This window comes from Ananas comosus, linkage group 25, assembly GCF_001540865.1.
Source record: "Ananas comosus cultivar F153 linkage group 25, ASM154086v1, whole genome shotgun sequence".
NCBI classification, from domain to species: Eukaryota; Viridiplantae; Streptophyta; class Magnoliopsida; order Poales; family Bromeliaceae; genus Ananas; species Ananas comosus.
Window position 1 is genome coordinate 3,665,275 of NC_033645.1, and position 71,563 is coordinate 3,736,837.

The 71,563-nt window shown below is 38.8% G+C and overlaps 6 protein-coding genes across 18 annotated transcripts in view; 3 read left to right on the forward strand and 3 right to left on the reverse strand.

Moving 5' to 3' along the window:
- LOC109729067 (GATA transcription factor 8-like) overlaps window positions 1-2,881 on the reverse strand; it is a 5,690-nt gene extending 2,809 nt beyond the window's left edge. The window contains exons 1-2 of one of the 2 annotated variants that reach the window (XM_020259715.1): window positions 1,943-2,881; window positions 1-238 (exon numbers count right to left, since the gene is read on the reverse strand). The exon at window positions 1-238 is cut by the window's left edge and continues 100 nt beyond it. In XM_020259715.1, the coding sequence (XP_020115304.1) occupies window positions 1-182 (182 nt within the window). In that variant the 5' untranslated portion in view covers window positions 183-238; window positions 1,943-2,881. Of the gene's footprint in view, window positions 242-1,942 lie in introns of both variants that reach the window. The other variant, XM_020259714.1, reaches the window with a different exon arrangement.
- LOC109703687 (histone-lysine N-methyltransferase SUVR5) lies at window positions 14,558-24,740 on the reverse strand. Of its 8 annotated transcripts, XM_020224406.1 has the most exons (14): window positions 24,358-24,726; window positions 24,140-24,261; window positions 22,160-23,108; window positions 21,966-21,987; window positions 21,789-21,865; window positions 21,494-21,604; window positions 20,527-20,637; window positions 17,148-20,018; window positions 16,497-16,658; window positions 15,829-15,945; window positions 15,659-15,762; window positions 15,430-15,567; window positions 15,246-15,333; window positions 14,558-15,144 (listed from the first exon to the last, which is right to left on the reverse strand). In XM_020224406.1, exons 3-14 carry the CDS (start codon window positions 23,042-23,044, stop codon window positions 15,037-15,039), a joined length of 4,794 nt encoding a protein of 1,597 aa, XP_020079995.1. In that variant the 5' UTR covers window positions 23,045-23,108; window positions 24,140-24,261; window positions 24,358-24,726; the 3' UTR covers window positions 14,558-15,036. The 8 variants fall into 8 exon arrangements, 6 of the variants coding, with proteins under 6 accessions (XP_020079995.1, XP_020079993.1, XP_020079991.1 ...); XM_020224404.1 differs by having other exon boundaries at window positions 21,685-21,987; window positions 24,140-24,252; XM_020224402.1 differs by having other exon boundaries at window positions 21,685-21,987.
- On the reverse strand, window positions 26,297-41,075 carry LOC109728933 (serine/threonine-protein phosphatase 6 regulatory subunit 3-like). Of its 5 annotated transcripts, none has more exons than XM_020259487.1 (19): window positions 40,814-41,075; window positions 38,444-38,543; window positions 38,159-38,245; window positions 37,959-38,034; window positions 37,787-37,861; window positions 37,585-37,638; window positions 34,673-34,732; window positions 34,172-34,288; window positions 33,004-33,098; window positions 32,708-32,913; window positions 31,068-31,165; window positions 30,205-30,308; window positions 29,957-30,119; window positions 29,738-29,860; window positions 28,454-28,536; window positions 28,068-28,209; window positions 27,932-27,961; window positions 27,232-27,299; window positions 26,297-27,136 (listed from the first exon to the last, which is right to left on the reverse strand). In XM_020259487.1, exons 2-19 carry the CDS (start codon window positions 38,470-38,472, stop codon window positions 26,479-26,481), a joined length of 2,268 nt encoding a protein of 755 aa, XP_020115076.1. In that variant the 5' UTR covers window positions 38,473-38,543; window positions 40,814-41,075; the 3' UTR covers window positions 26,297-26,478. The 5 variants fall into 5 exon arrangements, with proteins under 5 accessions (XP_020115076.1, XP_020115074.1, XP_020115073.1 ...); XM_020259485.1 differs by having other exon boundaries at window positions 38,440-38,543; XM_020259484.1 differs by lacking the exon at window positions 40,814-41,075 and adding an exon at window positions 39,430-39,474 and having other exon boundaries at window positions 38,440-38,543.
- LOC109729035 (mRNA-decapping enzyme subunit 2) lies at window positions 42,531-51,113 on the forward strand. Its single transcript, XM_020259650.1, has 8 exons — window positions 42,531-42,689; window positions 42,814-42,965; window positions 43,932-44,059; window positions 46,190-46,288; window positions 47,672-47,824; window positions 49,600-49,703; window positions 49,804-49,871; window positions 50,778-51,113. Exons 1-8 carry the CDS (start codon window positions 42,610-42,612, stop codon window positions 50,957-50,959), a joined length of 966 nt encoding a protein of 321 aa, XP_020115239.1. The 5' UTR covers window positions 42,531-42,609; the 3' UTR covers window positions 50,960-51,113.
- On the forward strand, window positions 52,018-54,776 carry LOC109729034 (ABC transporter G family member 6-like). The gene is given in 4 exon segments (XM_020259649.1): window positions 52,018-52,549; window positions 52,686-53,410; window positions 53,618-53,728; window positions 53,730-54,776. Coding segments are annotated over 4 exon segments (2,154 nt in total). The 5' UTR covers window positions 52,018-52,051; the 3' UTR covers window positions 54,550-54,776.
- LOC109703664 (caffeoylshikimate esterase-like) lies at window positions 58,038-59,633 on the forward strand. The gene has a single exon (XM_020224373.1). It carries the CDS (start codon window positions 58,417-58,419, stop codon window positions 59,389-59,391), a length of 975 nt encoding a protein of 324 aa, XP_020079962.1. The 5' UTR covers window positions 58,038-58,416; the 3' UTR covers window positions 59,392-59,633.

Consider the following 71,563-nt stretch of genomic DNA (forward strand, 5'->3'; position numbering starts at 1 on the left):
AGGGGAGGAGGAAGAAATGGTTCGAGCACAGCCGGCGAAACAATACAGGAGCTATTGCGGGCCGGCGGGTCCATCTCGAGAAATACATCATCCTCGCTGGGGAACTCCAGCAGGTCATCAATGTGATCAAACAAATCACCACATGTTGCATCCAATGAAATCTCGGCCATCACGTCTTCCATAGTAGTTTCTTCCCGCAATGTAGATAAGACTTCCTTGTGCTCGTTACCTCGCTAACCTGCAGTCAAATTAGCCAATTGAAGTTCAAAGAGGGCCACTAATGCTGGAATTAGCTTATCAAGACGAAAACCTATTTTGCAGAAAATGTTCTTCCTACCCCTTCCTCTGCTACTGTAAGTACTCTTTGTGCCTAGCTACAAAGAGACTACCTTGATTGTTATATATAATGGGTAAACTAATGACGTTTTAGCTCGCGGCGATGAGTTGGTGATGCGGTTTCATCCAATTTGAGCCATGCGCATCACTACTTGTATCTGTAAAATTTCTTAACCAACATTACTAGCGGGACATCAGCTAGGAAAACACTATGAATTTCTCACGAATGGCCTCCTACGGATAACTAATGGATCGGCAAATTAATTAGATCACACTCTGGAGGTACTCCATCGGCAATTGTTATGGGCACCTGAGAAGCCACATATACTGCAGTGCAGCGCAGGACTCGATTTTAACAAAATGAAGACGGTCACCGTACCGACCGTCCCTAGAACAAGTGGTAAAGAACTTGATGGTTGGTTGGTATCCGAGATCCAAATTCGAATCCTAGTTGATTCATATTTCTAGCTAAGTTTATCTCAAGAAAAAAAAAAAAAAAAAAAAAAGACGGCCACCATTTTGAAATGACTATTTTATTTTATTTTGTGTTTTTACTGACACTTTTCAATTTGTTTACTTTATAAAATTAAATTAAACTGAATAAATTTAACAAAATGTTCATATCAATTTAATAGGATAACTTAAATTTTTTAAAAAGCAATAAATGCTAAAGGATATCATATATCAATCAATTAAGTAAACTTGAAGGGTCTATTTCAAATCTGCCAACACTAATAAAGGGGCTCTCATAAGCGAGGAATTCTACACTGTCACACTTGCACCACGTCATCAATAACAAACCAATCACATTCCTTCTTTTCAAACAAAAGTATAATAAAAATATTTTTTTACAATCATGATAGGACATATATCTCTAAAAGAAAATATTTGTTTTGTTTGTTACGCCACGTCACCAATATACCCGTTGCATTCTAGAATTTTTCCTCATAAGCATAACACAATGATTATAGTTGAAATTCTCGGATTTGAATTTTTTTTTTTTTTTTAAAAAAAAAATCAACTCATTAGCCGCACAGCACGCCCTCCAGGAAACTTAATTTCCTAGTACCCAAAGCATTTCTCCTCCATGGAAGTATTTACGGCATTTTGGGCGAGGCTGTACGCCTGCACTAGAGAATTCCTAATTTTGCGGTCCTCTGCAGCGGAATTCAGCCTTCCAGTTAGGCTTTTTTAATTTTTAATTTTTTATTTTTTTGGGCAGAGGAAAAGATTCACCGTCCACGCATTCTAGCTTCTCTTTATCTGCTTCGAAGAGAAGCCCGCTTATCTCTTCGGACAATGTGTACGTATATAAAGAACCTCTCTCAGGAAAAAAGAAAACCAAAATGAAAATTTAAAACCACCACATTAATTGATTTTGAGAAGCAAATTTTGAAGCCACCCGAGATAGAGCTTCCTCCTACTAGAAGCAAAACAGCGCGGGAATTACCAAAAGAGGAAGAAATGGAAGGTTGGAAAATTAAGGCAGCGAAGAAAGAAAGCCCGACTGATGAGAACAGTTCCATTCCGAATATATATATATATATATTAAAAAAAGGGAAGCAAAAAATGATAAAAGCAGCTTGAGAAGAGGAGTAATTAATACCTGTGCGTTTTTGCACTCGGAGATTGCGAGTGTCTCAGTTCGGAGCTATGGCGGAGGCAACGGAGAGACCAACCTCGAGATTTTCCCAATTCAAGACGCAACAAAAAGAAATGAATGGAATTGGCCGAGCAAGCCGACAGATCCTGTGACCAAATTGTAAAGAAGAGACCGCTGGCTGCAGCGACGATTCGACGAACTCCCTTCGCAACAATTGAGCGGCTGCCAATTTAATTTAGAGGAAGAAAAAGGAGAGAGGGCGGCGAAGGAAAGCCCTCTTCAAAAAGCTCCTCAATTCGACTCCGCGTGTTTTATGCCTGTGACGAATTATGAACTATACTAGAGCCCCAGCAGCAGCTGCTCTATTCTATTCTATTCTATAATTCTATTCTATTTCTATTCTATTCTACTATAGTAGGTCTCTCTCTCTCTATTAGTCCCGGCTCCTCCCTCCTTAACCCAGGGTCGCCCAAATAGAGTGCTTTGTGGCGCTAGCTAGCTTTAAACCGTTGGAGAGGTGGGGGTCGGAGGGAGGGAGAAGGTAAGTAAATAAGGTAGACGGGGGAGAGAGGGCGAAGGGGAGGAAATGGGAAAGGCCCAATAAGGTAAGGTAAGGTAAGAGGGCCGGGGTGAGACTCGGAGGAGAAATCTATACAGAAAAGTATTGTGGGGGGTGGGAGAGCGGTGGGACTCGGCAGGGACAGAACGTGAGAGGGGCGAACAAGTCTAAATTAATTGGGAACGAGCAACGGGAGAGAGACTCGGGAGAGAGAGAGAGAGAGAGCGCGCGCGCGCAGGGGTATAATAATAAATAATGTAATGTAATGTTATAATAATAATATAATATAATGTGACGTGCGTGTAATATTGGCGTAGTGATGGATGGATTTTCGGACGGGATTGATATGGGATGGGGGCTGGGGGGTAAAGTGGGGGGGATGGTAATGCGGTGGTGGTGTTCCACTCGCACCCCCGGCTATTTACGAGTGCAGATGCGAAGGCAACGCCACGGTAGGTGAGCCTTCCTCTCTCATTGCTAGCTGTCCTCCCCAATCCTCACTGTCGTGACGTTGAAGTCTTCTCTTTCTTCCTTCCCCCCCCGCCCTCTCTTTTTCCCACTCTCTCTCTCTCNAGAGCTTTCACTCTCTCTCTCTCTCTCTCTCTCTCTCTCTCTCTCTCTTCGTTAATAAGTAAATAATAAATTAAAGTTAATTAAAGGGTGGACTGGGCCGGGGCTACAACTAACTAATTATTTTTGCGCAAGGAGGGAGGGGAGGGCCCCGCACTGCACCGCACCCCACTCTGCACCTCTCTTGCTGAAGCTCAAGGCCCGTTGGTCCATCCTTTTCTTTTCGCGCTTCGCCTCATCATTTCTCTAGCTAGGTCGCTGCGGTCACAAGAAAAGGCTCAACCTCCCCTCCTAAATAAATTAATATAATATAATTATATATGTAAATATTATTCTTTGTTTTAAGAGACAAGAAAAGGTAAAACAACGGTGGATACACATAGCTTCTCCCGGCTAGGCTTAGTTAATTAGGAGTGGACCGAGTCTAATTTACACGCATATATCTGCACCGAGAACAGATCAAATTTCGAAATCAAGATTATTATTCATTCTCCTAAAATCCTAACACATGCTTCAACCCTTGTTTTATCAAGTCTACGAATTTTATTGAAAATATAGAAAGAGGTTAAAAAAAAAAAAACAACTAAAATTTACGGAGAACTAGCCTGAACTTATAAAAGTCATTGCGGAGACATCTATTTAATCTTTACAAACTGTAATTTGAATATACGGTTAGTCATTTTTTCAAATTTTAAAATAAAATTCTCACAAAGAATATCTACATTAAAATAATTACAAAGCTAGTTTGTAATATGAAGGTTTTTTTTCGGAAAACTAGGCAATCATTTGTAAGTAACCCAAACAAAGTACAAGTTTGAACGCCAGTATCAATTCCATGTACGCTACGGCCAAAAACAGTGCAGTACTGCTCCGTCGCTCTGTGGGTATTATCATATAATAATAGCTGATCATCGGTTGAGATGTATGTGAAGGATCACTGGCTATACCATCGATGGTATAAATATATGTACTTATGACGTGCAAACCTATAGAAATAGGAATACAGGTCCTATTATTATTATAAAATTTCATATTAGGGAGCAATTTTTTTTTTTTTTTTTATTTTTTAAAAAAATAAATTTAGCTGAATATATGAATTAACTAAAATTTAAATTTAAAATCTCGAATACCAAATACTAAATTCTCTGTCACTTTCACTAGAAACGGTCGGTGTGAGCAAATTACTTTGGATTTTGGATAGGAGCTAGCACTTCGAGGATCCTCTTGGTATTTTTCTATTAACTTAATATATTTAATTCTCTCGGCAAGAGTGTCTTACAACTTTAACCTAGCGTACAGGGATGCTTCAGCGTACATAAACTTGCACCTAAGTCTTCGTGCCAAACAAACTAATTAAACTTTATTGTGCACGCATTACGAACCTAAAGTTGAAACGATGTACCGATCGAAATACAAGTATAGAGTCTTCGCATTGTCGGTGGAGAGCGGCTGGTGGAGCATTACCAACGCGAAGCAAATTAGGCGGACTATTTTAACCGCACTGGAATGCTGTCTGTTACTAATGCACCATGAATTGTTTAGGAGTTGACTGGCGTATTATAATTGTTGCGACTTCTAATTTCCTCTTTAATTTTTCATGCCAAGGGAAGCGCACCTGCATGCTGAGCCCCCCGGTGATTAAAAATATCTCTTCTTTCTTAGAAAAATAGTTTCTTTTTTTTTTTTTTATAAAGAGAAAGATAGCATGCTACTAATTTTCTTTATTTCGTTTAGAAATAAATTTAGCTGAAAACGAATACCAATTGCAAAGTTCTTTGCCACTTACGCTAGGAACAGTCGATGAGTAAAAAATAGTTAAAAAAAATTTTACCACGCTTACTCCTAACTAACTAGTAAATAGTAAGTTGGGGATTATTTTTCATATACGCGCCTAAATCATTTATTATATGCACAGAAACATTCTATCTAGTTTCATTAAGATATAAAATAAACAAAAGTTGGCTACCATTTCTTCCGAGCTAGGTTAAGGCTTCCAATTGTTCGATCCTGTTTTTTAATAATATTAGTTTATTAATGGGTAAAAAATAGAATATATACTAGTTTTTATTGATGTATATAAGTGAGAAGTTTGTTTATCTAGTAACTTAAATTTTTAGGTCAAATCCAAATCTTTTAACATAATATCAAAATTTGATTCACACAATCTCTTGGGTTCAGTCTCTTTCGATATAAATCATCCGGCTTAGTATAATTGTACAATCATACTTGATTTGTGCCACACTCTTATAGGATTTAACATGTGTAAATTAAGCCAGCCTAGGTGCTTTTGGATCCGGCCCTCTTAGTTGTCATTTGTTTCTTTACTTTAACAATATCGAAGACAAATTAACCGTTTATGCGTAGATTGAATGCTAACATCTTTCCTTATTCTCAATGTTTGAATCTGTTAAATTAATTGATTTGATCTGAATCCAAAACGATACAATATATTCTTAGGCAGTCATATATGGATTGCAAATTTAGTATAATGCAACATGCTAGCAACACTGTTTATGAAATTGGAGGTAGATTAACTATGAGTTTAATCCTGCGAGGATCATTTTCTTTTTTGTGAAATAACTTTTTTTTTTTGAAAAAAAGATAGTACGCTACCTACTTTATTCATTAAAAATATGAATTATACAAAATGGGTGAGGTAAGAAAAACTTCGGTTGTGAAATAACTTAATTGAAATGCAGTCCTTGTGCTGGCATATATATATATATATATATATATATATATATATATATATACAGAGTTTGATCTCCAACTTTTTTTTTTAAAATATCTTTTATGGTAACAAAGTTTCTCTAACACATTAATGCCTTAATTTGGGATTACTTGCTAAGATATATTGAATAGGAAGTAACGACAATTCACAGGACAGGTCAAACCAACTTTGGCCATGCTGCGAAGATTTATAACATCGGGTCATCATGCTGGATGGATCTCTCTCTCTCTCTCTCTCTCTCTCTCTCTCTCTCTCTCTCTCTCTCTCTCTCTCTATATATATATATAGCAATTGATACGATACCCTTGCTCTTACCGGCTAATTGATCTGCTGTTGATCGATCCCCTAGCTAGCAGCACTGCAGCGGGCTAGTAAAACTATTTGATAAAAAGGAAAACATTTTTAATAAGCTTTTTTTCCCCAGTCGTAACTAACTTAAGAGTTAAGACCCGTCTTAGTGCGTGTCTATATAATATAATATAATATAATACAATATTATTGAGCCATTATTACAAAATGCAATTAATAAAAGATAATGTCGCCATCCCTATAAAACTTAGTTAATTCATGCATGTTTAATTATGGCATGCTAACCGGTAATTGACACAGAAGTATATATATATATATATAGCATACAATTCAATGCGGATCGATCTGGTGCAGTTCAACATGCAGCTAGCGATTTCTGGCTTAATTAAGTAAATTAATTTAGCGGGTGCGCATGTTTTGCACTTATAGCCGTTGGTACGGGCCGCACCGACACTCGCAATATTGGCGCGCGCAGCAGCTCCCATTAAGCTAGCTGATGGCACGTGCAGTGTAGCCACTTCATGTTATTGAGGATGTGCTGCGCCTGTGCTTGATCGTCGCCAGGCTGCGTTGCTGTTGCTGCTGCTGTTGCTGTTGCGACCCGCAACCCGTCATCCTCATCAATCCAATCCCCTGTTTATTTTATATTTTATTTATTTACTTGTTTTGTTCATTGTGGTGAGCTGCCCCATTCTCGCGTACGCGCGTCTAGCACCTAGCACGCAATGTCACCTTCTTTTTTCTTTTCTTTTCTTTTCTTTCACCCCCGGCCCTCTCCATCTTTCTTAATTTCTTTCCACCGGAACTAAAATAATTAATGGCGTTTTCTAATTAACTAACTAGCTAGCTTCATCGTGGAGCTTGCTTATATATGCAATTCAATTACTAGTTCAATTAATTTGCTCTATTGCAGTTCGCGGTGGGCTCGATCTGTTCGTTTTGATTGCAAGAAGGGGGCTCCCAAATTAAAGCTAGCTAGCTGATCGGCCTTGATCGATCTGATCGAAACTAAGAGCGCGCGCGCGCGCGCGCACGATGCATGATTGGCGCAAGGGCCGGGAACCACGCGCTATCCACGTGCAGGCACCCAGGCGTCGGCATTCCGCGGAGGAGAGAGTAACATGGGCCACCTACGTACCCAATAATTTTTATACGGACAGTCGCATGTGCAGTCGCAACTGTTTCGTACAGTCCCCGGCATTTGTGCATGCTATTTAATTATTAATTATTTATTTTTCAGTGCAAGAAGGAAAAACTGATTTTCAACTAGTTTATTATATTATACATGTAAATACTATTTCCTGATCATGCATGACAGTGTTGCATTAATATTATTGTTCCAAACATGCGCTTGTGCTTGGTTTATGATTTTCTCCCCCATAACATTAATTAAATTACGGGATGTATTTCCAGCATATTATATACTTTATATATTTGGAATGATGAATGTTTTAATTTACTGTTTATCAAGCTTTAATGAATTACTAGTAATTTTCATAAACTATGAAAATAGAAATACATCGATCGATCATAATCTAGAAAAATCTAATATATATATCTATCACCTAGAATCTACAATAAATTTACTAATATTTTTTACAACTATTCAACTTGAATTGCATGATAGTTTCTTAAAATATTTTAATATAAAATATAACATATTAATATATGGAAGTATATATTATTACAAACTATAAACTAAACTGACTTTAAATGTAATTCTTGTTCGATCCCCAGATCTCCAGCGATATACAAAGCTAGCTAGTTAGCTACAGTATATATGTGCAATGCAATAGTACGTGCTGATTGCTAGCCGGCCATGTTTAATTACGTTAAACGACTTGTGGATGTAAATTAATTATCTAGGCTGCAAATGTTATTTAAATTAATTAAAGACCATGTGGCTGCAAGCTCACTTTTGCCTGTTCGCTCCCGCTGGAATTTGTATCAGACAGTTTCTCACGTTCTCCTCTTCTTATTATTATTTTCCGTTAACAATTCCCACTTCGTTAACTCGATTACCCTTACATATGCGGACGAGGGATTAGGAGAATAACGGGGACACAGTTCGATGGCATTTCGGTCTTTGCATTAATCCCATCACATACTAGTATACTACGGGTACACGCCGTTGCGATGATGTCACGTCGCATGCAGCCTTTCCGAACGCTAAATAAGTAACACTGAAAATTTGAATAGGAAAGAAAAAAAAATAAAGAGAAGATACTATCTAGCTAGCTAGCTAGCTAGCTAGCTATATCTACATGTACATTCTGAATGAATGTTTAATATTTTTAAAAAGTTTTCAAAATTTTATAATTTTTTTAAGAAAAATTTAGTATTAAAAATATTAATGCAATCAGCGAGCAAAGTTTAGTATTTTAAAATTAAGTTTATATATAAAATGTATACTTATAAAAAAAGTTAATGTAGAAATAGTGTTTTTGCTTATGTACGTAAATAATTAATGTTGTAGATATATAGCCAGATTGATCGTCATCCTCATCATCTTCGTGATCTTATCATATAGAGTCTTAATTTCGTCGATTAATGCCTCTCCGGCATGTCAGGGCGGATCAAGCGCACGCTGTGCACGCAGTCTTCGGCGGCAAACGACGGTGGAGATGAGGAAGAGAGGGCGGGCGGGCCACATGTACGGCCCGATATTTGCGGCGGGTATAGCGGGCTCCGAGAAAAGGTACGACGTGCATGCACGTAACTACGCACAAAGCCAAGCCTGCTGATATTTCTCCGAAAAGAACCAAAAAAAAAAAAAGAAAAAAAAAAGAAAAAAAAAGAGGAGTTAAAAAATGAAAAAATGGGAAGGATCGACTAAGGAGAGGAGCTTTGAGTGAAATGTTGGGAGGGGTCCCTCAGTCCCTGGCTCGTTCCCCGTGGGTGGGCCGCGGCGGGTCCCACGGATCATGTGCCCCACGCCGAGCCAGCTTGTTTACAGGCAAGCAACGCGGTTCGGCCACGTGATCGCCCACCTCTGGCTCTGCTTGCCAATGGATGCTCCCCCACGTGTCTTATCATCACTTCGGATTCCAGTAGGAAAATGGTTTTAATCCCTGACCGTACGATTGTCTCTTTTCTTTTTTGATCCGTCTAGTAAAATCCCATTTTTATTTTTAAGAGCCTGATTAAGCAATCAGGCATTAGGTTCAAATATATATATATATATATATATATATATATATATATATATCAGACCCAGCAGAATTTTGGGCAGAATGTTAATCTTTCTGTAGAATTAATTTAAAAGCTTAAAACTAGCAAATAAATAATTAATCTCTTCTCCAATTGATCATTTAATTCAAAATTTTACCTCATTCTTCTACAACCTAACTTTTATTTGTAATTAATTGTCCAAATTCTCATAAATTTGGCTAACTTACATATCAATTGCCATTAATTCCCAACTTTACGCTACATGCTGCTATCTGGATTTCAGATGGATTGGAGACCGATGTCCAAGCATTAAACATTGTGTACAATTTAAAGACAAAATTTAAAATACATTTATGTTTTCCTTCAATGATGCGATAAGTCACCGAACATGACAAATTTAAGTAATTAACTAAAATTCTAATAAATTTTAGCTTCCTAATTTAACTTGGGGTGGCAACGTGGGTCAAGCTAATTTCAGAATTTGCAATTAAAATACACGCCAAATTAACCGTCCGTTCATGAGGTATAGAAATCAGGGCCGTCCATCAAGCGTTTGAGCTGAGGGTTAATTAGGTGCACCCTCAGAGGAGAAGTAGGTGTCGTCTCGCGTTCTGCGTCCTAAAAGATGGCGATTGCACATTTTTAGTGATGGAGACGCACCACTGATCTCCTCGACTCCTCCTCTCGTTACTGACGTGCTGCCAGATTTGAATCCGACGGCATGTAGTTTTTTTTTTTCTTTTTTTCTTTTTTTCTCCAACTACGAACCGAACAAGCTGGCTGCAAGCGGATCCCCATAATGCAGACTATATAGCAGGTTATCTGTCCGCAGCATATTAATTTGTACAGTATAGGCCGATACATTAATTAATATAAAAATCTCAAATCTTCCACATAGAATGCCATTATTTATGGATATAAAAAGGAAAGTATTCCTTAAAAGCTAGAGAAATGTTAGTTGCATATCAAAAAGCTCAACGTAAGTCTTACATTCAATTATTTTTTTGTTACTTTTAAAAGAGTAAAGTATGATAAGATGAGTGTAAAAAAATAAATTCTTGAATGAAGAGATTATACAATCTACGCACCCACGTTCGAATGTACGAATAACATATGCTCAAAAAAACTATTTATAATGTCATAATATACTAATATATTAGACACAGATAGAACTCATACTGGGAGTGCGAACGGAGTATATTTTGGTCTGTTTCGGTAAGCGAGGAGCAGAGAAAAAATTGTAAAGCAGGGGAAGCAATTATTTAATAATGGTTTTGGTAAGCGAGGAGTAGAGAAAAAATTGTAATGCAGGGGAAGTAATTACTAATTAATAAGAAAGTAGAGGTATCAGCGGGTAGCGTAACCCGTTAGAAAGATGGTGGCAAGTAATGGTAATAATTTTTAATTAACGGATCTGCGTATAATTTGGTGGGGACGCGGATGGTGGCTCAGGTGAGGTTCGGAGCGTCGGTGACCGACAGAGTGACCGGATGCAGCCGGTGGACGACTCTTGCGAACCGGTACTACCAGATGGTGGGTGCGCATCGTCGGTGCGTAAAATTTTGACCAAGGCGCAACGGGATCGGATAGCGGCGGGGGCTTCCGTTCCGTTTCCCGGCCGGGGTTCTCAGTTAATTAAAGTGCATCTTACTTTGCATATGTAAATAAATGTATAGATTAATATATCACCTAATTCGTATATTAATGAGGGGTAACGAGAGGTTCTCCTTAAATTTCTTTTAATTGATGATGATGGTGGAGAGGGACAAAGGGCGGAGGCCAAGACATGCCCTGATGCCCTTCTGACCATGTGACATGTTTCTGTGGGAGCAGGGGGTAGTACGTACGTACGTTGTTCCATGTCTGCCCGCCCCCCTTTTCTCTCTCCTTCTCTCTCTGCACTCTGCACTCTGCACTCTGCTACTCTTCCCAGCAAGCAGGTTTTGGCATAAAAATCAAGCAGCCCACAATGCATTGATCTTTATGGAATTTTATAGATAAACAAGTCTAAAAATTTCAAATTACCCTAAAGAGAAACGCCAAGTCGGTCTACATCCCAAAAAAGATTGTAACCCTCCAATCTCTCATCCAAAGATTCTTTAGAATTTGATGACACTTGGATGGTAGAGTTATAAAATTTCAATCTTCTTTGAAATATTGCTAATCTACCATTACTCGCTTCTAGCACCGCACAGGCAATCGTTTCACATTTGAGGGTTTTGTCCGGAAATAACAGTTCTGGCACACGAAAGTGCATTGAACCTCCGCGATGGATATCTTTACCACGACGAGCTTTGTTATACGAAGTCGAGCATATATACAACACTTTAAACTATTTATATCGACCAATCAATTCTTTCTATATCCTATACATGCATGTGGAGGGGCTTTCTAGAAGAGCCGTAGTAGTATTCTGTAGCATATATTGTAACAACACCAGCTACCTACTTTTTGTTCCCATGCAGCTGGAAAGTGGTCACCATGGAGTCCGATATTTGTTACCTATCAAATTGAATTGATCTAACAGAATATTCTCTAGATAGTATCTAGTGCGGTTGACTAAGAGTTTAAAGGCTGGTATTTGAGATTCTAAAATTGAAGCTTCGTTGTTTTATATTTTTAATCGAGTTTATTTCTAAAACATAAATAAAACAGATAGATAGCATGTCATCTTCTTTTTTTTTCCTCTTTTCCTCTCTCAAAAAAGAGAGTTTATTTCTGAAAAATGAATGAAGTAGATTGCATGGCATCTTTCTTTCTATCTCTCTCTCTCTCTCCCTCTTTCTAAAAAAGAAAAAAGGAAAAAAGAGAGAAAAAAAAAAGAAGACTACACTCCAGAAATAACATAACACTACTGACAAGTTTTGCCAACCTCAACTAGTGTTGTACTGTAGTGTATGAATTGTGAAGTGTAACAATATTTAATTATTATTATGACACATTTAAGGGCGAAGAGTGATGATGGCATGGAGCATTGCAAGTGAATGGCTTCGAGTACAAGTGATCAAGAGGTGGAGAGGGACAATGGCAGCCAAACTTTGTTTGGCAAAGTATTGGACTCGTAAGTTAGCAGATGTAGAGAGTCGTGAAGCTGGGCCAAATATTTTGACCTGAAGCGCCTAGCAGCAATCTTTTGAGGAAGTTGTGGGCAGGATCATTGGTCAACAAGTATTTAGAGCTTTGGAAGACAACTAATACCGGCTACGTATACAACTAGAACTCCCCATTTCCCGTCCTCCGCATGAAAGAATGCTTTTAGCATATGACCACCTGCAAAACGCACGAGCTTTAGTTTATACTGCTGGCTCGGTGGAATCGTACCTAACGGGCCAGAAGGAAATTGGGCTGTCTTCTTCGATCAGGATCTTGGTGCGACAGCTTTCCGTCTCAATCCCAGCCACAATCCAAACTCGGCGTTTCGTGCTCTCTCTTACATTTCTTCTAACACAACAAAATACACGACTTTTTTTTTTTCTTTTTCTTTTTTTTTTTAAGAGATAGGTAACAAGCATATTCGAACTTGGGACCTCAGATACCAACTACCAAATCCTTTGCCACTTATTCTAGAAACGGTTGGTAAAGAAGGTGGTACTTCTAAAAGTATTATACCTCAATTTTATATATATATATATATATATATATATATATGCTAGGGCTACCATACTCTTATGAGTATAGAGCCATTCCTACTCATAAGTTGTTTTCGATGATGGGGCTTCCGAATCGACGATCCACTCCGTTAAATATGATCTAAATTATTTGAAACTTCTAAAAAATAAATTTTATAATTTTTCGAAATCATAATAAAGTCCATCAAGCGGGCATAAAATGAACAGTCAAAATCGAACGACGTCTTAAAAATGGATGATCGGATCCTTCAATTTAAGATCGGAGTTATTAATTTTCATCTAGATAGTGAATAAAATTTTCTATCAAAAATTCAATCTATTTCGATTCTTTTACACCGTTAAACTAGCAAGTATCCCATACCGGTCATTAAAAACTGTCAATTTTGTGAGCTTTTGATCGTAAGATAAATGGATATCGAAAAAATATAAAATTTAATTTTTAGAAGTTTTAAATGTTCAAAATAATGTTTAATAATAGTATAGATCGTGGATTCGGAAGCCCCATTATTGGAAACAACTTATGAGTATGAGAGTGATTGTACTCATAAGAGTGTAGTAGCCGGACTATATATATATATATATATATATATATAGAGTGAGGCTACTATGCTATCAGAAGCACGGAGACTTCCGTGCTTCTAGCTCATTTTCGATGTTGCGACTTTCGAATTGTCGATCGGCTCCGTTAAACTTGATCTAGAGTATTTGAAGTACCTAGAAAATAAATTTTATGATTTTACGATATCATTTGCCTAGTGAACGAAGGGGCTTAAAATCAACGACTGAAAATAAAAATCTTACAAAATGTGATAATATGACATTAAAATTTTAAATCAAAGATATTGAACTTGTTTTATATAGTATAAAGAATTTTCTATCAAAATTTCACGTGATTTGGATATTTCTACACCGTTAAATGCAAACGGCCTCAGCTAGTCACTACGACCATTGAAATTGTTAATTTGGAGGCCCATTTCGCTCACTAGGCAAATGATATCGAAAAATAATAAAATTTATTTTCTAGTACTTTAATACTCTAGATCAAGTTACGGAGCCGACTCGACACGATTCGAAAGTCGCAACATCGAAAACGAGCTGGAAGTACGAAAAGGCTCCGTGCTTCCGATAGCATAGTAGCCTCTCTCTCTCTCTCTCTTTCCTCTCTCTTCTCTTCTCGTCTCTCTCCTCTCTCTCTCTCTCTCTCTCTATATATATAAATATATATATATATATTATATTGTATATATATTATATAGTAGTTGGGCACTAGCACTCCAGTGCAACCTCGCCTAATTTCTACGGGGTTTGGACATCTCACCAACTGCCCGGGCCACATGGACTGGACCTACTAGCCCAACCAACGAACCTCAGTTCAAATAACACTTGCTAGGCCCGATTACGAGATGGCGCTCCACATACGACAGATCGTCTCAACAACTGCTTCAGCCACACCACCCACCCCAGTGAAGGCCGGGGAGAGAAAAAGGCCGGGGAGAGAAAAGGAAAAAGCATGTCACACAAATGTAAAGATAACCACCGCTCATAATAATTATAATAATAATATTAATAATAATTATGCTTTCAGAGTTGCCAAAAAAAAAAAAAAAAACAGAGGCTGGTCCCGCAGAAGCTTTGGTGCTATTTTCCTTTTAAGGGATAAAAAAGAAGAAACGAATTGATATATAAATGTTACAAAGACAGTTCAGCTACAAATCAACTGAGACAGCTCACCTTCTGACTGCAACTTTGCAGGGACAATCATCTTAAAAAAAAGTGTAAATAATTGAATTGATTAGATATTTGACTTCGCAAACACTGCAGTCGCTCCTAGTTTACCTTCTTCCATTCCTCTTGAGCAGCCTCCTTGCCTTGATTGCAGGCTGCACGGAACAATCATTGTAAAAGAATAACACCAGTAGTCAAATTCAATGAGAAATTCTTGGGTATCCCTGTGCGTTATTTCCTATGTCACCATCTACAGCCCTTTGACCAACTCAACAATCAGGTCCACCCCTTAATCTCTGAACCAGGTATGTGCAAAGAATCAAATCCCTCCATCACAAGGCCGACATCTACCAAGCCCAAATGATGAGCCTACTAAGTTCTAGAATATCCTGTGGATCAATATCTAAAATAGACGCCCCCGACAGTTTGGAGCTCCACAATGGCAAGGGTGTCCATCTCCAGGTAGTAGCTTGTGGCGGTAGTCATAAGCTAGCTCTTCCCCTATAGAGATCTAACAATCAAACAAACATGTCCAGTAGTCACGGAATCTTTATAGCAATATTTAAAACTCAAACAACAGAAGAAAATCAGAGAATGGGCAGATTTCCTTACATCACGACTTGCGTAGAAACCAATATGAGCAAGCTGGCAATCCATGCTCTCCACTAAAACTAGATAATTCACAAGATTGGGCGAACAGCTGTCATCAATTAAACAAACATAACATAATATCATGCACGTCCTTGAGAAGCATCAAAATATACCAAGAGTACGACTAGGGTAGACGGCACTATACCTGTGATTGATAAAGCGTGAAACATTTCCATAATACGTGGCGTCAATCGCGTACGACACGGCCCCTTCACTTGCACCTTTCGAACCATCAATATAAGCTTCCATCTCATACAAGTAGCTGCATCCTTCATTGCCATATCTAGAAATATTCAAGAAATTAAGCCTCTCACGTGACAAGAAATAAAGCGGAAGTTTGAAAATGGGTTCATAAGCATTGTCAAAACAGAAACCTCTCTCTTCTTCTGATTGTCTCATCATCATTCAAGATCTCTCCAATATACTCGCACACAAAAGTGCCGCGTGAGATAGTTTCTCCAGCTCTTACTGCCCAACCCTGGAAGAAATAACAGTATTAGTGGAGGGACTTGATTTCTCTTAAGGGCTGCTTCAATGGATTTACCTTCTTTCCAGTTCTGAAGATTTCTAGCTTGAGTTGAACTCCCTTCTGTAACACCCTATTCTGACAGTATGCATTACACTTGCACGAGGAGTTGCACTCGTATACCATATAACCCTCCTGGATACTGACATAAGATGAGTATATAATCGATTTAAAAAGCAAAAAAGAAAAGGATAGACAACTGAAGAAGGTACATATATGTCATACTTGTAAACATAGCTAAGCTAAATATAGAACAACTCCATAGTATTCTGAATCACTGATTAAGGTTCTAGTAAGAACGACAACGTGGGGATAGTGTGCAGCTAGAACACATGAATCGAATAGGAAGTATCAAGAAGATAAGAAGCTTAATTTCTGGTCACGTTACAAATCCCATCCTTACAGATTCAACTAGGAGAGCTAATCAATATAACAGATGACTGTTCCTCTTCTCACAAGCAGGTCCCAATCTGAAGACAAAGAAACGCACGTACATTGTGCATTGGGCTTCAGTAGGTTAGTAAGCAACAATATGTGCAATGTATAAGAAAAGTCTGCATTTTCATCACACTTTTCAGGATACAAAGCATTTCCTCCAAAGATATAGAAAATAGGCAAAGGCATAAACTTGGATATTACAGAACATTTCCTCATAAAATATAAAATTGGACAATAAAAAATATTACCTCCAAAATTATTCGGCCTCTCTCATCATAAGCGAATCTTCCACGCATCGATTGGCCATGGATATCCTCTGCACTTTCATAATCATTGTCAAAGAGGTAAACATGATCACACTTTTCGGGATGACACCGAGCATGTGAACAGCCACATCCCAACTGAGAATTCTGTACAAAATATTTGGAATAGTCACTTGATCACTATGATCAACAAAAATCTGGAAATTTCTCCATAAAGCATAAATGTACGGTCACAAATAGCTAAAAAAAGGAAACACTTCAGATACCACCCCTGTAGTTTCGCACTTTCTTACTTTAGTATCCTGCGGTTTAAAATGTATCAAGTTAGTGTCCCGTGGTTTCATTTTTCATCTTTTCGTCAGTTTCTCTATTAATATTTCGTTAAATTATATACAAAAAAAACTTCAGATACTCCACATAGGTTTATCGAATATTCACTTTAGTACTCTTTAGTTTTAACTTTGTCACTGATTTAACGAAAAAAATTAGTGGAATCAATAATAAAAAGATAAAAATAAAATCATAAGACACTAAATTGATACACTTTAAACCACAGGGTACCAAAGTGAGAAAGCATGAAACCACAGGGATGGTATTTGAAGTTTTCCCTAAAAAAAATGCATTTCAGCAAGATACCTTTGTTTCAATGTCAAGAGATGGCTCAGTCAATCGCTCAGTGACATAAGTAAAGCACTGCCAAGGCATAGAATTGCCATGCTGGATCGCATCAGAATGGATGCCAAAAGAATCCTTTATGTCATTATCAACTACGCAAGAAATCGGAACCTTTTCTCTGCCAAAGCTTACATCTGCACACAAAACTACAACATCTTGCTTGGGTTTCCAGTTAAAATGTTTTGAGTCAAGTACACAGTAGTATTCATCTGCTTCCGAACTTGCATCACTTGGAGGATCCATCGTGGGGGACTGAATTTCTAGATATCCATCTAGGAGAGGCTCCAAGGGATCCAAAATATGCTGTTTCTTTGGAGGCTTACATCCCTGAGGACAAATAAATCCTTCTTGATGCCATTCTATTTGGACATTAAGTTCACTACAAAGCTTTGCTGCTCTTAAATAAAGGTTCTCAGGTAATAACCCATATTTAACCTCCAATGCACTGTGAAGGCTCATCCTGCAGCAGCAAGAACGAGCAATAGACACAATCTCAAGGTTACTTGGATGAGGCTTTGATTTTTTGATTTTGGAAAACAAGGTCTGGGCAACATCTGAGCAGTGAAACTCGGATAGCCTACCCAGACCTACTTTTCTGAGTGTCTGACTTTGCGGTTTTGGGATCATGGGTAAAACCGACTTAGAAGATTTGAAATGCTTCTGGATTTCAATACTACTTGATTTCTTGAATCTCATCGAGGGTCGAAACTTTCTTTTGAAATTAGGATAGTAATGTTTACTACGATTGAACTGATAATTCCCTCTCCTAGGTGGAAAATGGCTGATCGAATCTGGTCTCATATGAGCTACTTGATGGTGACGGCCAAGATCCGGTAAGAGATCAAATCTTAGCCCACAGAATCTACATGTGTACTTCTGTGAGTCATCCTTTTCAGAGGTGTGATCGAGATGAGAGTTTTTATTGCTTGTTTCCATGGTTGATTGAACAACTTGACAATGTGATTGTTGAGAAAATTCAGACAGCCTGAACTCCATAGCATGGGAAGAAAGAACATGCTGCCATAACTGCTCAGGACTCACAAAGTGACTACTGCAAGACATACATCGTAGGAGTGTTGAATGTTGAAGGAACTGCACACCATGCCTCTCTTGCACATGAGTCTCGAGAACTTTTCTGTTGGTAAATGAGTCCAAGCAGACTGCACAAGCATATCCTCTGAATAGCCACCGGGCTTCCTTCTTGTGGACATCCGTCCAGTGTAGACCAAGGCTCTGATCATCACAGAACTCCTGAGCACAGATCTTGCACTTCAGACCAAAAACAGGATCATGTCTTCCCTGGTGTACCACAGTCGGCACTTCTTTGGTTGCCACAGACATATGCTTATACTTGTCTGATCCAAACCCCCAAACTCTAGCAAGTTTCTCTCTTTCAGCTGAAACCAACTTTAACAAGAATTCCCCAACAGCTAAATCTTTTGACGCTTCAGCTAGTAACCAGCCCATATTGTCACCCTTCGAGATGGACTGTTGGCGGGAAAGGTTACCTTTCATAAACCAATACAAGAAATCACATGCTTGATGTAAATTTATTTTTTGCTTTCTTGAGGAACAACTCTTCAGTAGATTCAAAAAGACATCTTTTGAAATAAGGCGGCTTTTGCCGTTCCTGGCTCGTTTGAGGAATTTAGGAAGGTGCTTCTCACAGTACAGAGTGTGCCGTTTAGCATCCTCCTGGCATTCCTCACCATTTTTCTCATGGCAATGCCCAATGCAGCGTGGTGAATCTAAGCAACCGGTCTTCCCAGGAGCAGGTAATGTGTTGCTCTTCCCAGGAGCAGGTAAAGCATTGTGTAACTCAGATTTCTTCATTAAGCAATTTCTTTCATCTAAGGTCTCCCCAACCGCAACTGGAATCAAGATCTCTTGTGTGGAAGCCTGAATATTTCCCGACAAACCCAAGTCTTCAGTATGTAAGGAGTTTGAGCTAGAAAATTTTTCCACAGCTTTGTTCTCATCGTCTTCTCGCTTTAGCATGCTTTCTGAGGAACTAAGAATTTTGCCAGCAACCATTGAATCATGACTTGTTTGAGAACGATGTTTCTTGCAGAATTGAGAACCATAACGAGCTCGATGTTTGCATTTGCTACCATGAGTAGTTGTACCCTCACACATTGGAGCTTCAACAGGAAGCATTCTTTCCTCCTGGTGAAGCTTTTCACCAGAATGCACACCCAAATGGACACAACAGTAGACATCACCATCATTTGCCCACCTTCCACACTGTCTTCCCTTAGCCTCTACGAAAGCTGAACATTGTCTATATTTTGGGATATTATCAGATCTAACTTGTGAACTATCTAATATCCCGCCAGTTGCCGACTCCGTGGATCTACTGATTTCAAGAGTAGGAACAACATTTTCACCTTTCTCTTGGTAACCACCCTTATAAAGTTGATCGAATATATTGTGAGACGCCGCTGCCCCAAAAGGTCCAACAGTTTTGACTTTGCAAGGCACACATTTTAATACAGATTCTGAAATAACCTTGAGGTCAGAGTTACCAGAAACAGTATCTACACTGTTAACCTGGGGAAGATTCCTGAATGCAAAATCTCTCACTTGTGACACAGAAGATTCTGCCCTGCGGATTTCAAGCTTGGGACGTTTCCTACTAACAGATGGTTCCACACCAACAGTATTATCACCATTTTTCATGTTCTCTACATCTGTACCAGTAGTTGGATGTGTTGTAAAGTACCATTTCATCATTTCATGTTTCCAGGTTTTCCACTCGGAGCCAAACTCAGACTGCACAGGTGCATTCCACAACTCATCAACCTTCTTCCAAAGTATAGATTGCACAAATTCCTGACCAAAGAAAAAGAGAATCAAATCAACAAAAGAATTCTGAGAGCTAATTGGCTTAACAAGAAAACATGATGCAATCTGATGTGATCAAACTATCACTGTAACAAGCCAAGATCATCACAGAAACATAATGTACAATGGCATGGTGCAGGTGAGACAAACAATAAAATTTATTTCAAATTAAATTACAGTTCTATACAAGAACAAACTTTGCTGAAGCTCAGCCCAATTTTAGGCTGCCTTACTCTGCTTTCTTCTTATAACTCGGAGGTACTCAATAAATTAGCTATGAGATGTGAGCATTTCGAGAATGAGTCGCGATACAAAAGGTCTGTTAGCATTTATTGATATGTTCTCCTGATGTGTTCTCCTATACGTCAACATGACAAAGACATTACCAAGCCTATATCAACAAATGATAGTAATATGCAACTTAAAACAACGAGATGAGACTAAATTGCTTTAATATGACAAAGATAATCAACAAAAGAGAAAATTAAATTACTACCTCGGTAAGAATTTCAATGGACTCAGCATTTTGTGCATTCTGACACCTCTGAGCCCATGATTCGGAAGAACCTTGCCGCCAATGACAGTTTATATAGCCAGGAAGTACCATCTGCAAGTTAAATACCTCAAGTAATAAGAAAAAGAAAGTCTATTGTGGATGCATCTTCTTCCCCATAATATAAGTAATTCCCATGGAATGCAACAAATAGCGAGCCACCAATTAATGAATGTTCAAGGAATAAATTTTGTTGAAACTTTGTTGGAGGTTCGCTCAACCACTAACTGCATGTTTGGTGATGTACAATTACAGTGAAAAAAAAGGGTACTGAAATTGCTGGACAGTTCATGCACAGTATACAAGTGTCTACATTATGAAAGTGCACATGATACGGCACAGAGTAATTATTTTTGTTTTTATTACTAGTTTTAGCTTCCACTACATGTATGACAATCCCAACTTTGTAGCTGCAAGTTATATAAAAATGTTTAACAGTCTGAATTTTTGTGTTTAAACAAGATCTAACACAACTTAAAACTCAAAGGCACTTCAGTAAACAAGAATTTTAACACATGAGACAACTTTTACAAAGTTATCATTGGAGGAGCTAACTTGCAATTTATGATAAATAGACCAACTTTTATGAATTTTTAATTCATGGGACAACTAGAAGACCAAGAATTTCACTTTGAATCAAATGATAGTAGATGATTTACAAGCTAACTTGCAATTTATGATAGATGGACAACCATTGTTTTAACGCTACCAACATTTAAAGTTTAAATAGATTGATGCAGGTTCAAATAGCCACAAAACTGACGAATATACCCAATTATCTACAATTGGATTGCTATCATGGATAGGTAGTGAATGCCAGCAACCAAAAGCAAACACACTAATCCCAAAATGGCAACAGTGAGAAGTTCCACAAAAGCCTTATAAAGGACTATGAGAATCTCAGATTTACATTTTGAAGTTTTATAAGCATCTTTCCAAGATCAGTATAACCTCTACAACGAGAAGCTTCCAAAGCAAATTCTTTCCAGGTTGCGGCCTTCCGAGCATTCTCAAATACAGCCTACCAGACAAAAAAAAGAAAATATATCACAAATATGACAGCTAAGAGGATGAAAGTATTTGTAGAAAATAGCACCACACCTCTGCATGTAGCTGGTCACTAATGTTTAGCATAGCAACAGCAAGCTTTTGCATAATATAGCGTCGAGGAAAAGTTATATCCTTAACCAGTTTTCTCCACTTACGGTGGTTCCCATTAGCAAGAGGTTGGGGTAACTCCTCAATTGGAAGCACAAGTTCCATATCCACCCAGGAATATGTCCTAGTACGAGGAAAAAAGATTGAAATATAGTTCTTTCTCCCATGGGTGGGTTTGGCCTTCAAAGTTGACAAAGGACAATCAGCTCTAGGACAGTGAATACCTGTTTGCCACTTCCCTCTCCACTAATCTCAGGAAGAAGCAGAAGCGAGTCAGAAAAGACCATAAAGCCCAAAAAAAAAAATGATCTAGCACCTAGCAGACATTAAAGATGCAATAGAATAACAAAACTCACACCACCCGAACTATACAATGCCTCCCCAAAACAGATAAGTTGAATCAGGAAGAGAGAGATACCTTTATCCAGAGTGCAATAGCACGATCAACATTTCCCCCTTCTCGGTAGCTATTATCCGCATTGCAATTTACCTTCCGAAAAAGTGGGCCTGTGCTATTTCCAGGCAAAATGAGTTTGTCCTTCTTTTGTTGGAAAAAAAGGTCCTGGTCAAGATCAGCTCTACACGCAAGATCAGATAGATCATGTAGGGTGGTGCACAGCCGGTTTTCATTTTGTCCTTCAGAAGTTGAAGTATCAGAATGCATGCAACCTTCCTCCTCTTGAGCATAAGAAATACCATTGTCATTCAAGTTGCACAGTATGTTAACTTCTTTTACTCCTATTTCCTGTTGATTACAACTACCCAATTCATTGCACTGTGAATCAGAGAGACAATGTGACCCTTTCTGCAAATTCAGGACCTCCTCTTTATTATTTCTCTCATTAGGCAAATTAGGTTCCTTCCTCAAGTTACAAACCAGCGCTTCGTAGCTATCCGGTTGAGGTTCAGTCCTTTCAAAAGAAGCTTTTCCTTCATGGTCAGTACTTGGATGTTCATCTGGTTTAGTGGGCAGTAAGAACTCCCGATATGAAAGAGACGTTTCAGTAGCATGACTTTCATCTAACATCTCATGTTTATACCCTTGAGGAGAACTGTTAAGCTCTTCTAGTCTATCACATTTTCCACCTCGCGACAGATCATAGCTAGGTAGTGGTTGAGCATAATCAACCTCTAACAAGATATGATTCCTGTCACATAAAGAGAGAGATAGTTTCTCTATTGTCCTTTGTTGTGGGCACTCTACTTGGAGCAAGGAGGGATCATCCAGCATGTCTTCTTCTGGTTTTTCTCCAGGATTTTGCTCCCCAGTTAACTGAACATCTGAGAGAGATAGCACCGGCATAACTTTGTTCTATTGGCTTGAATGCCATATAACTTGCGAACAAAAATGCATATAGCTACTAAACCTGTTATGAAAAATCAAAAGTCAGCAGGTCTATTATTTGTTGACATATTGCAGTCAGATGGCTATGCTTACATATTTTGGTAATATTTTAGGCAGTGTTTGACAAGACGTAAAAAGACGCAAAGGCCTTCTGGAGCTTAGGCGTGAGGCGCACCACAAGGCGCGCATCTCAAGAAGGTGAGGCGCACATCTAATAAAAATAAAATACTCTTAGCAAGGCTAATTTAAATGGATATTTTACGTCGAAAAAATTCAAAATAGCCATATAAAAACAAAATAACCATAAAAAGTAATGAAATTATATATATAAATATTCTCAAACTAAAAAGAAAATAATTATGCTTCAACTTTCAACTTAAAAGTGCTTACTGCTGGTTCTTGCTTCTTATTTCTTGCTTCTTACCACTGTTGTTTATTGCCATTAGGGGATGGAAGAGAGAACGACCAAGAGAAAAGGGGAAAAAAAGTGTTCATATTAGAATTTTTTTTTCAATTTCTTAATATTTTAAAATATATTGAAATATCTCAAAATCCCAAAACCCAAATTCTAGACACATTAAACGTAAATATCACGAGGCGCGTCTGAGACACGCGCTTTACTCCCTGAGGCACTTAGACCTGCGCCACGCGCCTAGCCGCTGAGACGCACCTTTTCAAACACTGGTTTTAGGTTAACTGGAAAGACACTATAGATGGAGAATCAGAAGTTCTGATTGCCTACAGAAAAGGTGTAAAAAAAGGGGAAAACCAAGCGCAACAAAATAAATGCACTGGTACAAATTTACAAAGGTGACGAAAATAATCACGTCATAGTGCTAATTAAGGCTCGAACATGCAATTTAGGCACCTGTCAAATGCTAGAACAGATCGGAACCAAGTAGACCGTTCGCAAACTGAAATGACTAATTTGTTGTAAATAAATGATCATTCTTAACAGCGCATTCAGACATAATTCAACTAAATTGGATTTCAAAGAAAGGCCTCAAATCATGTTGAGGCAGTAGTATGCGAAAGCATTAAAAGCAGCATCACCATTAGGTAGACAAACTACTCAAGGCCAGCAAAATGAATCCTTTTTCCTGCGATATTCCTCGCTTCCATAGAGAAAGACTTTTACATTGACCCAGGGCACGTCGCAATCACGTCTACAAGTACTACAACAAATTGGCGTAACTCGTTTAATTATATGCCCTAAGAAATTAGAAAATACATCGAATTTTTAATGGAGGAGGAGTAGGAGGACCACGCACCTTAGTCGGATCTGGAGAAGAGCCGAAGATCTTTACCCTTCCGTTCAGGCGGGGACAAGGAAACCCTAGACGCGGCGAAGGTCGAGGCGGAGAAGAAGGGAGTAGAACCGCCACCCACCGTCGAGGACGAGTGGGGCGCGGGCGTTACGTTGCGCTACGTTACGGCGAAGGTGGGGGGGTGGAAAGAAAGGGGAACAGGGGGGACAAGGGCAACAGGGGAACTGAGGAAGGGGAAGGGGAAGAGGAAGAGGAAGGGGATGGGGATGGTTTCAGGCCCCACCGCCGTGCGTGATTGGGCCTCGAAGAAGAAGCGGCGAAGGCTCGGGTCGCGACTCGTGACCCGTCGCGTGTTTACTGTTTATTTACCAACAGAAAATAGGGAAGGGGGAGGGGGGCGAGGTGCGATCGACAATCCGCACCACGGAACGCCACCAGTTTTACTGCACGGGTTGTGCGGGTCCCCGGTTGCGAATTAGAAAAAAAATAATAATAATATTTGTACACTTTAAAATACGATGTATGATTTATATTTTTTTCTCATCCAAGAAAGTATACTAAATTTTATTTTACTATTAATAATACAAAAAATACTCAACAAAACACGAACTAATTATTGGCCCTGGGATGAAGAACTGTTATATTCTCTTTTTTTAGTGTGTATACAGTTATATTGCTCTTTAAAAAAATAACACCTTTCTATTCTATTTTAAAGTATATGTATTTTAAATATTAAGATATAAATTTTACTAATATTGTAGGTGTATGGTTAACCTTGCTCTCCAAATTAAAGCGTAAGGAAATTAATTAAGAAACTTAAAAATTCTGCGGTAAAAAAATTATTTTCACATGCACACCCTTCAAAGCCGTGCGTTTTAACTTGTCTTTTAAAGTGAGAGTTATTTGAGATGTCCTCTACAAGGTTTCGGAATTTCAGCTTCTAGATGTGTATTTTTGAAAAGAAGTACTAGTGTTCGGTTTCTCACGTAGTATAATAGTATCCTTCGTGATTTTCACTTGGATAGGGACAAAAAAAAGTGAAAAGGACAAAATGAAAAAACAAAAAGAAAGTAAATTATTCCTTTCATTATTTATTAAATGAAACCGAAGAAAAGAGAAGAAAACAAATTTACCTTCTAAAAAAAAACTTGCACGGAATGTTGTTTTTTTTTTAAAAAAAATTCTTTTCTTAAATTTCGATCCAAACAAGATAAACAATTCTCTGACAACATTATTTTCTGTTCTCTCTCTTTCTACCATCCAAAAGAAGGACCAGAGGTCTTGCTGTAAGAAGCATGTAGACAACTTACACAAGCACCAACCATAAGAAAGGAAAAACAAAACAAGACAAAACTTATCTGCCATCATAGAAATGCTAGATTGCAAATAATTGGCTAGTATACGGATGGATGATGAATGGCTCCAAAAAGAACAAACGTAAAACCCAAAGGTTTTCGATGTCGGGCGTGTATGTGTGTGTGTATATATATTTGAGGGTAAAAGGGGAACGTGGTGATTCCCCATATCAAAAATATGATGATTTTGTACTAATAGACAATAGCAAGATTCTGAAGTTCCAACTTGGGTAATTTGCTCCTCATACTTAAAACACACAACAACATTTGATTGGTTTTTTTTACCCCTCCAAATATTTGCTGCAGCAGGTCGATCATGCATATTATTCATGCTGCATAAAAGGACAGTTTTATGCTCGAGATGTGTTATACATGAATGAATATTCAGTCCAATAGAAGCAATGAATAAATGAAATTATCATTAATTCTCAGCTAAGAGTCATGCTACTCTGGTAACATAGTAGTCTGCAGTACATCTCGGCTTTCCAAGGTTTCAGTTCTTGTCATTTTTCATTGTCATTCCACGGTGACGACAAGACTCCCAGGCAAGAGCAGCATGGATAACACATGAAGATCCCTACACTGGAGAAGAAAAACAATAACAAACAAAGATTTCATAGTCAACAATTCCCTACAGGGTAAAGTTATATTCTGATACAGTACGAGGACAGCATCTGCTGCCAGATGTACCTCCAAAACAATTTTACTCCTACTTTACATATGTACAACACTTACTCTCAAAAATATATCTATCATTAACGAATTGAAATTACTCCTGAACAATACCCATCTCTGGCTCGACACACCAATGGGCCTGGTTGAAATCCACAATTTCGTCAACTGGTGCCCCTATTTGTGGCATCGTCAGAACAATTTTCCTCTTCAAGGCACTGCTTATACCTCCAATATCCATGCCTTCTTCTAGAGCCTGCTCCACAGCCCTTCCTACTCCCTCCATATCCACTCCCACAAACTCTGCATCCGCTTCAAATAAACAAGGCAACTTACTCTCTTCAATTTGTGCGGATTCTCTAGATGGTAGATCACTGGAACCATCCTCTAACACCTGAATGTCAGATGGCTGATGCCAACCAACCCATTCAGGCAGCGGTTGATCACTAAACAAGTCTTCATTCTCAGTTGTATCAAACTGGAACAGGCCAATGTCATCATCTTCGAAATGAGGCTTTCTTGCATCAGTTGGCCCACTGAGTCCATTTGCTGTATCAATCTTGGGACAAGAGCAGCTCAAAGAGCACCCACTGGGAGAGACCGCATTTTTGACCTGCTGCTCCGATCTCACTGCCACAACACTGGTTGCTCCGCTGAGATTAATATCATTCATCTTACCAAGAACAGAAGTGCTCATAGTCTCCGCAAGACTATCTTCTTGGAAAGCGAACCAGTTTGAATTAGTAAAAATACAGCTGCTTCCAAAAATACATTTGAGGTGAAATTAAAACTTAAAAGCTTGAAATGGAGATGATATTGATCTTGAATAGCAAATTCCAGTAGAGTATACCTCTGATGATCACCCCCAAGCCTTAAGGAAGAGATGATAACTTTGGTTGTGTCCTCATGGTACACATCCTGAACAGTCAGAACATGGAGTGCCCAGAATGTGACAGAGAATACTCAAACTGTCAGCTGCTTTACTGATACAGCCAAAACAACTAATACATGCTTCGCATGCAGGATGATAGTTAATCATGTAACAGTGCATTCCTACTTGATCAAATGATAGCTTAGCCTAGCATTGGCAAATACAGTTTTTGAACCTGTTGTATATCTCCAGATTCATAAACATTTATGAAGTGAATCTCTAAGTAAGACAAAATATCTCCAGATTCATAAACATTTATGAAGTGAATCTCTAAGTCAGACAATATATTGTATGGCTATGCATATCTTGGATAACAAAATTCACTTACTTAAGGAGAGTAAATCATAATAGATATCTGAGAAGATTCAGATAGATGACATCATACAAGAGAATTGGTGATTTAATTTAGAGGTAGGGCTCTCAAGAACTATGCCAAAGAATCCGATGTAACGAGATAATCATATGGTAGCACACTAGCATTAAATAAACATCAAGCATCAGCTGACTTATACCTCACTTCTATTTTCAAAAGAAAATGTACCAATGATTGATAAATTAACTGAAATGGTAAAATAGGCACTAAATGAACAACCAAATCTAGTATAAACCATCCACTTACCTCGTCATCTTGATCAAGTGATCCATTGGCCTGAAAAAAGGAATTACCATCTCATAAATCATAGATACTGAAAGACACAAGCAGAGAACTTAAATTACCATAACGAACACACCATCCTAAGTGCGATAAATATCACCTCTTTTCTGTTGTCGCTTTCATAGACGTTGTTCCTAAAGGCCTCACTCAGATTATTAGCTAAGGCAGTAATATCGTAATCACTGTCATGAAGTTCATCATCATCGCTGTCTCTTGTCCTTTCCTGCAACATTGTTGGGCGGCTGCAAGTAATAAATAAAATTGCTACATCAACTAGATGGATGTTTCAAACAGCTGAGAAGAGATCTTTATAGAAATTCATCTTAATTTCCAATTAATAAGCAGGTTCTTGAGCAACTTATCGTAAAGCATCAAAACAGTTCATTTTGTTAAACATAATGACTAATTTAAAGTAAATTCAAGTGTGGCAGTAGATATTTCACCAAGCATCAATATAGTAGTAATTTCTTGCAGCACGGCACATACCCACAAGTCCAGTGATTGATGTTTTCAACAGTATTTCTTTCATGCAATACATAACTTAGCCAATCAAGCCACTCCCCAGATTCCTACAGAAGCACAAGGATACAGCTAATAAAAGATCTGAGAACCTAATTATGTGGACATTCAAGCATTCCTCACTGTTTAGAGATATTATTAAGAAAACTGACAGTTACACTAGTTCTGTTCATGAGCAACACTAGTCACGCCTAAAGTGAAAAATTAACACTCTGCAATTATAAAGGGCAATCATTAAGATTTAGGTAGCTGCTTCGAAAATATTCCCCAACCTATCAACCTAAAAACTTTATCAAGCACCTTTGCATGATTAGCAAGTGATCAAAACAAGAAAAAAGAGTACATGGTACCTGTAACTAAACAGAATCATGATGCTTTTGTAATTATGAAGCATGAGCTCAATATTTGCTTTCCAAGTGCATGTTAAAGTTGAATTCTCCAATGGGCAGTTGAAGCAACTATTAACAACCATATTTGTTAAACATAAATATAATTTCTACTCAAAACACTCTTCCCGCATAAAATTATTATGACTGATGAGCTCACACCTATTTTAGTAGGTATTCTTATATAAAAGGTTACCAACCAACAAAGATATTGTGTTTCTCAAATAGTATGATATGAAACATATGTAACTTGACCCAGCTCCAAAACTAACCATTTTAAACATATTTTCTATGAATTGATTTAAGTACTTGCTCTGTATTAAGCTGACTACAGACATTAATCCATTCATCAAAAGTTTGAATCTACCACGAGCTCTTCCTTCATAGCGCGCTTTTATTCAGATCACAAAGTTTGCCAAGTAGAGTAATAGAGCAAAGCAACAACAGAACGAAAATTGTAAATAGCATCAGACTGAGTTTAAGTTCTCTCATCTTAGCGGTAGCTGGATGTCGATCTCCACATTCAACATTATCATGAACCCCACTCCTTTTGTATCTAACACTTCAAACTTCGACTAAGGTTGCATATAGTTATCGACACTTTTTTTTCTTATTCTCTCCTGATATGAGAAATAAATAGAAATAACCATTCTAAACAGTTAAGATATCATAGCCACCAGACGATACTTCCCATGCCTTTCATTAATCTATCTCAAACTTCATCCTTTTTATACTCGTAAGAAAGATCAGGAGAATATTTATCAGTTTATAAGAAAAACAAAGCTAAGCAACTAAATGTCTAACTGAAAGCATGCTTCATAGAGCAGAAAATGCTAACCAACAAGACAATTGACAAAATATAAACCTGCAGATATGCCTGAACATGATCATTGCTGATACCCAGCTGGGTAAGTTTGTTACATATTCGTGAGATGTGTCCAATGTGCCCAGCCCGCGGTGGTTTTCTTCCAGCAGCGGGAATCGTCACCTGTAAAATTGAAAGGAGCAAAAATTTCTCAGCACCAAGTATTACGAAAAAAATGGCATGTGATGCATCATGCACCGGAAAGATAGAGTTACTCACAGGATTTGAATCAGAGAGTAATGGAGTCTTATCTGCATTCAAAAACTTCCTGATAATATTACATTCAGCAAAAAGATGATCGATGATGGCACTACGATTGCTCTCTAGGCATGCCATTATCAATTTCTCAACATGATGGTGCAGAAAATTATTGAATGGATACCTGTTCATAAAATTAATAGCATATAGCATAATTAGCGTAACACCAACACAGAGATGCTAGAAAAACTTATGAAAATGTAGCTTACTTGAAAAACAGATCCAGAATTTTCTGGATAACACCAGATTTAATTATTTGCAAATCAGAGGCTTCATAACCAGTCTCTAATAACACTGTCACAAACTCAACAATCTGGAAATACAACACCAAAAATGTCAAAAGATTACTTTTCTATGAAAAGCCGACAAGACCGAAGTATATGACTCAACAAATCTACTTGTGTAAATTACAGTTTTAGTCCCTAAAATATTACTTAAGTTTCATGATGGTCCCTAAACTTTAATTTATCACATTCGGAGTCTTCCCATCTTAGTCCTCCATCTGCTTCTATCGCTTGGGAGATGGAAATCTGAGATAGCATGCCAACTCACTATTCGGAAGCTTGTGAGTCACTGTTTCCAATAAAAATAATGCATAATTACCATATTGATCAATAATAGAGACATTTGAAGGCGTTATGATGCAAATTAAGGAGACTTTTGACAAGAGCGCATAAATTAACAGGCTCAGAAAAGTGGCTTGGCGTGCAATGTCAAATTTCCATCTCTTCATGCAACAGAAGAAAGCGGCGGGACAAAGATTAACGTTTCAAGAGCTCAAGCTCCAAAATGAAACAAATCAAAGTTAGGGACCAAACGAATTTCAAACAACAGTTTTGTGAATAATTACCTAATATCTGCTATCTACTTTATTTCCAAGTTTTGCTAAAAGAGAAAATATGAGGAAGTACATCTGATAAACCCAAATATGTGTAACAGATGTTTATCATTTTATAGCATAATATCCAATAAAGTGGTTAATGGCCAAAGTTTTTCACATTGTTATCATTATAAGTTCCTGCAACTAAATATGAGTTAGATAACACGATGGTAGCTGTAGCAAAATCCATACTATTAGACGATGTTTCCCAAGTGGAGGATGCAGTTCACCATAACTAGTACAGAGAGTGTTCCCATCAGATGAGACATTCAAAAGTTCTAGCAAATCACCTGCAAATTATAGGATTAGTAAAGGCGAATAGAAATCTATTATCTATATTACAGTTCCTAGCAAAGGATTTAAGTGCCACGGCATGGAATCGGCGAGAGCTTGCTGGCACGGTATAGCACGCTGCGTGCCATGCAGTGTCGAGTGTGCCAGTCACAAAAATATCTGTGTGCCGACAGACACACTACAACATGAAATATTTATTTTATTTGGCATCAATATATTCTAATTGCTTATTATATATCTTTATCAAATCTTTTGCACTTTATTGAGATAATTACTTGCTAATTTTAAAGAAAAGAGAATGATGAGCCGTGCTATCAATATGGAGGTTGTATTATGTTGATATCTTCTCAGCATAGTACGACACTGCAGGCATAGTCCGTGCCAATAGACACTTAAAATCTTGCTCGTAGCAAATGTATGATATAGGGTTGAGCATTTAGGAGACTAACTTGGGTCATTTTACATATAACAAAAAGCAATGTCTATAAAACTATTGAAAGCAAACAGATGAGCCAATAATAAAAGTTATTTTCACACTAATAAGTAAAAAAGATTATAAAGCTGTGCACAATATATTTAAATGAAATAATAGAGATGTACACAACACACCGTGTAAAAATGATAAAGATGCAAGCTGATGGCATTACAATTCCTGCAAGATGCTAAAATAACAATAGCCATAAGGTGCTTCAGCCACAATATTCCCAAGCAATATCTTTCAAGGCATGTAATGGCTGGCAACTTGTAACATGCACCCCGGTGTATAACATAATATGCACCCTGGTGCATAACTATCAGACCCATTACACCCAAAAAAAAAGGATTGACAGCTGCAAGGAGATTCAGCATAACTTAATGCAATAGACAAACTATATGAACCAAAGTGTACAATATCATTCTTGAACCAATGAAAGGAGATGTTTCCACCATATCAGATATCTAAATTGAGTTTCTGGGTTGATAAGGATACAGAGGGTGATGTAAATGCATCAATTAACAGCCACATACTGGGACAATATAAATTAATAACTAGTTTAAAGCACCAAAATGGATAAGCTGCAGCAAGCAGTTGGACATTTACAGATTAGAGATCTGCAGGCTAACACTTTTTTTTAGTTATAGAACAGTACCCCTAAGTGATAGAAAAATGCAGTGCCTGTTTCTTTATAAATATCTCTAGGATAATCGCTTAAATATCCGCTATCCGAAGTTTTTAAGACAGTATAATATTCAGAGGAAAATAAAAGGCAGTCTAGCTTCAGGTACTTGAGCTTTGGGTCCCAAACAACAACTTCGACCATCCAGTTTCATTCCCCGATAAAGCAGTACAGATAGCCCTTGCTATTGATAAATAAAATCATATATCCTTACATTAACAGAATTGTACTCTTTCAAACCTGATTGCTTCCATCCACAATCAAGTAAAACAAGCCAGTCAACAAGGTAAAGCAACTACTATAATAGGGGGCCTTGAATAGACACAATTCTGCAGGTCATTGAACATTACGGTGGATAGCATAGAGGATCTTCATACATACCCAATTTTGATAGCATAGCGCATATGGTCTCAAAATTGATATGAACAGAAGATTCATACAAGTGCTGACTTCTGAGGGAATGGAAGAAACCACTTGAAGAAGGCTTTTTAGGATCCAACAAGGCAATGCACACTGAAAGAGAGTGAATTAGAGCAGATTTCGATGGTGAATGTTCCAGGGCATGACCAAATATCCTGTGAATAAAGCTGCACAGAAAAATACAATAAATTAGCACTTATATCAAACAGATATATTGCAGCACGTACGATTGCGGGAAGGGTAGTTAAAGGCAGTACTTTTGGCTGGAAAGCTTGGCTGCTAAAGCTGATGGTGCATTTTGAATTATGATGCAAAGTACTTCCGCCGCATTCGCATGTTCTTCTGGTGTACTCTATAGTCGCAGGAAAATGAGTACATAACAGGAGATCAACCTCTAAGTAAATACAATAATAGATATATCAAAACCAAAGAACACGAGGCCTACATTTCTTCAGTTATAAAAAAAAGAGTTGTTTTAAAACTATCTAGAAGAAATTCACTCGGGTAAACATAGAAGTTGCAGATATCCTCATCTATTCATCCTTTTTAACTTAAAAGGCGATCCTAGCTATGCAATTGTCAGCAACAGACTCAACATGTGCCTCACATGTTTCAATATGTATAGCCAATGACCAAATAGTATGCTAAAATACATCGATACAAAATTTAAGTGCTAATTCTTCTCCAAGCTAAATCCAAATAAGCCAGATTATATGTTATTATTCTCCAAGCTAAGTCCAAATAGGCCAAATTATATGTTAATGCGCTCCAATATTACCTAAGGATCTAAGCAAGCTTATAAGTAGTGCTGATGATCCGCTTGATGTTTAGTTGAAGGTTAGAATATAGAACGAAATGGACGAAAAAGAGAGAAAAGATAGGACAATTCTTTAAGTAGATCGTAAGATGCGAGGCTGTTAAGCAGGACATTCTTTAAGAGATGAGATAATGTTAAGCAAGACAATATCAGAGGCTGTTAGAGAAAGTGTGATGTCCAATTGGACAAAGGATATAAGCCTTGAGTAGAATTTTGTCAAAGACATTTTGGGAAGTCCGTTTCACTTCTTAGAATTAGTAGCAGCATTTACTCCTTATGGAAGGGAATAAATAGAAACAAGGAATACTTTTGAAACAATTAACATTTTTACATGCCAACAATTCCACCGACATTCAGCTAAAGTAAGATAAGAACCTGAAAACTGAGATATTCAACAATACTATATTTAGCAATAATCTTATGAGTAGCAAGCAAACCAACCATAAGAACAAAAATTTAGAATAATACTTATTCAGTAATTTATCTTATGAGCAGCAAGAAAATCAACCATGAAGAGGTAAAAACCTGAAAGACTTAACAAAATATCTAACAACCAAAAGTACATATCAGGACTGCACAAAACAGAAGGCAAGCATTGTTGAACTTACCGAAGGACATAATTTATCGACAATCATGTCAAGAAGATTGGTATCAGCTAACCACTGCATGACATCAACGGAGTTTGGATACATATGATCCTCACCACCGACTAGACGAACCAAAATCTGTTATCAAAATTCAAAAACAAACGAGAATAAAAACTGATCTACGTCAAGAAAATGACATGTTCAAAATTCGAAATAATGTCAAAAGCATATTGACTAGCAAGACTCAAAATGCTTAACTACCATGAGGCAATAAGATAGGTTTAACACAATTTTCTGACGAAAAAGTACCATTTTGTAGAATAATGAGATAAGGCAGCATTATGGCAGGTAGACAAAGTAGACAAATAGGAAAGCTCCCATTAATAGCACATCAAGCTTACCTCAAAAATATAATTTTCATGGTGTTGGTAATAACAGCAAATCACTAATTAGTCCAACTTAGTACCAAATTTAGTAACAGATTAGAACACAAAAAGACAAGAATGACTTGGAATTACCAACCTCCATGATTGACGTTATGCCAATCAAATCTACCAACTTGCGAAATATAGCCTCATGGGTCTAGCATGGAAACAAAGTAGACGTCAATAATATATATTAAAAAAAATTTATTTTGACATCAACTGAAGAATTTGACCATAGAAAGTTAAAAACCATAACAGTAAAATAAAAGAGCCACTTTTGCCAAAGTTGTGAACCCCTCAGCCTTATGGCAAAGAAGGAAAATTCTGTCTTAATTAGCATATTGCTTTGCTATGAGCCTATGGTCCAGCTCTGACAATGTCACCGGTTGGGTGTCTCTCCTTTTCAATTAGAAAGTGCATTTTCTTCAGTTCCTCCGACACTAAATTGGACTAACTATTTAAAGCTCATTAATTTTCTCCAAACTTCATATCAATGAAAGGATGGAAGGAAGAGGGGTCTCATTCATAGACAATGTAGTCCAGAAAGTCCCAATCTAATGCAACTCAAAAACAAGGAATCAGTATCCTAAAATGGTTTGAAATCCCAAAGTAAGAAACTAATCTCTGTGGGAAACACTTTCCTTAGGAGAGTCCCAGTTGCCCACAGATCTAGGTTTATTAACCAAGTTCCAAGGTGCTAGACTGGTTGAGCCAACATGCTGAACTTGGTTGACAGCCGAATGCTGGTTGATGAATTCAACTTAAGTTCATACTCATAAATGCCTCTTAATTCAGGAAAATCTCCACCCATAATGAAGTCTTAGTTAATCACATTTGATGCTTTCCAAATAAGTGATCATGTGATAGAGTTCTCTTAAGGAATTTTTGAATAGACCAACCGAAAAAACTCAAACAAATGTCAATTTGTCCATTGGGATTAGTTTGTATTTCAACAAAAGCATAGTAGTGAACTAATACCAACATCGCAAGTAAGAGTTCAACAAAAAGCACATGGAATTTCCAATATTGTGCCTAATCTAAGAAATACAAGGATAAAGCACAAGAGAATAATTAACAGAATTAACTTGGAGCTATAGACCATAAATCAAGGATTGCCTATGCCGCCTGTGCTGCCTCATGCCGCCCATGCTGAACCGTGCTTAGGCCCTGCCGACACGTGGAACAGGGTTGTGCTGACACCAATACCATATCAACAAAAGAAGTCTTTTTTTGCAATTTTTGGGATCTTTTTGAGTTTTTTTAATGTTAAAGTTGTACAAAGTTTTGATTCATACTTAAAATATATAGATCTTTTAAATCTACAAACCTTTGGAGCAACCTATGAAGCATGGATACTTCAATTTTCATGCCGTATCCGTATCGGATACGTATCGGATACCGATACGCGCTCGATACGCGCCCGATACGTGTCCGATACGGGAATGAAGTATCCGGCATTTTTAAAAAATAAAAAAATATCGGATACGGCTCGAATATGTGAGGGATACGGGGGGATACGGGGGGGACACGGCCAGGTTCTTTTTTGGTCTAAAATAATTGAAACTTAAAATTTTTTTAAAAGCTCACGTCCAAACCTATTGGAAAGAAGGAAAAGAGTGAGAAAAACACCAATATCTGTTCAATTTGTCATTTCATCTATCTTTTTGTTCTTGAATGGTAGAAGGCGCTCCCTCTCATTCTATCTTCACACAGTATTTACTCTCTTCCATCTAATTTGTCAACCTAGTATTAAGCAACAAAGGCTATAGAAAATATGATTTTTTTTTCCTTCTCTATTAAATTGTTAGCATATTTTTTTATTACTATTTTAATAATAGAACTAACAAATCAGACATATATATTGAATGGCTAATTATCTAGTTTGTGCGACTATATATTTATTGTTATCATTTGATCAAGTTGAATGATAGTTGGTTTGATACTTTTTGAATTATTATTTTATATGATTGATTATCTTTTTTTATGAACATATGTAGAATAATTATACAAGTTAATGCATATTAGAATATATTCCTTAATATAGTCTAGATATTCTAATTGTTCTTAATATATCATTACATATAATCAACATACATTTAAATATATTTAAAATAATATTTTATTTAAGTATATTCCGCGTATCGTATCCTAGAAGTTTTAGAAATTGCCGTATCACCGTATCCGTATCGTGTCGTATCCGTATCCCCGTATCCGTATCTGTGCAACATAGGGAGCAACTAGTAAGTTTCATAACATAATAAGACCAACTTTTAGTGAAAAAAATACAAACAAGAAGATATCCTCCAATTTCTTTTATCTTTTATTTCTAGTGAATTTGCCCACGGCAGTGTTTTCCTATAATGTTTTATCCAATTATGACTTTAATTTTGGTTTCATGCATATACTTTCATACTATATATATTTTCTTTTTTTCAGTTTAAGATGTTTGCGTGTAAGACATAATACATAAAATATTTTATATCAATTTGAAATATTAGAACACTCTAAAAAACTCAATTTTCTTAAAATTTCAATAAAAAAGCCCAAGCCAATGTGTGCCAATGTGCCGGTGGCGTATGGGGGGCGTGCCAACATTGGCTCTCTTGGTGCCACTGTGGCATGCCGTTGGCACAACGTCACGGCCGTGCCAGTGGCACAACAATCCTTACTATAAATAATCAAACAGAAGTTTCTTGAAAGTACCATCCCTATCAAGTTATGTCTGATTTTTCTTGTTTTGACAAGCTTAAAGCTAATAGTATCGATCCTTTCTTAATCGAGTGTCAATAACAACACAAGTGAAGAAAGTTGGGCATCCCTACAATAAATATCATATGTCAAAATGTGCTTAGGATAGGAAAAAAAAGGGTATTAGGAGAAGCTACCTCTTCCAAAGGTGCTTGCCATAAATAATATGCAAACCTCAGTTATGGAAGTAAAAACTTATAATTCTTCCTGGACCAGACCTATTGAACTCTTCATTCGGGCAGAGATGGTAGCAAAGCTTACCTTGACATATTTCATAAGTGAAGTCATCTTCCGTGACATTAGGCAGATAACAACCTGGTAACAATAAGAAGGTTTACTAATCAGCCATCAAACATAGCACATAACAACTCCAGAGGTTCTCAGCAGTGAAGAACTCTACAGTTAGGGAAGAATTATAAGAAATTTTGAGTTGAATTCTAAGAAAATTCGAGTTTCTGACAACCTTGCTGAAGTACCCAGCTAGTATTGAATTATGTGTGTGATTAAGTTCAAGAAAGGAGAAAAGCATGTTCATCAGCTGCAACAGCAAATTATCAGTTAGCAGCAAAATCTTCAATACAGACCAAAAAAGAAGATAAGGAGCAAGATTAAATCAGACCGCCTAGAATGCTTACCTCCTCATCCTCTACCAATGTCTTAAGAATGACATCTATCTCACAAGTAAATATCTCACAAGCAATGAAAGGGAACCTTGATCGCAGGATAATTAGAAAAAGTAAGCCAGATTAAATTTCTTCTGAAAACTGAAGATTGAGCTAAAAACAAAAGGGTAAAGCAGCAGACAAAGAGATATATTCTAACTAATGCAACTTACTTGAAGGCTCTCTTGTTGTCAGCATCTTCAGGAGCATCTTCAATAATAAACTGCAGCAACTGTTCTACCTGAGCTCTCTCTCCAAGACTGAAGAAAATTAAAGCACATTCATAGTGATGAGACCAGTGACAGTGATAAGATTGTTTCAAGCAATTAAGAGTTGGAAGGGGAAAGAAACATAAAAAAGAACAGTACAGTAAATCTAACAATCGTCTTCAAAAAATTCTAACTGTACAGTAAATCTAACATTGATAGGATTGCTTCATAAAATAGAATATTACAAACTTATTAGTCGTGTATTTAAAGCTTTGCATTCTTGGATTATTTCTTCCTCGTCCAAAAGCTCTTCCAAGGTGAAATTTTCTTTGTCCAGAATAAGCTCCACCTACAAAAAGAGTTATTACCAACATAAGAAACTAAACAAACTAAATTGGAAAAAAAAAATGCACGAGTACTTACCATCAAACATAATTTCTTAAAAAAGAAAACCAGCACAAAGATACAAAGAATTAGACGCAGAACTAAACTTTCTCAATATACATTGAGGAAGTGTAGTGGTATCACATAATGTAGTCAACAAAGTGCAACAAGTATTTGCAACACTGTGGACTTCCCCTGCTTGTTGTAACATTCACCATTTAAGGTTAAAAGAAGAACAACCACAGGAAACATCAGAACAATTGACTCCAAAGATCTATACTAGAGTTCTAATGAACCAGAGATACCAATTATATTCCTAAAGGTGATCCCTGACATCCGTTCTCCAAAGGGCTTTTCGACAAACCTAAACTGTCCAATATCGAGGTTTAACTGAGGGGTTCAAAATACTTAGTAAGCAGCTCAGCTGTGTAAATATTCAAATGCCTTGATTATGTTATGATTTTTATAAAAAAAAACTGGAAAAAAAGATTCTATTTAAAACATAATAATCTGCATGACATGCTACTGTTCCCCCTGCCTCTTGGTTATACAATGCCCAAAAATCCAGAAGAGCTCAAGACAGTTTTGATTACATCAAGGAGTGGCCAGAAAAATGGAGAGTCCATATACAACTGGGCAAAACTAGAAGGCTGTTCTTTACAAGCAAGAAGAAGAAACAAAACTTAAGATGTTAGAGGTGGCTCGAAGGAGGGGGAAAAAGAAAAACTACGGTTTCTCAAGCCCCAACACACGTGCAAGTCTTCTAGAAAGGTGAATCGAATGGATCAATTAATCACTAAGAAAGATTGAATCTACATTCTATAGCATCTATTATCTGATGGCCATATCACCTCTATTCCATAGCTAAAAAAACGAGCCATATGGTGCAGCTGGTACTTTATGCCATTCATTTTACAAGTTGCCTCCAGAATGTTACTAATATGTGTGACGTCATACCAGCATTTCAGCTACATCTGCAAACTTGTATAAAATCTGTAAATTTATTAACTAATTTCATAATGAATATAAAAGAAGGTGAAACACTAAGATTGTTCTTTTGCATTACAAATTCAGTAGGAAAGGAGCCAAAAGTAATAGACTGTACGGGTAGAGTTACGAATTTTAAATGTATCACCTTAACTAGAGAAGGGTCAATTGTGTTCTTAATAATGAAATGTCTTCACTTATGACTTTGAAGGTTCAATCTATAAAAAATATACCGAAGTGCCTTATCCGTGTCAAATATTTCACGGAGAGGATTACTAATCCAACATACTAAAAATTTCTCAAGCAAGGACTACAATGCCATGTGCCGTGCTGTACGCGTGGCATAGCCTTCGTTTGGAATGTACACAGCAAGCAGCATAAAATTCACGCAGTGTGCCGGTATGTGCTCCTGAGGGTAGTCCCAAGTCCCAACTGTTAAGACCGTCAATACTGGAACAGCATCCACCTCAGGCAGTTACCAGAATCTCATTCCCCAACTAAAACAAGTTTGTGCATAAATCTTTTAGAAAAAAATGTCAGCATCTTAAACAGAAGTCTAAGATGTATGCGTACACCATTCATGTGGCTATAAATGAACTTCATCATCTGATAATTGGTAATTCCTCCATGATGGGGACAACACTATGACAATGCAGGAAAGGTTATAATTCTCAGAGGCATTGATTTGGTCATAACCCATTTTGAGAGCTTCAACTTGATGGCCTTAAAAGGCCACTTTCCTGGACGGTAAGAAGCGGATTAAGTAAGAGCTGTCTTAATGAGTAGCTTTCATGAGCGCATGAGCAGCTAACAACCAGCAAATGAAGCTACTGTGTCAATAGGGAAATCAGAACAAGTGGTGAAAGCTTTCAACTTTCCCTATACGGAATCGTAGCAACATTTATTGCAGTAGGAGGGAAGATACAAGTAAATGCTCACTTCCTCCGTAACGAAGAGTGGCTATTACACGGATCGTAGCACGGACGAGCTCGTAATTTGAAAAATTGAAAAGATTAGAAAGTTTAGCAGAGCAACAGAGAGCAGACACCGACTTGCATCGGAAAATAGAGAGGACGAAAGCGAGCGGAAGCGCATGATTTTTTTTTTTAAATTTTCTGCTTTTCATCTCAGAGGCGGCATGAGCAGCAAAGCTTCTGAAATCACCGGTCGCCAGAAGTAGAACAGCGAAGCATGCAAATAGACGAGGGGGTTGAATTTGGAAAGAAATCAGTCCAAATTTTGACTCACGGGGGAGGGAGCGGAAAGGCTGGGGATTTGCCAAAACATGGTGGTGCAAGGAGAGCTCGCAAGCGGCCTGCCCCCGGGCGGATTCGTCGGCCTTTGGAAGAGTACCTCGATCGCCGGAGCCCTACCTAGTTGGATTGGAGTCCGAGAGTGGCAGCAGGCTGCTGAGAAAGAAGCGAGATGGGGCTTTCGTTTGTGCGTGTGTGCGCGTCTCTCTATCGAAAGAGAGGCGGCCCCCGCATATGGTTATGTAATAACAGTAAAACTACGGGCTATGGAAGCTACCGAAGAAAGAGAGGGCGACAAGCCCAACCACGCGCAGAGAGGGTTCCGGGCTGGGCGTATCTGTCCGTCTGCGACAACATAGATATATAGAGTTTGAGCTAGAATATTATCGACAGCAAACGAATTTTATTGTCACTCATTTATTTTCGATGATATAGTCTCCAAATCAACGATCGGTATCGTTGAATATGATCTATACCACTTGAAGTGTTTAGAAATCAATTTTCATAATTTTCAATATTGTTCTCTTATCCATCGAGTGGACACAAAAATGAATGGCTGAAAATAAATATTCTTTAAAAAATGATGATAGGAGTCTTGTAATTAAGATCAAGAGTATAGATCTTGTTTTAAATAGTTTAAAGAATTTTCTAACAAAAATTCAATTGATTTGGATATTTTTATACCGTTAAACGAGAAAACGCCTCATATCGACCATTAAAACTATAAATTTTGAAATCCTTTGATTATTAGGCAAATAATGTCGAAAAGATTTGAAATTTGATTTCTAAACACTTCAAGTGGTATAGATCATGTTTAACAGTGCCAATCGTCGATTCGGAGGCTCCATCATCGAAAACAAATGGGTGGCAACGAAGCCCATTTGTTATCGATAGTATTCTAGCTTAACTCTAGATATAGATATAGATATATATATATAGAACTAGGCTACTATACTAGTAATAGCACAAAGTCATTTGTGCTACCAACTTTTTTGCCATTGGATTAAAAGATCTACGGTTAGGATGATGTGGGCCCCCAAGGGTTGAGTGGGTGGTTGGTTGAATAGTATGATTTAACGGGTAAAAATGATCAAAATGGTAGATCTAACGGTGGAAAACTTGGTAGCACCAAGTGCTTTGTGCTATTAATAGCATAGTAGCCGAACTCTATATATATATATATATATATATATATATATATATATATATTTATTTATTTATTTAGATTTATTAGATGTAGCCAAGGTTAGCTGGAAGAGCATAGGAAACGGAGAAAAATTGAAATGCTGCGCACGCTCGCCTTAAATTTTTGTTTGTTCCGTCTGCTACTGCCTGCAGATCACATCTACCGACCGTCCCTAGTATGTTTTCGGAATTTACTTCCGTTTTAGTTTTCTCCGTAATTAGCTTCGCCCGGGCATTAGTCTGATCAGAGACTCACCGAGCGATTCTCAGGGAGTCGCAGGGAGGCTGCAAGGGACCAGCACTCATGGATCGCGATGCATGGGCTGGTCCGAGAGTGATCCAGGCCGACCTAATTTTCAGTATTGACCCCGATCATCGCAACTGGTACGATGGCCCACTTCATGCGGCCCAAGTCTGAGTGGCAGGCTTTCCGTACAGTTCGCTGCGAAGAAGCGGGCCATCCATTTGGGCTATACAAGGACCCCTCTTTCTTGGGCCACGATCCTTTTCCGACCTCCTCTGCTAGTCTTTTTCTGGCTCGTCTCTTTTTTTTCCCAGTCCCGTCGCTCCTCCTGTCCTCAATCCGTCGCACCACATCCGGGCGCCATGGCAGGGCCGAGTCGCGGGTCGAGCGCTCCCGCCAGGAACCTCTTCCCTCCTCAAGAGCTTCTCGACGATCTCTGCAGGTCCCCTTCTTTCATCACTCACTCCCTTCTACCCCTTTTCCTCTCCTCCTTTTATGCGAACGCTCGCACCGACGCTACTGTGCTAATTTTTTCTTTATTTTTGTTGCTCTTGTTGTTGCTGCAGTCGATTTGTACTGAATGTTCCGAAAGAAGATCTGGAGTCGTTCGAGAGGATCTTATTTCTACTGGAGCAAGCGCATTGGTTCTACGAGGATAATTCGGTTGAACAAAATCCGTCGCTCAAGTCCCTCTCCTTCAAAGAGTTTACATCTTTGAGTATCCTTCCCGCCTAGTTTATGTATTCTATATGTTATCCAAGGTTTTGCGACCTTTTACTCTAGTGTCGATCCGTCTTAAGCAGCCTAAGGAAAGAGTTAGTTGCTTCAATGCTTTATTGTAATAAACAGCGATGTTCTTGTTTGAACTTTAGACTACTCTGTCCAATTTAATTCATTCATTTTTAAGGAACCGTCAGGCCTCTGTATTAGCTACACAGACTGGGCTTTATCTTGACACTGGGCAAGCACAAGTTCCGGAAAAGGCTTAGTTACAGTATCAGGGATTTTTATTATTTTTCCTGGTATCCTAGTTAATTATGTTTTTTCCCCCCTATCCCTTTCAACTAAATATTTTCCCTCAAGCCATTGATATGAATTTCCTTTTTCGTCTTTTTTTTCTCAAACCATCTATATCTTTGATGCATGGTGGCCTTGATTTTCTTATTGCGATAGTTGGATTTTCTTGAAATATGTAATTAGAAAAGTATGCAACTCCAACAGAGACATATTTTTGAAGTTCCTGTTCAATCTGCTGTGCCTTTTGACCTTTTTTTTTTTTTTTTTCCTTACCATGCTGTCCTATTGTCCTATTGTCCATTGTCCATATAAAAGAATCCTCAAAAGGATTAAAATCAATGATCTTTTTGTGACCGAGTATATAGCTTAATGAAATTTCCCTCAACTAAATAATCTCCTAGTGAACTATCTTTGCTAAGTAGAATAGTCATTGTATTATGTTTCAAACCTTCCATATACCTGCTCCTGGTTTGAGGGACGGATTCGTATGGTAACTTAAATATTAGAGGTTGTGCTTGCAATGACTTAAGGCTACATCTGTGCTTCATACTAGTCGTTATTGCCTTCATGGCACTTAGGCGATCATTATATGAATATTTATTATTCCCGTATGTTCTTGATCATTTTTTTTCTTTTTTTTTCCTTTGCTGTTTTTGTGCCATTGCAGTGTTTAATAGTTGTTCTACTCTAAGGCCTTATATTGCACATATCGATGATATATACAAGGATTTCACATATTACAAGTTCCGAGTCCCTGTATCTGGTGCGATTATACTGGATGAATCTTATGAAAGGGTAAGGTTTCACCTAGATAAAAGCTGATTGATTTTATCCAAAGTTTGGACCTGGAGTATTTTAAATTTCTTATATAGTTTTCTTCTATTCTTTTATCCCCCTAAAGTTGCATCTACAATTGGAGATATTTTTTTAATATTGTGGTCTTCTTACTCCGTTCATGTGTTGTATCTATTATTTCACATTGAACTCAAGCTGCTCTTGAACAGCTCATTTAACAATTTCTTTCAGAAAAGAAACTTCCATGTTAAAATCGTTCCCATCATATGAATAATGATTGATTACAATTGTCCTTATGTATCTGTTATAGTCTAAAAATATCAAGCTTGACTATAAGGTAGAACTTCAAAAAGGCCCCCTGTGATATGGCTTGTTTGCAATTTACTACCGGAGGTTCAACTGTAGCACCTTACCTTCCTATACTCTCTGATTTAGCTCCATGAGACACTATCTTAATAAGGGTAGCAACATGCAACATTTAAACCACAAGATTATAAAATGTAGCACATTGCCACCTTTTGTATTGTATTTAATCATCTTGTGGTTCATAAAACATAGCACATTTTTATCTTGTTAATAGCATGTTCTTAGGGGTTTTTGGGCGACTAGGCCTATAGAATTTTTTAATTCTAAGAATAGACATCCAACATTTTTATTTATAAAATTATGCCTAAGCGTTGAATGATTTACTGCTTTTGATTTACGGCTTTCTGAAATCTATAAATCATTCACCGCTTTTACGAAACTTACATATTTTCTATATCTGAACTCCAAAAGATGTATAGTATTAGACCCAAAAAATAATCCCAATACTTCAAAAAAAAAGCGGTGAATGATTTACCGCATTTAGAAAGCGGTGATTCATTTACAGCATTTAGAAAGCAGTGATTCAGCCTAGTTTTGTAGGTATACTTTTTGAAGGACAATTTTTATTATTATAACAGTTTTTCAAGTCTATTAATAAAAAAAATTCACATTCTTACAGAAAACTAACAAAGAAACTACAAAGCGTAAATTGCTACACTTTGAACCGCATGGTAAAAAACTGCAAGTGTGTTGTAGCACAAGGGGGGCTTTCTGAAGTTTCCCCTGTTTTAAGTTGTTATATTAAAATTTCAATTGATGTGACGTATGAAGATTTTGATAGTCACATGGAAATCATTAAGATTTTTATAATTTTGTGCCTGATTAATCCAAACATGATTGAGCTAAACAACCCTCAAGCTCGTGTCCTGAATTGGATGAGCTAATGTAGCGGGCTGTTGTCATCTGTCAAGCCGAGTTTTGAGCTAGAGTTATTTGCTAGCAAGTAGCTCTGTCTAAATCCAACTTGTCGTCTCTGGTGGCTCAAAATTTGGCAGCCTGCATTGCATTATCTGTCTTTTAGCACAGGTGTCTTCTATCAATGTAACACTTGTATCGACCATATGTCGGTGCTGCTTAACGGCTCTATAATTTAGAATGTTTGAATGCATTTTTCGTGAGGTCTTTGACACTACTGTTTTATGCAGTGTTCTGTGATGAAGAAATTTGAACATGAAATGCAATATATTGTTTCTATGAGATGGCAACTATATGTATTTGTTCTTCTACCGAATATACCACCCCATATAACCTTCGTTTTATTCTATTAAAAATAATTTCCGTTAAGCTCCACTTCATAATGTAGATTTTCAACTTTCTATATTTTAGTTCAGAAGAACTGAAAGGTAAATTGTTGCCAAGTTGTTCTACTGAATAAAATATTTGTTGCAACTTTAGTTGTTACTATGGAAATAAAGTTTTCATGATTGCAGATTAGTTTACTTCTCTAAGCAGTAGTGCCTTTATTTTTAAATTTGATACCGTGTTGTTTTAAATAGTCACCTTTTCACCTCAGCATCTCCACAAACTTCTTGCATTGTGCTTAATGCTTGACTTTATTTGTAAGAAGGAAGGAATGCTGCATATGCCGTTATTTAATAAAATATATTTTTTGTAGCAGTTGATGTTTGAATGTGTTCATCTGAAGAAGACTTGCCTCATTTATCATTTGAAGTAAAATTGAAGCTTCTAAACATTTATATCCATGAATGAGACTTTCCAGTAGCTGGCAATCCAGGTTGCTATATCATATATTTCATTTTGCAGTGTTTGCTTGTCAAAGGCTGGAAGGCCGGAGCAAGCTGGAGTTTTCCGCGTGGCAAACGGAGCAAAGATGAGGAAGATCATACTTGTGCTGTTCGAGAGGTAAATGCAATTTACCAGTTTCTTTTAAGAAGAACCCACTATATTGACATGTAATTTATGGTTTTGTACTGCAAAATCGGCATGGATTTGACCATGAAATACTCTTTTGTGCTGATTTGATATGCCAAGATTCATAGCCAGGGGCTTCAAAATTGTTGCTATGTCTACACAAACAAAGAGAGTTCCTCTCAACTGTTTATTCAATACTCTGCATTGAAAACTTGATATCAGAACTATTAATAAGCCTAACTCAGGGTTGCTTCAACCAACTTATCCTGGATCCCCTGATTTATTTGTTTGATTATCTGAATAATTGTGTCAACAGGGCTTTAGGTGCTGTTAATGTAAATTTAAAAGCATCCATAGCAACTATTATAACATTAATACTTTTTGACTAGAACTAATATAACACAAATCTGAAAAAGCAAATCAAAGAAATAATGATGCTCATAATGTGATGCATGTAAGCTCATGTCAGAAGAATATCTATCAAAAGAATTTGTAACTACCGACCGTCCCTAGAACAAGTGGCAAAGGGCTTGGTGGTTGGTACCCGAGGTCCCAAGTTCGAATCCTAGTTGATTCACATTTCTAGCTAAGTTTATTTCTAAATGAAATAAACGAAGCGGGTAGCGTGCTACCTATCTCTCAAAAAACAATCATTTGTAACTAAATCCAAAATCTCTAAACAAATAGCAAATTCAACTGAAAGTAAGATCTAGCCCAAACTAATTTAAATCCATTGAAGGATTGTCGTGCCATTGGCACGGGGCATGCCAGCGTGCCATTAGCATGCATGGAATGTCACGCCTTGGCACAGACACTTTTTTGTATATTGACAAGATCGGTGCATGCTTATTAGCACGGGCGGCATGTGTCGGCTGTGCTAGATTGTGCCAGCAGCACAGAGATCCGAGAGTTCGTCCAACTATACTCAATTGGTGGACTTGAGTAGACCCAAACTAAATTCTAGTCACTTTGACTTGAACTTATTAAAAATTGAGCACACCGATTTCCTGGCTTTTTGGCTCGCTGTTTTAGTGTTTTATTATTTATTTATTTCAGTTGGAATGATCAAGTATAATTGTGACTTCACATTCTGAAGTCTTCATAAGTGATGCCTCATTTGTATTGGTGTGTAATCTTATATAATTATATTGGCATATCAGTGCTAAGTTGCTTATATCAAAGACGAGCATAAGTTGCTTATGTTTGATTATATGCTTAAATTCTCTTGTTTCTTTCCACTGTGTTTCCTTTGATCTATACATATCCAATTTGTGAGAATCAAGTTCACAAGGGCCTGCTGGTTCTTTTGTGCTGTTGTTCTTTACGGAATTCTTCTCGATCTGTTTGCCTTACATCTATGCACAACCAATGCAGGTTTTGGAGGAAACGGGATTCGATGTTTCCAAACTTCTGAAAATGGATGACTATATAGAAGTTGTAATTGGACAACAAAGGGTCCGACTCTACATTATAACTGGGGTTAAAGATGATACTGCTTTTGCTCCTTTAACGAAAAAGGAGATCAGTGTATGTAATTTTTTTTTTATTTCTATTGCTGAATATAGTTTTCAAGTTATCCAAGTCAACCAACAGTGGTATAAGATATAATAAATTTGCCACGATGAGTTCTTTCGGAAATTAGAGTTGGACAGGCCCTTCACAATTATTTTAACATAAGTGAAAAGTTCCTCTGTCTGTCTGGTAGCTTATATCATTTTTTATGGTATCAATAGTACTTAGGGCTTGTTTGGTTCACAGTTTGTAATATTCAAGCAATCCTCCATATTTCTATTGAAAATATTCAAATTATTAGCATTCAACGCAAGTTGGGTAGTTGTAAAGGGTGTTAGTGGATTAGACGAATCATTGTAGATTCCTAGATGGTAGGAATACTAGATTATCATGGATTAGGAGGTATTCTCATTTACATGCTTGACGGGAATCGTTACTAGTCCATTAACAAAAATATACTAATTTTTAACAACCTCCCACCCCCAATGGCATGATAAGTTAGTAACAAACTTGCCATTCCAAATATAACAAAAATTCAACATTCTCGGAATATTACAAACCTTGAACCAAACAGCCCCTTAGTTGTGTGTCATATATTCATGTAGAGAATAATGATGAGATGCATACTCTAGCCTTTTAACATATGATTTTTCTTTAATTAAAGCACTATCTTATGCCAGTTGCTCTATCGCACGTCTGTCAGGAGGTACTTGTTGCCTCTTAAAGGTCTTTAGTAGGCTACCTTGTTAGAATGTTTCTAAGGTCAACACTTATTATAAGTGGCCCTTAGATAGAAAGTTCGGAAGAGTGAAAGGAAGGGTTATTTCTAGTAAAAGAAAGGTAGGCTATCATGTTATGTTCTCATTTGATTGGATATGCTGTTGTTTTCTTTTTCCTTTGTAGAGACTGTTGAAAAAATCTTTTTTTTCTTGCACCTATGAAAAGTGAGGATATACTGTGCCAAAGAAAATAAATTTTTAATACCAAAGTGTGTTAGCACACAGGTATTGTGTCAACGGCATATATCGGCACGGCATGGCAGCATGTTATAGTGTGCTGGCCAGTGATCAGCCCAACTCCATTAATTAGATCCTTGTCTTATCCAATAGGTGCCTATTTAGCCTAGCCCAGCTTTTCAAGCAACTTCTTTGCTTTGCGAAGTAGTAGCTAAGCTTAGACATTTAGCAAACGAGAGCCCAAGAACCCAGGAGCTTTCCTGTGGGAGAGGGTTAGATGAACTCAATTTTGAACCTTCTAACTGCAGCTAGAATCTGTTCAAGATTTTAGTGAATAAGCTATTGGTACTCCAGCTCTCTACTAAACTAGCTCTTCTGCTAAGGCTCCACCAAAGCAAACAGTCCCAAGGTTTTTCAGGCGAATTTGCACAACCAGAAATTTCGTTCTTTCAACAGACTTTGCTAAGGAAGTAGTTTTAGTTGATCCACGATCTGGGAACCAAAAAAAAAAAAAGGAAAAAAGGAAATCTGTACCAAGAAGGAACCTTGCTTTGGCTCCCTGAAACGTATAGTCCCTATTTATCAAGCTTCTCCCATAAAGACTACTGCAATAGATAACCATTATTCAATATCTAATGTGTTACTGTTGTTTAGGTCAGTCCCACTTCTGCTTCTGAATTATCTGTCTCTATCTTCCCTGCTTCTTTTTTGTTCATGACTTCTGTAATTTAGTATTATTTTTCTTTGAGTTGAATGCAAGCTGTACTTCTCTTTATAGTTAATATAAAAATTAATAGAGTGCTAAAAACTAACGTATCCCTTAGATACGGACAGGAAATCTCATGGCACAGGATCGATGACCTTCAGCCAGCTGGTGATGATGCAATATCACGTGGAGTGAATGGCTTAAAGCTATACATGGTTGCTCCATTTCTAACGTCAGTGACTGTTAGACTTCTAGTTCGTAAAAATTATACTGCTGAAATTTCATTGTTTTGGGTATCTTACTTCCCCCTTTTTATTGACTTCGGCTTTTAGAGCTTTAAAAGCATGGATTGCAGCACATCATCCCACACTGGTTCAGAAGTTAGATTCTTCTGTCAGAGGTTTGTACCTTCATTCTTTCTCATTCTTGAGTGGTGAAAGCGAAAGAAGTAGTTCAGTTGTTTATAAAAGATACTATTGAGGATTTCAATGGTCTAATGGTGAACTATTGCACGAATGCTGCAACTTGCCCTACACTATTTATTTTGCATAGGGAATCTTACTATCAGCTTGGAAATTTATAGGGTCATATGACTAAATCAATTATTTACGTAAAAAGCCATTCCTAAATGCAATTCCCAGATGGGTGAAGTAGCTAATGGATCTTTTTGTGATAACTAGCATCAAGGACGTTAAGTATACTTTGTATCCACTTGTGAGAAATGGAATAATTGAGTGGAAGATCATTTTTGGTGAAATTCAATAAAGTTGGCAGGTACAATGGTGCTTAACACAAAATTGTAATCATGTTCCTTTTCCTTGTGATAGAACTGCTGCAATTTTAGCAAGCCTTCCGAACTATAGGTTTTCAGATGAAGCCAATTTCAGATTATAGATTCTTTAGGTATGTGAAATTGAGGAGAGATGTTCGCAGACAATCCAAATATACCGATTTTGTATGCGATGTAACACCAGTTATGAGACAAAATTGGCCTATACTGCTCATATTATGCTCAACCCAAGTGCAACTGAGTAGGTCAAAGCATCACTCTTTCAATGGGGTAAAATAAAAGTTTTGACCTAGACTCAGCAAAGTTTGCATGAGCTTGCATATCAAGGTAGTACACCGGCTATTACATCTAACTGCTTGTGTAGAGATCAACTTATGAATCAGATTGCAACTGCTGGAGTTTCTCCAACTGGCCTCTACAATGGAGTTTTGCTCATTAGTCATGTTCTTTCTATAATCTCTATGTTCTACTTTCAAATGTGATTGCACTGGTAGTTACTGTTCTGGAATTGGCCAGGCACATCAGAGTCGAAGGCGAAGAATTCATTGGGAGGTGCAGTACTTTCAGAGAATTCATTGGTAGGAATGGGATCTGAACCTCGAAACGACGACACTGGTCCTGGTAAAAGCTTCAGAAACTTCAGGTTTGATGTAGCCAGCATCTTACAGTCCGTGGAACATGTCTTCTCTGCCATTTAACATTGCATGTTGCAATATGTTTTTTTTGATGTAGACTAGGGCTTGACTATAATACTGTGTCTGTTAGTATGTAAGTGTGATCATAAAAGAGGATTTTATGGTGTTAGAAATCCCTCCCTCCCTCTCTCTCAATTTACTGCATGTTCAGACTTCAGACGCTCCCCTCCCTTTTTTTTTTTTCTTTTTGCTTTTTTCAACTTCCTACTGCTGCTTCTTGGTATTCGTTTTACTACTAGTCTTAGTCGGAGAAGGTTACTTGATGGGAAAAAAAGAAAAGAAAAAGGAAAAGAAGTTGCAAGCTTTTTCTTGAGGCATTTTTCAGCTGAGCTTCTGAGATTTGAGGATTTGTTAGTACAGGGATAGTGTGCTGCAGGTGTGCCGCTGGTGAATATCTACTGCTTGGTGGTGAAAATAATATGTTGCAATTGGAAACTTTCAATGTGGATCCATAATGGAGTAATATTCTCAGCCAATGATTGAAATATTATTTGTGCCTACAACTTGTTACGTTAGTGCATGAAACATTCAAGGTTCTGTTGGGACTTGGGAGGCCCATATGTACAAGGGGTGCAGGCGGGTTAGAAGCCTGCCCTCTGCATATTGGAGCAAATTCTCGCTCACCGCCAGGCGCGGCAAGGTAGAAAAGATGAGAGAGATGGAGGGCTAGAATACTGCTAGATTCATATCTACAGCCAGGGAGGCTCCACGGTGCAGTCCTAAATAAAGAGTTCTGGCTTGGGCTTTTCAGTATGCTCGGTACTGATCTAAACCTGATTTAAACCTGATCTTATCTATCTGGCACAGATTACACGGGACAAGTCGCAGTAGCTTTCACCGAAAAATCTCCCTCAAATTGCTCTACGAAAACTACTATGGTACAACCAAAGAGACCCTTGCCTTGGCGAACCAAACAATTTTAGAGGGGTCGACGGATTGTACAATGACCCCGTGCCTCTCCTAGTATTGGAATCACCTCCCCTCCCTTGGACCAGCTATATCTTCCCGTACCACATGCACATATTTATTACTTTTTAAGTAATTAGGAGAGCTGCTCAAATAATCGCCTGCAGCAAACGAGATTAGTTCGTTAAGATGGCTCATAAGCACGAGGTCACGGGAAGAAGGGAGACGGTGATCGACATTGGGGGAATAAAGCCCCCTTCAAGTTTCACGGGTGGGCTGGAGTTCTCCGGGCTGACTTACACCGTAACGAAGAAGCAGAAGGCCGCAGACGGAGAATGGGCATCGCAGGAGGTGGACCTGCTGCACCGGATCACAGGGTATGCCCCAAAGAGATGCGTCACTGCCGTGATGGGGCCCAGCGGAGCCGGCAAGTCCACCTTCCTGGATGGCCTGGCTGGCCGCATAGCCAGCGGCAGCCTCCGAGGGAAGGTGTCCCTCGATGGCACCGAGATGAGCCCCGCCGTCGTCAAGCGCACCTCCGCCTACATCATGCAGGACGATCGCCTCTTCCCCATGCTCACCGTCTACGAGACCCTCATGTTCGCTGCCGATTTCCGCCTCGGCTCCATCTCCTATGCCGACAAGAAGGAGAAGGTGGAAAAGCTCATCGAGCAGCTCGGCTTAACGGTAATTACTTTAATTGCTTAGTTAACAAGCTAAAGTGCTGCACATTTGATTGATCGACTGACTTGCGAGCCCAAAAAATTCGTTAGCCTGATTACCTTGCATGAACCAATCATGCATGCACGATTTATAATTATAGTCATCACGGAACACGTACATCGGCGACGAGGGCACGCGCGGAGTGTCCGGCGGGGAGCGGCGGCGCGTGTCGATCGGGGTGGACATCATTCATGGGCCGGCGCTGCTGTTCCTGGATGAGCCCACGTCGGGGCTGGATTCGACGAGCGCGCACAGCGTGATAGAGAGGGTGCACCACATCGCCCGCTCCGGTAGCACCGTGATCCTGACCATCCACCAGCCCTCCTACCGCATCCAGATGCTGCTGGACCACCTCATCATCCTGGCGCGGGGGCAGCTCATGTTCATCGGCCCTCCCAAGGACGTGGGCCCCCACCTGGGCCGCATGGGCTGCAAGGTTCCCAAGGGGGAGAACTCCATCGAGTACCTGCTCGACGTCATCCAGGAGTACGACCAGTCGGACATCGGCGTCGCCGTGCTCGCCGACTTCTGCCTCACGGGGCTGAAACCGCCACGCCTCTCCGCCGAGAGCGGCGGCCCCTACTCTGTCGCCTCCAGCGTCCCTCCCACGCCGGCCGATGATTCCGCAGCAGGTCGTCGCCGTAGTCTCCAGCATAGCCACGCAGGAGGGGCAGCTGCAGATGAGTTCGACCACAGCTTGAGGAGCCCCTGGGGATCGTCCAAGTCCCCATGGAGCGGCAGCCGGAGCGGCGTCATCGAATCGCTCAGGTTCACACCCTCCCGCCAGAGGAGGGATCAGCAAAGAAGGCCACAGAATCCTCCAAGGTACGTACGCGTTTATAATATTATTATATACATACATTACTACTTACTAAGTGCTTTTGATAATTAAATTAATTGGATTTATTATACATATTTTATATTTATATTATATTTAATATATATATATATATATATATATATATATATATATATATATATATACCCAAATTAATTAATTAATTAATTAATTAGTTAGTTAATTTGTCTCAGCTTATCTCCTGGCTACTACACCTACTCCCACGAGATCCTGTCGAGCACGCCGACGCCCCACAGCAGCGACTACACTGTGAACGAGGATGACTACCAGAGCCCGAACGTGCGGGGCGGAGGTGTGGGTACTGATGCGGCGCAACTTCACCAACATCTGGCGCACGCCGGAGCTGTTTCTGTCCCGCCAGATGGTGCTGACCGTTATGGGCCTGATGATGGCCACCATGTTCCTCAAGCCCAAGGACACCCCCCAGGGCATCACCAACCGCCTCAGCTTCTTCATCTTCACCGTCTGCCTCTTCTTCTTCTCCTCCAACGACGCCGTCCCAGCCTTCATCCAGGAGCGCTTCATCTTCATTCGCGAGACCTCCCACAATGCCTACCGCGCCTCCTCCTACACTGCCGCCAGCCTCGTCACCTACCTCCCCTTCCTCCTCCTGCAGGCCGCCACCTACGCCGGCATAGTCTGGTTCGCGCTCGGCCTCCGCGGCAGCTTCCTCTACTTTCTCGTCATGCTCTACATGTCGCTGCTGTCCACCAACTCCTTCGTCGTCTTCGTCAGCTCCGTCGTTCCCAACTTCATCCTCGGGTATGCGGCCGTCATCGCCTTCACCGCCCTCTTCTTCCTGTTCTGCGGATACTTCCTCAGCAGCCACAGCATCCCACGGGGCTGGAAGTGGATGAACGCTGTCTCCACCATGAAGTACCCCTACGAAGGGCTGCTCATGAACGAGTTCCAGACGAACCGCACCTTCGCCCACGACTTGATCGGCAGAGCCGTCACGGGTGAGGACATCCTACGCCAGATGTCTATCAGCCTCAACGAGTCGGACAAGTGGAAGATGGTGCTCTATCTGCTGGGCTGGGCGGTGTTCTACCGCATTCTTTTCTATTTGGTTCTCCGGTTTGCATCCAACAACCAGAGAAAGTGACGAATTAATGCCTCCTTCCATTTCACGCCTCGCTTAAAAAGTATGAATCCCAAAAGGCGAAAAATCGGGCACCGTGCAATCCAATCTGCACAAAAATGCAACGACGATCGACAGGGTTATCCATTACTGTTGCACGAGTGGTTTTATGGTTCAAAATCTATAATATTTGAAAAAATATATATTGTATATTTTATATTTTGAATAATAAGTTTGTTATCTAGTCACTAGCTAGGTTTGCAAGATTGTTATAAATTAATATATTCCTGGTAACAAGTCAGCAAATATATATGAAAATAAAAAATATACCTCCTAATTCATAATAATTCAATATTTCTATCATCTAAAATTTATAGTAATTTTACTATTCCACTAACACCCTTTATAACTAGCTAACTTAAATTAAATAATAATATTTTAATTTAAAATATAAAAATTTATTTAAAATATATTATAAATGGTGATCTAAATGGGCCCTAAGATTCTAGCTAACGAATCAATGGGGTGATAATTCCTGTCTGCATCTTACCATGGTGTGAAACTCCATTGAATATTTTTCCCTCAAAATTTTCTGACTTTCCAGTCTGTGCGACTGTGCGTTGTAGCAGCGGCAAGCATTATTACAATAGAACATTAGGTTGAAAGGGGGAAACACTATTTTATTCATACCACGGTTTAAACCTTCCCCGTTCAGAGGACCTGTCTTATTCTTCCCTCGAGGAGCGAACAGCAATGCTCGGTAAATGCAGCATTTCAGCTAACAATAAATTTCCAAACCAAAGAAGGAGTGCGCAAGGTCAAAGACTTCCGCCCCATAAGCCTTATCAATGGAATCCAAAAGATCATCTCCAAAGTACTGGCTAATAGACTCGCACTTACTCTACCAACCATCATCACCTCAGTGCAATCAGCTTTTCTCAAAGACCGGCTGTTGGCCGATTCGTTCGTTACTGCAAGTGAATTAATAAACTGGTGCTCAAAAGTTAGGAGGGAATGTGCAAGCATCAAGGTAGACTTCGAGAAAGCATTCGACAACGTCAGTTGGTCTTTCCTAAAAAGTGTACTGCATTGGCTAGGTTTTACGGATAAATGGTGAGGCTGGATCAAACAATGTATCTGCAATGCTAAAGTGGCCGTTCTTGTCAATGACACTCCGACTAATTGGATCAAAACTAGGAAGGGGCTTAGACAGGATGACCCTCTCTCCCCTTACCTATTCCTCCTAGTGGCCGACAATCTGGCCAGGTTAACTGAGGCTGCGAGAGGAAATAACCTATTACGCGGCATCGGACCATTTGATGATTGCCAGACGGTGCTTATCCAATACGCCGACGACACAATCTTCTTCTGCGAGCCAAGGAAATGATGTATGCAAAACCTACTATTTGTTTGGAAGATCTTCGCATGGGCCTCTAGCCTCAAAATCAATTTGGATAAATCGGATCTCTACTACATCGGATCCTGCCATGCAAAGCCGAAAAGCTAGCCAGCATTGTAGGCTGCAAAGTCGGCAAGCTATCCTTCTGCTATATAGGGTTGCCGCTCCACAACAAACAACTTCGTAAGGAGGACTGGGCCGTGGTTATCAATCGTATAAAGGCGAGAATTGAAGGATGGAAAGCCAAATTACTCTCCCTTGGGGGAAGACTAACGCTCGTCAACTCGGTACTCTCTAACCTGCCACTATTCTATTTTTCAATCTTCAAAGTGCCCCAGTGGGTACTACACCGGATAGAAGCCTTAAGACGAGCATTTTTCTGAAAATGGTGCTCTAAAATCGCCGGTGGTACTTGCCTTGTCAACTGGAAAGCCATCTGCAAAAGCAAGAGAGAAGGTGGCTTAGATATCAAGGACATGGAATCAATGAACACGGCTCTCTTGACCAAATGGTGGTGACGTTTCTTCAACGAGCCAAAACTCCACTGGTGTAAACTAATCAGATCCCTCTACTACGCCAGAAGAAGGCCACTGCACGAAAGTAGGGCTTTCGCCCCTTACTCACAATGGTGGAAAGGTGTGGTTCGATGCTGCGAAATTTTCATCTGCGGCGTAACCTACGACCTAGGCAATGGCAAGAACATCAGGATGTGGTCCGATATTTGGATTGGAGAAACCCCCCTTCAGACCCTATTTCCGGATATTTTTACGGTTCTTACGCACAAGGAGTCCCGAATATCTCAATGCTGGAATGCAAATGGATGGAGATGGCGTTTCATCTGCCGTGGCTTCTCGACAGCCAATTCTACTGAACGACGCACACGACTAACGATGTTCAAAAACCTGCTTCTACACCATTCCCCCCACGACAGACTTGACTCGTATAAATGGAGGTGGACATCCAACCAAATATTTACAGTCAAATCTCTTTATTCGTTCCTTACTAACGCGGGACAACGAACCCCGTTGAACTGGCATATCTGGACTTTGAAAATTCCACTCAAAATCAAAGTCTTCATTTGGCTATTATTTCGGAAGAAATTACTCACTACTGACAGACTGCTTCAACGAGGCATTTCTGTTGACCAACAATGTGCCTTCTACGCTGTATCAACGGAAAGCTATGACCACCTTTTCTGTTCTTGCGTTTATATCCGATACCTATTTGTTAATGTGGATGGATTGGATATACCTACTGCCACCCTTGGTGACGTTCGAAGTCTTTGGGCTGACTTAGCTGCCATTCATGTCGAATCGTTAAGAATGCGAAGTCTAACCCTACTGGCTGCGATCTGGTGGGTGGTCTGAAAGGACGGAAACAACTCCGTTTTTCAGACAACTACGCCCGATGCGGCCCGCTCTCTGGAATGTGTTAATCTTCTTACGACCGACTGAACCGTGCTGACATGAAACAACATTAGGCTTACTCTTCCTTTTCACCCTCTACTTACATCTTTTTTTGCCTCTTTGACCTGTTGTCTGTTTTTCTTTCGGAGGCATAAGCTGCTTCCATCTCTGTACGCTCAATTCATTTTATTTAATGAATGAAGCAGGTAGCTAGCTACCTATTTAAAAAAAATAAATAAATTTCCAAACCTACACCGGTGACTTAAATCACAATTTAATTTACAATTTGTTAAATACACTCCTAAAAATTTGTATACTTTAGAAACTAAATTGATTAGCTAAATCCAAGGGTAGATTTCAAAAGTGTAGAACAAATTTTAGATTTGGATGGATTAAATAGTATTTATCGTGAATTAAGTTTTGGGAGTGATTCAAAATCCCTTAAATCCCAAAACCTGCTTCGACCACCGCAAACCACCAACGCCAGCACCACCACGAGGCAATGCCACCATTGCACCAATGAATAGCGGCATCAACCCCATCAACTTTGCTATCACTTCTTCCATTAACCACCACTGCAGCCAAGTAACTACCGCCCAGCTGTCCCATATGAATTGGTTACTATTCTAGCTACCCGAATTTAATTGGGACACAGAAAGGTAGCTCTTATTAGGGAGGAGAGAGTCACGCGAAAATAAATGGACGCGGTCCTTCGATGAGGACCGTAGTTAAAGAATGAAAGTGGGAAGTAGGTAGCAGGTTGGTTGGTTGCGCCACCGACGCCCCGTCGCAATACCATTGATGTTCTAGTCCTATTAAATAAGAAAATCCAGACGATCCATCGCGCAAGCGAGAAATTCGAGCCGCCCATTCCAGCCCTAACTTATCCTGCTAGGCTGCTACCCTCCAATCGGGGGTTTCTCCCCTCAGATCCCTCCCCAGATAAGTAACGCTCAGCACACATCATCATCTTTGCTCCCCCTCCTCGTCCTCCTCCTCCTCGTCTTGTTTAAAAATAAAAAAAATTACCGAATATTAATTCCAAGTACGGCTACGGGCCACGAGAGGAGAGATATAGGACGATCGATGGTTCACCCTGTAGCAGAGGCGGACGAGCGGAGCCCGTTCGGGCGGCTGAGCGCTCCGGAGTTCTACGCGCGCCACTCCATCTCCCACTCCTCATCCTCCTTCGTGAATCCCCGCGGCCTCCGGATATTCACCCAGCGCTGGGCCCCCCTCCCCCCGGCCGAGATCATGGGCACCATCGGCGTCATCCACGGCTTCACGGGGGAGTCCAGCTGGATGGTCCAGCTCACGGCGGTGCACTTCGCCAAGGCCGGCTTCGCCGTGGGCGCCCTCGACCACCAGGGCCACGGCTTCTCCGACGGCCTCACCAACCACATCCCCGACATCGAGCCCGTCGTCGACGACTGCGTGGCCTTCTTCGACTCCTTCCGCTCCGACTACCCGCCCTCGCTGCCCTGCTTCCTCTACGCCGAGTCGCTCGGGGGCGCGATCGCGATGCTCATCCACCTGCGGGGGACGGGGAGGGGCTGGGACGGCGCGGTGCTCAACGGCGCCATGTGCGGCATCAGCCCCAAGTTCAAGCCGCCTTGGCCCCTGGAGCACCTGCTGTGGCTGGCCGCCGCCGTCGCCCCCACGTGGCAAGTGGCCTTCACCCGGGGCTCCATCCCGGACCTCTCCTTCAAGGTGGAGTGGAAGCGCAAGCTGGCGCTGTCCAGCCCCCGCCGGACCGTCGCCAGGCCTCGCGCCGCCACGGCGCTGGAGCTGCTCCGCGTGTGCCGCGAGGTGCAGGCCAAGTTCGAGCAGGTCACGCTGCCGCTTCTGATCGTGCACGGCGGCGACGACGTCGTCTGCGATCCCGCCTGTGTCGAGGACCTCTTCCGCCGCGCCTCCAGCAAGGACAAAACCCTCCGGATCTACCCAGGCATGTGGCATCAGCTCATCGGGGAGCCCGACGACAACGTCGAACTTGTGTTTGGCGAGATCCTTCATTGGCTCAGGCTTCGGGCCCGAGGCCGTACACATCTCGTTCACTAGCAGACGCTACAATCCGCTATCCGATCGCATGCATGGATGCATCATAGGCTTTCGGTTTAGGAGCTCTATCGAATTTCTGGTCTCCCTTTCTCTAGACCTTTCTTCTTCTTTTTTTTTTTCTTTTTTTTTTTTTTTTACGACTTTCCGTGTCCGCCCTACTTCTTCCGTCTTTCTAGTAGATCCACTATTGAGCTACACATCTATGAAAAGCTTAGTAATAGTAGTTCTCTTAATTTCGTTCCTCTGTTTTTGTAATATACTTCCAAATTGCATTACAAAGTATACTTCCAAATTGCATTACAAGATGCGTGATAATAACAAACAGTCTTCACATTTAACATATAATTTTACTTTACAATTTACAAAGCGGAAAATGGCAACTTATCAACTAGCTAGTGATCTTTTTATATTCAATTTTCGCAAATCACATTGTTGCCGGTGTTAGACAAGGACAACTCTTTTTCCACAAAAACCTTGTTGATAAGTAACTCAACTTTAAAAAACTATGATAAATTTAGACCTAGTCATATTACTACTTGGAATTTATTTCATCAGATTTTAAGCTGAATAAGTTTATGAAATCATATCTTTAGTATTAGCCCGATTCTATGTAGCATATAGAAATGCCACACTAAACGACAAATATTGTAAAAAAATTATAATTACCGGCGATTTGTAAGATAATGATACCTGTAATCCATTTTAAGGGTATCTAATTACTTGTATAATACAACACAATCTTACACATTCCAACTAAATAGGAGCAAAACATAAAAGAAGCTATGGTTGGCATAATTCATTCATTTTGTGCTGATTGATTTGAGAAGTCTCCTGATAGCATCCACTTAACTGTGGAATATGATTTTTATTTATTCCTCCAAATCATGAATTTAGAAGTGTGAATTTGTGAAATTTAGTAAGTGTGATTTTGGATAAGAAATTGTTAAATAGGGAAGCTATTAGGGAATTTTGTCAAAAAAGATAATAGCTATTTATTTGGAAGATACGGAGACATTAAAAATGCTAAGTTTTAAGATTGGTTGTGGTGATTTTAGTACATATATATCTATATCTTGGAATTTGAAGGTAAATATTTTACCTTATCAAGTATGGATGAGAACTTGTTCTCGGGGACTTAGTAATTAGTATTATCAATACAATGATAGCTTTACTTGTTTTAATTCATAATTAATTCATTTTAATTATCAACTTTCACTCAATGCACTGCCTATTGAAACAGAATTTATACTTAGGAATAATATCTAATATACCCCTCAAAACTTCTCTGTTAGTACTTATTAAGTTATTTTGGTCCTGAATTAAATTTATACTAGGCAAATAAGAAAAGTTGATTATAGCACAAGGATATAATAATCAGCTTATTTGCTGGTATGATGGGACAGGTAGCACAACTTCGATCTACTGCATCTGCAATATGCATGTGAGACATTCTGTGATCGTGTAAAAAATATTAGTTTTATATTAAATATAAATTAGATTCCAGATGTGTACGATTTCAGGGGATTTTTTTTCCCCATATGCTAGTTTAGCTTTTGTATTGGGTGTGAGTGCCTGTCAGAGAATGGTAATGACTGAAGCAAGAGGGAGAGATGCGGTTCACATTAGAAATCTTTTAAGATAATTGCATAACTAGAAACTTTTATTAAAAGAATTACTTCAGAAATACAGAAGTGCAAAAGAAAATTACAGAAGTGCAAAAGAAAAAGTAAAATAGGTAGTTAGATGATCCTGACACTCAAAGTTCAAATGGAAGAACCTAAATGAAGCTAATGTGTTTAAAGATTACCTCCTTGTCAACATGAGATTTTGTTGTTCTAATGAGGTTGTAATTTAGCATTGTTGTTCTAATGAGATTGTAATAATTTAGCATTAAGAACTTGAGCAGGTCGTCATAGCCCATATGCCGTAAAACTAAAACTACAAAACTAATTATTCTTTGCCAACAATAAACAATTTATTGATGCCTTATCTTCGTTCTAATGAGGTGGTCAGCCACTAAATCCACCGGAATTGGCTCCTAGCGAACCTATTTTTATTCCCGCCCGAAATCTTTTTTCCCAAATTTCTTTTCCCTCCACTGTCCTCGATCTTGAGGGTGTTTAAATTTCAGTTCCTCAATCTTAGTTTTGAAATAGAGAGAGAGAAAGAAAGAGGATCTTAATTTTGAAATAGAGTGAGATCGAAAGATCAGTGATCATGATTAGGTTCTCAAGAAAGAGAACAAGCTAAAAGTAAGAGGTTCTTACTAAAGGATTCAAAGTTTAAGCGGACAATGCAAAATGTCCAACCATTAGAGGTGTGACATGATCCTTTAGAAAAGTTAGTGTAGACAGAATATTCAAGATTTCGAACTCAATAGCTCTATAAAAGAATAAAGGAAAGCAATATACACAATAAAAAGATATTCACTCAGCAAAACAGCAGTGTGCTTCGATGAACAAAGGAATAAATTGAAAATTGAGTTTTAAATTATCCGAAATCTTATGATCATGCAGGCAAAACAAATCCACTCAAATGTTTTAATCAACTGATTTGAATATAGTTTCCTAATTGATCGTCTATATATACGAGTAGTTTTAAAAATATCATTACCTTCTCCCAAATCTTAAATAATACCTTGAAACATCAATATTGAAACAATAATGAAGAGGAGAATATGGAAAGATAGGACGAAATATAGGCACGTGAGGAAATGAGACATCCAAGCAAGGAAAGAAAATAGAAAGAAATCAGGTAGAAGCATATATGAAAGAGTCAAATGAGGAAGAGGAAAAGATGAGCTCTGTCAAAGGCAGAGTAGGAGTGGTAAAACAAAACGTATGTAAAATGACAACAAACAAAAATCAAATATTACATAAAAGAAAACCACAAACAAATCGTCTTGAATCATACCTTGCTATCGGGCACAGGCTTGAGGAACTTTTACACCCTCCCGTAGGCTCACGTTGTTTCTGTGCTTTCCTTAGAAAGAAAGGGGAAAGGGAAGGATAAAGGATAGTGGTCGGAAAAGGATGATATATAAATGGAACAATTAACAAAATGTTTATAAACAACTACAATAAGAGGAAGAAGGAGAAGGAAGAGTATCTTCATTAAAGAGAGGGAAAGGAAGCACAAAGATATTTTCTTCACCAATCACAGTATCAATCATTAGTTAAAGAAATAAAACGAGAAGGTTAGAAAGAACTAGTTGAATTTTATACATTAATCTCAATATGTTAGAAAAAGTAACAGAGTTACTTGATTGGGTAGGATGGATTTGCATCCAAATAATAGCATTACATGGGTCAAACCAAATTCATCCCACGGTTGATTTTGGTAAGAGATTGGCTGGTCATGGGTATACTAAGTCCCTCAAAAATTCTGTATCAATCATTTGCTTAATAACATAATCTAAGTCTCCAACCCATTTTATCCAAAATGACCTTTTCTCTTAATAGAAATGTTTCATTTCAACGTATATATCTGTTTGAGTCCTAATGGTACAACCAACCATGACCTATTCTCATTCAAAAGCATAGATTCCATGACCCAAATCAGGTCATGGGCTAAACCTAGGCTTGACTCAATAAACTTTCAGTTGGGATGACGCAAACCTGAATCAAAGATATAAATAGGCGTCAGGTGAATCATAACTAGTCACCCCAAATCAAATATATATATATATATATATATATATATAGGTGAGATGTAACCCTTTTTCACTTCCCAAATTGAGAATATTTCACTACTTATTCAGTTCGCCTCACTTATTGATGTTATAAAAAGCCATTTTGCACCAAATATGAACCCTTATCAAAACATGCACTCATTCATAACTAAGACCAATCTCTAGTTCGGAGCATCACATCTATCGATCCCTTGGCAACCCAAAAGAAACCATCGGTTAGATTTAAAATTGACAAGAGATAACTACTTATCTAAGTTCCATGCATGATTGACATTTAAAAATCGTAATCAACGTCGAAGGAGTAGCCCAATGTGTATGTTGCCTAAAATAAGGCTACCTCTAAGCTACTAGATGTGTGCAAGCAAAAGGAAGTCAAAGAAGAGGAAAAGCAACTGCGCCTTGAATTGTATAATTTAGTTCTGAACTTATGATGTTCTTAGTATAAGCGCTTTTTTAAGAAGAGTCGATAGCTCTCCTGTTGTTTTATTGGTTGATCTGCATCCTGAAATTGTATGCAGAGCAGATATGCACGAAAGAAAATTAGATTATGAAAAGAGAATTTGACCTTATCCATGCTGGCGTTCAACGTTTGATACATTCATCTAGCTGCGCAATGGTGTCCTCTCTGATCTCGTCTCGGAACATTCACAGTCTCTTGAATGTCGTTCTCATCTCACTGCAATAATTTTCCGTCTGCAAGAAAGTACTGAAAAGAGATGCGTATCAAAATATGAAGATCACGGATTCCATCATAAAATCTGAAGAAACTAAAGCAAATCGTGAAATAGCTAGATAGACATAGCAACTAAGAACTAAATAAAAAAGGATTTGAAGATCGATGAACAGGGATAAGTCGATCACCTCTTTCGCTTCGAACCCTAACTCCAAAGGGAAATATCTCGCCCACCAATGGCGAGAGGTAATCGGGGATCAGAAAAGCAAGGGAGGGCACGACATTGGGTTTCTCCATTCGAGGAATCAAGCGATCGAAGGAGAAGGACAGGCTCGCTCTAAGGTTTTGTCGATGCAGGAATCGGGGGAACGACTAGAGCGAGGAAATGAGCGATCGGAGGGGAAAAGAGAGGACTGAGCGGGAAAAGAGAGCATCAAACGGAAGCCTCAGCAGCGTCGTCGTATGGTCTAAAGACCCAATCCATTCGTGTAGCTTTATGTACGGGCCGAATCAGGCCCAATCCGATTACACAATGGTCCAAATTCTCGGAGACCCCCTCAACCTTAGGCAATTTGTACAATTTTACGGGGAAATAAAAGAGTGATCTCCGCGAAACAAAAGAATGGGCTGAGGCCCTATGGGCAATTGAAAACGATCCGGCCCGACAAGTAAACATTGGATTCAAACCGGGCCGCAACAACGTCACGCCACAGTTGTGCATAGTTTCGTCTAACAACATATAGGCCTAGGCACTTAGCTCATGGAAAAGAGGCCTAGAACCCACTCAAAGGCTGAGGAATTGGCTTTGTTATGTCTTACCTTTTTAAAAAGGGTACTACAGAAAAGAGATTTACCTTTGGAGTGTTTTCGTTTTTTAACCTGAAATAATTCTCAAGCAATCAAAGTCCAGTTTAGCTCTTAGTATATAAGCTCCGCGCAGTGGTCCGAAAATTACATTTAGAAAGAAGTGGTACAATGATAGTGTTCTAAGTAAGAAATGGCCTATGCCATGGAAGAGGAACAGTTTCAACAAATTATGTTTTTACTAATATGAATTTGATCTGTAGTTTAAAGAGTTATGAATCATATTTTGAATGGTTGTGCAAGATTTTCATATTGTCTTATGTTAGACTCCATGAATGAAAGTTTTTATTTTGATGCTATTCCGCAAAGTTTTTCATTCTGACTACTAAGAAATAAAAATTTCACAAATTTAGCAAAATCGACTGTTCTCACATAATTTTATGAACAGCTTTGGTACATTGGAAGTTGGCCCGATTTTCTTGTGAACAGGAGTGATGAAAAAGTTTAATAATGATAGGACTGGCCTTTAGTTGAAACTAACAAAAAATTTTGTGTAATGTAATGTAACCAAAATAGTGTAAAATTATTTAACAAATTAAAACCTAATTATAGCACATTGCAAAACTATGATGGAAAAGAAATGTTTCCATCTCTCCCTGAGAAGAAAGTAGAAAGATATATATTTCCATGATAGTTCATTAGCCACCATAAATATTTTCATCTATGTTGGATAATAATATGGAGAAATATATCTTTGTTACAGCCAAGTACGCCGACCCACCCATTCAAATCAATCAATCCCTTATTTTTTTAAAAAAATTGAAAACTAAGCTCTAAACCCTATTTTTAAAAAATATATATATATAGACCTACAGTAGACCACACGGGTAAAGTAGTTTGGGCCGAATTTGAAAAATTCACAAATCTTTAGTCTCGTATGTCAGTTCATATTTGGGCTGAGTTTGCAGCCTCTCTTTCTATGATTCTGCAAATGTGGAGGCCGACGGGTGTTTGGTGACAAGATATCGAAGCCCGGTCGACGTAACTTCCGCCCAATTCCGAAGACGGAGTCGGTGCTTTTTTTATAGTGATTCTGCAGCTAAATCCAACATGTCAGTTTTTTAATTGGATCGGGCTTTGCGTTGGCAACCTGTCTATCAAACCACGTTAGGACTTCTCGCTGCAGATTTCACTCATCGAACCAATTTGTGCCCATGGCCTATGAATCTATTATTTACAATTACAGCCCTATGGGCTTTGGGTGAGAAAAATCCAGGGACGGCGCCTGGTGAATTCATAGCCATGGGTTGGGCTAGAGCCGACAACTTTCCCTTTTATTAGCTGCCGCTACAATTGTTTCGGTAGTCGGGCAGTACGGTCCTAGCCCGGCAGCAGCCCTTTTCTCATCCTTTCTGGGAACATTCCGCAGTGCCTGAGAAGGTCGAGTAACTCTAATTGCGAAGTTCGTTCTCCATTAGTCATTTGCGGAGGGAGAGAAGGGTGCAATTGCCCCAGACCAAGTCATCCCCTATTCCAAGGGGCATTCACAGGAACAGGCAGATGCGTACAAAGATGATAGCAGGTAGCTATTTACAGGCTTACCCATAGAACTAGAACCTTATCGGAAGGTTAAGGAGAGAGACTGGCTCTCATGGGACAAAGGATACAGTCCCGCAGCCACCATTTGTGATGACGAATGAAGTCTTTATAGGGACTGTCAACGAAAGCCCCAAACCATTCATTAAGCAGGTTGACACAGTAAGGGAACTCTCTTGTAGCCGCGCGGATGTATTTGCATGGCTTTCCGGGAGTCTCGCAATCCCAGCAGTTGTATCCTTGGAAGTGACTTCTCGCAGTTCTACATTCTGCCTTTCGTATGTCTTACTATACTTTTGAGATGAGCTCTAGGCCTACGGGCTACGGTTAAGAGAAGCCAACCCCTTTTTGAAGCCGAATTAAGGAAAATCACATGGTTCTTCAGTCTATTTAGTTCGTATTTGGACCAAAGCTAGGTCAAACCTAATTTGGGCCTGATTTCTGTAGACCAAAATAGTGTTTTCGCTCATGCAGCAGATCAACCTTACATGTACCAAAATAGTGTTTTCAGTCCTGCAGCAGATCAACCCAATATGTAACTTTGGGTCCGGCTTAGGCTCCCTGCCTACGTAAATGCCATTTTATAGGCCTGTAGGAATCTACACTCGGCCTATGAATCTACCATTTATAGTCCTACGAGCTCGTCTACGAGCTCGTTTGTTCTCGCAGCCTAAACATATGGGGCTTCGAAAAATCCAATACGGTCAAACTAATTTGGCCCTACTTTTGCAAAATCTCTGTGATCACATTGGGAGCTGATAAAATATTGAACATTGCTAGCATTTTTAATGGTTTATCCCCAAAATATACAAACAAAAAATAGATCCGTACGATTCCCTTCCTACATCCAATCCTGTTCCTAAAAACAATGAATATTTTATCTGATGCTAAGACTCTTTTTCCAAATGCTTTATCGAGTGATGGCAAGGGAAAAAAAAGAAGAAGAAAAGAATAAACAAGTAATTACGCTAAAAGAGAATGAAATATTTGACCTCTATGGTTTAGGGTGTAGAGTTTAGAATTTTTAGAGTTTAATGTTTTCTTGGAGTTTAGGATATAGAGTTTATAGTAGGTCTTAGGTTACATCAACCATCTAATGCATGTTTATTCATGAGTATGAAATAAATATCCTGATGCAACCATTAGTTTAAGCGAATATCCTGAAAATGACTAGCTCTACTCTAACGCATCGTGGTTTGACTTGATTACATGCAAACCAGTATTCCATATTGTAAAGTTATTGTAAAAAGCACAAAGTATGCTTAGTATGTAAGATCTACTTTCCACTTTTATATATAATAAAGATTCTTGACCTGCAAATACTAAACACTAAAATCAATATTTTAATACTATTTACTACTTAACAAATTGAAAACAATCATAGAGCAAGTGGCAAAGGGCTTGGTGGTTGGTATCCGATACCCAAATTTGAATCATAGTTGATTCACATTTCTAACTAAGTTTATTTCTAAATAAATAAACAAAACGGGTAGTATGCTATCTATCTCTCAAACAAAAAAAAAAAAAAAAAAAAAAAAAAAAAAAAAAAAAAAATGAAAACAATACTGCCAAAATCATGATGTATAACTAAACTCGGTTTACAAAGTCGCAAGCGTTAGACCATAGACTAAATAGGCCTAGAAATGGCCCATCTGCAATCGAGCCCATTATTATATTGTATAGCTTCGGACGCCAATGAACATGGTGGGCCCAAATAGGCTGAAGGCACGACATAAAAATTATATCCTAATTAATTTTTTTTATTATATTACATATAATTAAATTTAAGGTGTAGATAATTAAAAAAAACTTAATACATTTTTCTAATTAATTAGTAAAATATAAAATAAAGATGAACCCAACTACTACTAATAAAATTGGACTGGTTCACCAATTTATTAGTTGAACCACACATATGAACAAGTCAAATTAAGCAAGTTTTAAGTCGGTCCAATTTGAATGGGGAATTAACTACCCAAACCAAGCTATTTTTGGTTTCATTAAAAAGTAAAAAATAAAAAGGAGTAGGCAGAGCCGGATCTAAGTAAATGGGCCGTCACACCTTCTCTTGATGGAAGGGAAAAAACTCCGGAGCCGGATCTAAGTAAATGGTCCCACAAGTTTAGCCCAGTAACAGATGGCCCAGCTCCGATTCCCCTTTTCCGTTGTGGTAAAATCCGCAAAGACTTTCCATTTTAGGTAAAGTTTTACTTGCGGGGCCGTAATTTGCCTCCCTTTTTCTTCTTCGACATATAGCTTACGTTAATCCCAAAAATAAATTTAGTTTTAGGGCATATTCTACTAAACATGTGAATTAAAGCGTGTTTAAAATTTTAAATAGATATTTGAAATTTAAAATTTTTAAATTACCATCTAAATTTTCATTACTTCTTAATGTCCCAATTAATAAGGGAATGGCAGATGCAGCAGACAGAGGTTGAGCCACCCATCCCATTATACTAGCAAAATGAACTGACTGGGCGCATTATAATGCATATATATTCATTAAAGTTAGTGAAAGTTTGACTTTTAGAAGCCTTTTAGAAGAGCAAAATGAAATAAACAGATAGCAAATTATAATTAGAACATAGCCAGTAGATATTTTCATCATACTGACTGAAAGATAGATGTTTAAGAGAGCAACAGGACTGAATAGCAAGATACGATTCTGCAATATACATCATATACTTCCATCAAAATAAGCATGCGAGGTTTACGAGAACAAACACAACTAAATGACAAGATATGATTCAGCACATATGCTGAATATATTTCATCAAACAAACTGAAAATTAGAGGTTTATATATTTCATCAAACAAACTGAAAATTAGAGGTTTACACAGAGCAGATTGAGCTAACAGGACAAGAAGGTTTGATTCATCATGTAACCAGTCATCAAACTGAGAGTTTTACAAGAGAAGACAGAATAACCTAAAGAGCAAAAATGTGATTTAGCACATCCCCAGAGTATATTTTTATTTCACAGATTCAGTATTAGAGGGTTAGCAGAGCAAAATTTGTGAAATGAATAGCAAGATACGATTCAACAATATACATCGTATACTTCCATCAAAAGAAATATTGGAGGTTTACGAGAACAAACTGAACTAAACGGCAAGATATGATTCCAGCAATGGAAAGTGTGAAACCACAGAAAGTAACTAGCTTGTATACCTTGAAAGCGGTACATTATTGGGTACTAAAGTGAGAAATAGTGCGAAGAGAGCCACAGGAAGTCACTAACTTGACTATCTCACTATTACTGTCTTGGCGTGTAAAACGCACAGGTGGGAATTTCTTTTTAATTTTTCTTTTTAAAGTGATGATAAAGTACGAAACCACAAAGTACTGAACTTAAAAACAGTCTTGGAACCACGAGGTATATTTCTTCTAAGGGTACTAAAGTTGAGAAAGTGCCAAAACCCACAACGGTATCTTCAACTTATACACTTGAAACGCACAGGTTACTAAAGTGAGTGCGAGCAAGATAGTGCGAATCTAGTACGACACAAGGGAAGGTCGTATCTTGAAGTTTTCCAGCTTTTAAATTTATCTATGTTTCCATGGTATTCATGGGAAAGAAATATGATTTTGTTATTGTGTAACTAAGCCTACCAGAATATAAAGATAGCAATGAGGTAAATTAGGAGTACTTTTTCACAACTTGCTAACTCTTGACTACGTATAATGAACCTTGTTAAACCGATTATGTATTCTGAATACGGACACGGCTGAATTAAAGCTGTCTAATTATGTTAAAGAATTCCATCAAAATTATTGAACCTCCATGTACTCATCCACACTTAGAACTGAGATACATAAATTGAGTCTAGTTTTAGGGGGCTTATGAGAGCAGAGCCGAATAACCAGATTGCGGACAGCAAAAATACATATTTAGCAATAATCAGCATCTTTTTAGTAAACTATTTAGGATTATCGTAGGTTTAGGGAGCAATGTTCTACTGGGTCGCCCAATGAAATAATTGGTTCAGCCATCTAAATACTGGGACTATTAATGTCTGTACTGATGAAATTTGAGGTTTGGCAGCGGCAGAGAGCAATTCATGAAATAACAGGTGTGAACAGAAATAGCATAAATTAACCCAATAGGCTGCCTACATAATCAGCAATCGTTAAAATCATAATAAGCAGTTAGCATCGTTTACGTAAAAGAATACAACTAACTCTAATAGAAAAATGGCTTAAATTTACATAAAACCCTCTGTCAAAATCCCGATTATTTTTACTTTCTCCCCGTGCATTTATAAAACCTAGTAACTTTCCCCTCCTTGTAAAATAAAAAATGTTTACAGGGGGCTACGATGCTGTACCTGTGAGATAATGAGCATTTTGCTCTCTCACCATCGTCATCCTCGCCTCATTCCTCAACCGGGAGAACCGCCGCCTTCGGGATTATTGGCCGCTGGCGGTTCAACGGAGAGGGGAATAAGAGTTGAGGGCTCGACTGGGTTGTTAAACCACGGCTCCTGTTTCCTCTCCATTTTCTGTCGTCCAGCGCTGCATCTCCTTCTCCCCTTCTGACTACTAAAGTTTGCAGCCCTCTGTCCACACTATTGAAACTCTCATGCAGCACACCCTACTTTTAAGCCGCCCCTCGATTGTCCGCCGACAGTAGGAGAATCAGTGGGCCGTAGGATGGATGAGGTGGGCAAGAGGCACACGAGGGCGAAAAGGCGAGGACGCGCGGTAGGAGTGGCGAGGGGTGTTTGTTGGCCGCGGACGAAATGTGGGCGAGGGCGAGGCAGTGGAGGAGGCGAGGCGACGTGAGGCGGCGAGGCAGTTAACGAGTGAAGCAGAAGCAACAGGGAAGAGGGCGGAGGGCGTATTTTGGGCAGTACAAAATATTTTATATAGCCGCTGTAAATCCTAACGATCACTAACGCGGTCAGAAGGTATGTGATTGGAAGTAGACGAAGAAGAACCTATTTCATTTGATACAATGGGGCGGCAATGACGGTTTGTTACAATCTGACAAGGGGTGAAAGTCGAAAAATCGCGTTTTGACAGAGGGTTTTTGAATTTAGCTCTAAAAATAGTGATTCAGCTATATAAGGGCATAAAAGCACTATAATTATTCCTTCAAATTAGTCAAAACTTTGAGGCTCAAGCAAGAAGTATCATCACTCGCTGATTTAGAATATTAAACCTGGCTAGCACACAAAAGATCATTCCCGGGTCTGCATGGTGACTGCACAAGCATGCTCGATGGACAGTTCAGCTGCCCCCCATGAACTAAACAATTGAATCAGCCCACTACTTGAGATTTGCAGCCATGGGCTCGATCGATCGCAGGTTTTGACGGGCACGAGAAAAGCGTTTCGTCCGGCTCCCATTTCGCTGCGAATGTTGGAGCTTTGAAAAGTACACAGAAGAATTTGTGACGATC

Coding starts and splice junctions, on each gene's coding strand:
- LOC109703687 (XM_020224405.1), bottom strand. CDS start 23,044: ATGCCGGTGCTATCTCTCTCAGATGTTCAGTTAACTGGGGAGCAAAAT. Junction 21,988..22,159: donor CTATTGCACTCTGGATAAAG/GTATCTCTCTCT, acceptor TCCTGAGATTAG/TGGAGAGGGAAGTGGCAAAC. Junction 16,659..17,147: donor CTCTTGACATTGAAACAAAG/GTATCTTGCTGA, acceptor TATTTTGTACAG/AATTCTCAGTTGGGATGTGG.
- LOC109703664 (XM_020224373.1), top strand. CDS start 58,417: ATGGTTCACCCTGTAGCAGAGGCGGACGAGCGGAGCCCGTTCGGGCGG.
- LOC109729035 (XM_020259650.1), top strand. CDS start 42,610: ATGGCAGGGCCGAGTCGCGGGTCGAGCGCTCCCGCCAGGAACCTCTTC. Junction 42,690..42,813: donor CTTCTCGACGATCTCTGCAG/GTCCCCTTCTTT, acceptor TTGTTGCTGCAG/TCGATTTGTACTGAATGTTC. Junction 47,825..49,599: donor TAACGAAAAAGGAGATCAGT/GTATGTAATTTT, acceptor AGATACGGACAG/GAAATCTCATGGCACAGGAT.
- LOC109728933 (XM_020259485.1), bottom strand. CDS start 40,852: ATGTTTTGGCAAATCCCCAGCCTTTCCGCTCCCTCCCCC. Junction 38,544..40,813: donor GCCTTTCCGCTCCCTCCCCC/GTGAGTCAAAAT, acceptor CTCTTTTTGTAG/GTGGAGCTTATTCTGGACAA. Junction 37,862..37,958: donor CATTGGTAGAGGATGAGGAG/GTAAGCATTCTA, acceptor TTGCTGTTGCAG/CTGATGAACATGCTTTTCTC.